At 37.4% G+C, this 60,948-nt stretch overlaps 3 protein-coding genes across 3 annotated transcripts; 1 reads left to right on the top strand and 2 right to left on the bottom strand.

The window, feature by feature from the left end:
* Positions 1-1,450: 1,450 nt before the first annotated feature.
* Positions 1,451-7,609, bottom strand: LOC145913110 (serine/threonine-protein kinase/endoribonuclease IRE1-like). The gene is made up of 12 exons (XM_083000645.1): positions 7,460-7,609; positions 6,671-6,796; positions 5,194-5,274; positions 4,851-4,875; positions 4,704-4,785; positions 4,280-4,421; positions 4,178-4,228; positions 3,964-4,120; positions 3,714-3,898; positions 3,352-3,660; positions 2,710-2,934; positions 1,451-2,097 (listed from the first exon to the last, which is right to left on the bottom strand). Exons 1-12 carry the CDS (start codon positions 7,550-7,552, stop codon positions 1,891-1,893), a joined length of 1,683 nt encoding a protein of 560 aa, XP_082856771.1. The 5' UTR covers positions 7,553-7,609; the 3' UTR covers positions 1,451-1,890.
* An 11,468-nt stretch (positions 7,610-19,077) lies between these two features.
* Positions 19,078-20,315, top strand: LOC145914005 (uncharacterized). Its single transcript, XM_083001781.1, has 3 exons — positions 19,078-19,289; positions 19,350-19,590; positions 19,657-20,315. Exons 1-3 carry the CDS (start codon positions 19,116-19,118, stop codon positions 20,019-20,021), a joined length of 780 nt encoding a protein of 259 aa, XP_082857907.1. The 5' UTR covers positions 19,078-19,115; the 3' UTR covers positions 20,022-20,315.
* A 5,205-nt stretch (positions 20,316-25,520) lies between these two features.
* LOC145913111 (serine/threonine-protein kinase/endoribonuclease IRE1-like) lies at positions 25,521-40,781 on the bottom strand. The gene is made up of 15 exons (XM_083000646.1): positions 40,633-40,781; positions 40,460-40,533; positions 38,065-38,143; positions 33,801-33,881; positions 33,336-33,464; positions 30,085-30,171; positions 29,704-29,728; positions 29,558-29,642; positions 29,097-29,238; positions 28,991-29,041; positions 28,646-28,802; positions 28,382-28,575; positions 28,020-28,328; positions 27,373-27,597; positions 25,521-26,760 (listed from the first exon to the last, which is right to left on the bottom strand). Exons 5-15 carry the CDS (start codon positions 33,456-33,458, stop codon positions 26,620-26,622), a joined length of 1,539 nt encoding a protein of 512 aa, XP_082856772.1. The 5' UTR covers positions 33,459-33,464; positions 33,801-33,881; positions 38,065-38,143; positions 40,460-40,533; positions 40,633-40,781; the 3' UTR covers positions 25,521-26,619.
* Positions 40,782-60,948: the final 20,167 nt, after the last annotated feature.

The following is a 60,948-nucleotide window of genomic DNA, read 5'->3' as shown; positions in this document are numbered from 1 at the left end:
AACGTGTAGAGGCGGAATGCTGAAACACACTTCGTACACCACTGTTATGTTAAGTTTGGAGGTCGAAGAAAACGTGTCCAGTGTAAAAGCTCCATGGTAAATTCTTGCTGTGAAACATTGAAGATGTTACATCGCGGTCTTATTTTTGCAATGTCACCCACAGAGCTATTGGGCCCGATCTGTGACGTATTCAATAAAATGGAATTTTAATGCAATGCAATCAGTACGTGGTCCCCGGAAAACCCCGCTGGGCATTTTATCCTTGAGAAACTCTGGGTTACATACAGTAGCCGAATTTGACCAATCACAAAATATGAGTACATTTAGTGCCAAGTTTGCCAACTGTGACTACACACACTATTAAACAACGACCTAATTCCTATAATGCTCCTCATATTTAGTGCAAACGTTTTTGTAAGTTAAACTATGGTTAAATATCATGCATGTTTTACCTTGGCTGAAAAGCAAGAAAGAAGAAAGTGCCAGCAATAGCATTGGTGCAATATTTTTCACCTTTCTTCTCTCACCTTAGTCACTATCTTTAAAGTTAGTGAAAGCTATTGGGAATATTGGCAACGCTAAACGATATCAGCTTCAATTACCAAGCTTAAATTTCCTAACATCACAGCATAGTTGATAATACATATCGGTGTTACAACAAAAAACTACAAATCTGCAACTGTCCACACACTTGTCTATTTTATCACTTCTTTATAACTTAAGCTGATACATAATTTGGTTGGTATATCATTGGACAAACTGCTGGGCAAACTTCTTTACGCAAACAAAGCAGGTGCCTTATGGCCAACCAAAATCCACGCCACCTTCACAGCTTTATGAGGTAAATGTTCTGTAGTGTTTTTACCCTTATTCTTGCTAGCCGCAATACATGTGTATTTTCATGCCGCGTGTCATAATTTGCCTTAGAGACAGCAGAGCCTCAATCTAACAACTGGGTTCATTTTCACTGCAATCGCGTCACATGTATAAATTCCTAATCAAAACATCATCCGCAGCCATCAACTACACATTTAATTATTGCAACATGGTCTATTTGAAGTAAATTATGAAATAAGCAGCCTACTTTTTGTTATTATTCATTCTTCTATAAGCTGTTGATTGCCAACATAACATATTCCCTGTTGATTGATTGTCGCTTAACACAATATAGTATATAACGCCTACAGATAGTTATAAAACAAACGTGGAAGTTGTTGTGGATTTTCGTCATGTCGCTTACAACAATCAACCCACATCCTCTACCAACTGAAGTTTTTGTTTGTGTTGAATCTCTGCTCCGTTTGGTTTAATCCCAAAGCAAGCAGCACTTACTCGTCAATGGTTCTAAACCTTTTTGCTACTACGGACCATATCAAGTTTCAAAACAACTAACAGCTGGCAACCCTTTAAATCTGAGCTAAAATGTTATAAATAGAAAACATAAAATGCAAACTACTATTTATTAAGGAGAAAGAAGGCACCTCGGGCCAGCGTTTAAAAACACGGGATTTTGAGCGTTGTATAAGATAGCAGGGAATTTGCGTAGCTTATTTACATCTCCTCAAACACAGAAGGACAGAAAACAGTTACGCCGAAAACGAACATGTCCTTATACTTTTTAACAGTTTATGCAATTAGAATATTGGGCCTGCACAAATTTATACGTAACAAATGTGAGTACATAATTGCCAATAATTTAAGCTCTGTTTACAAGTAATTAAACTTCATGCAATCAAAAGTTACAGAACACAAACAAAAAATGGGCGTTAAACGCGAAACATTCTTCATCTTTACAAAAACCAAAAAACAGTAAAATCATTTTCAGCAAAGGGGTAATTGAAGTACTATGTACATTTAGGGTTTAGCTTATAGTCCCCAGGAATGTTCGTTTTAAATAACATTTTGTGTTGTAGAAGAATTTTCGTTCATTTCTTCCCCTCCTGCCCTCTGCTCTTCGTCACTGTTGTGTTTTGGGTAAAATTCCGCCATTCTTTCATTACCACGAAGGAAATCGTAGCAATGAATAAGAATCTGGTGAAAGGGTTTAATGGACCGATTGAAAAACTCTTGCTTGTCTGCAATCTCTTCGTAGGTAAGCTGTACGAGAGTCAAAATAAAAAGTTTACCAAGTGCAAAGTATTAGTAATCGATTATCTGCATGCAATAATCGACAACTTATCCAAACAGCCCCCAAAACTATATTGCGAGGGCAAATATTTCACAAATTAATATCACTGTGAATAAAATACCTACGCATTTACGATATTTTTGTCATATTATTTTTTGTTTCTGTTTTTTTGTGTGTGTGTGCAAAAAACAGTGGCCAGGGATCCTAATTGCTGAGACTACGACCAAATCTTATAAATATCCAAAAGGTCGACACGGATTCGAATATTTGAACATATGAAACCATTTTGTGAAAAGCGTGTTTTTCGTCGGAACAACAGTATTGGCTCACATGATTGTACAAAAAAATGCCGGTGATTTTGCTTTCTAGCACTTACATTACATTTTTGAAGCACTCTCCAAGAACAAATGAAATTAATTTGGGTTCAGAATTTTTCGTAGCGCACAATATAGATTTCTGATTGCATTTACGTATCCATAAGTTCGACATCCGTTTGTTATGAAAACACTTTATCAGGTTAGTAGTTGTTGACATGAGAAACAACCTCATGCAATTCGTGGTTTATTGGCTCTAGTTCACACCTTATTACGCATTATGCGAATGATGTCTTCGATTCCGTCGCATTTTTTATCGTTCCGAGTTTCGGTTGACGTTGTCGGTATTTCGTAATCACTCAAGTCGAACTTTGCTGTCTCAGGTTCGTCCGAATATTGTTTATCCTCCAGGTATTCTTTGTTATATTCATTGAAAGCTTCCTTGTTTATTTTGCCAGATTTGATGCCTTCTAGTACAACCGTGCGAACTTTCTGAAAACGAAGGCAAGTGATTTATATGAGATATCCTACACTTTTAGTCCTTAAATGAGTTAAACGTTAGTTGAAATCATATATTACGCTTGTTAATGATTTTGTTATACAAATTGCACGTCCTTGCAGTATCGTTCAACCTCGGCTTTGCAGCAATTTTAAGTGTGTTTACAAACGATGCCTCTGTTATTGATACTTTATAATATAATAACAATAAAAATACTTTTTTCACGAAATCAACCTATTTCAGCAGCGATTTTGACACAATATTTTGTAATATTTTTACATTTATAACTATTATGTATAATTATCCCGTGTCAATACAAGTTTTAGGAAACTAACTTTATTTTTATTGACCATCAGCCAGCTAACGGTAAATGGATATTTCTGTCTCTGCCTATGCCACACGCAGTTTACCTTAAAAAAATTGATTTTTCTTTGAATATCCCACAGTGCTGGATGTTTCTCAACATCCTGCAAAGTTGGTCGTTTTTCCACATCATAAGATACCATTTTTTTGACCAAGTCGCAGGCTGTAATTTTTTGTTCCGCTGTAATATGTAGATTCTGTGTGTTTTCAATACCAAGTAAATACTTGAAAGTTGGTGGTTGCTTGGTTCGAATATTTGTCTCGTGTTGGAAAGGTTCATCTCCAAACATATATTTGCCAGAAGTAAGAACATAATGAATGTAAACACCCAGTGCAAATATATCGCTCCAAAATTTCTGAAAAAACTTAGAATTTATAAATAACGTTTTCATGAAAAGTTTGAACATACGGGCTCAATGTTGTCGCCGTAACATTCCGGGGCCATGTAAGACTTGGTTCCCGCCACTTTACTAATACTGCTTGATTGAATGTGACTATGTTTTCGACTTAACCCAAAATCTGCGACCTTGATCCAAACTTTTCCTGTCATATCCTTTTTAAGGAGGAAATTTCCTGGTTTGATATCACGATGGACTGTAATGTTTTAATACAGTTACAAACGTAACGCAGGTAAAAACTTCCAACATCAGAAATACAACCTATGCCCTTTCCGTGAAGATGCTTTATACCAGTGATGGATTGTCGAATAATTTCGTGTGCAGTGACATCAAAATACTCCAAGTAATTGACTTCTTTTTTTGAACCATTGTTCACATTTATCGGTTTTATTGTTTTTCCACATTGGTTGGACACCCACTAAATAAATGTTAATTTAGGTAACAATACACACGCATTTTAACAAACAGAAAATACCTTTTCAACATCTCCCTCGCATAGTTCCATAACAAAATACAAACAATTACCCTGAAAAAAAAGTTGCTTTACAGCGAACGCTACTAGCAAACTTTGTTTTACCTTCTTAAAGGAACCAAAATATCTAACAATGTTTTGATGGTCGCACATGTTCAGAATTTTTTGTTCCTCACCCGCTTTTTTATATTTCTTTGGATCAATACATTTTGCGGCACAATATTTTTTGTCCTTTTTTCGAATGCATCTACAAAAATAATGGTTGACGCAAAGTATCCGCTTGGAGGTTAAAGGATTATTTAAATTTTGAAATACTGTAACTTGTTTTCAATGTTTTTAGGGTAAGTTTAACCCCAAATTTATGCAACGTTTTCAGAAACATTAGATTAACTTACAGACGCGCAAACCCTATTAATATGTTCAAGACCGTGACAAGTCCTTTTAAAGCGAGGATATTTGCTGAACTTAAAATTACTACTTCCTGTCAAATCTCATTTAGGTGCAAAAACATCCGAACAAATATTCTTACAAAATTATTGTTGACCCATCTGCTCCTTCGCCAATCTCTTCAGCAAGTAAAGTATATTCCACAGCTGTTTTACCTTCTGGGACTATGTAAATAAATATATATAAATATTCAATTAAAATGTAATGGATAAAATACACACGCACTTACCTTGTGAATTTATGTAGACATTTGACTGAAAGACAAAAAATATTACAAGTGTTTTGAAAGCTGAGCAACAACAATGTTTGCATAACTAGAGTAATGCTTGTAGGCCTTTATACTGATGTATTTAAAAAATTTGGGAGCAAACAAGTATGCTTCAAAAAAAATTATATGTTTTGCGTTCATTTATTTTGACACGAATGGGATACGTGCAACGCAGTTGTGTAGTTATGTTTGTCAATTGACCAACAGGCATCTTGACTGAAAAACCCCCAACAAATCCACAACAAGAAAGCTTTCGTGGCTTATATTTGAGTTCACATAAACTTGTTGAAATGCATAAACTTACATTATAAAATTGTGTATCACTGAGAAATACACCTTTAGGATTATTGATGATGTTCTTCACATACTTTTTCTGGGAGTTGCTCTACAATAAAAATATTTGTGAGGCTTCCTTATAAATGAATAATATCTACAATACGTTTTCTGCATAGAAAATAACTATATTTATAGGGGTGGTAGTGATGTTGGTAACTTGGTTAACCAGTTTTTCGAAATACTTGCATAGTGTTGAAGTTAATCATAATTTTCCGACCACATATATGCATTATCTTTGCACAAACCATTTTGTGGCCCTTTCACACAAGTTGTACGAATTTATTTTTATAGTACCAATGTTTATACGGATTTACCATGTTATTGCTTCGGAAATACCTCATATCACATCAGCTGGTTTTGCCAGTTTTGTTCAGTTTTCGTTCATTATTGTTGGGTTGTATAGGTGGCTACAATTAGTCGACACCGAAAGGTACAATTCATGGTTCCAATTTCGCGTCATCAATGTATCTGACGCGTAGCAGGTAAAGGTTGACTGATATTAAATCCCAGTTGATGCCATACGCGCTAGTTCCCGTTAATTCCAGACCTTTTTCTTCGCATCTACGTAAATTTTTATTTTTGCTGCTTCGTACCCAATTCCTCGACAATTTTTGCTTTGCCTAAACGTAAAGTTTTACCAAAAAGGATTTTCGTCTCCTCTACACGTGTGTTATTGGAGAACACCTATCAATGCATGTTTAGTCAATCTTTGCCTGCAGCATTGTGACGTCAGATCCGTTGATGACGCGAATTTGAAACCATAAGTTGGCTTTATATGTTTTGCAAAACTTTTTCAGAATTGGCGTTTTTAAATCTTTGTTTCGTGTTTCTTGCACAAAAATAATGGTACTGCACTCGAAACTAGACTGAGCAGAGAAAACTGAATTGCAAAACATGTGGCAAGTCTGAATGGAGTTGTGATCAGTATTTGGTCGAAACATGTCACATACTTTGGGAGGGAAATCATTCTCAACACAAAAGTGACTGTCTTATTGTAACTCGCGCATACTTTAGTGCCCTCATCGAAGCTGGCAGCTGATGAAAGGCAAAATTAAAATAAATGCTCTTTTGCACAAGATTGCTGCCTACATTTGACCCCCTCCCCGGTCCACAAGTTGCTGGTTTGTCACGATTTAATGCCCAAACGCGCATTTGAGTCAATAAATTGTAATTATTGTGAATAGCGATATTAATGCCATATCATGTTTTAACCAATTGTATTTGAATACATTCATTTCTTCGTCTTTTTGGCTTTGGTCTAAAAACTGCTCAAAAGAATACTTGCATAGATTCGCAAATACCAAAGTCAATAAATGTATTTCTTTCATGGTCTAAATTTCGTGAAAGTTTTTAAGTAGCTTTAGTGCATACCTTATACCACTTTCACAATAGATTTCTAAAATAACAGTTTACGAATTGTTATAAACAAGTCAAGAAATACTTACCCATGCTACTATTGGTTTCGATGCAGTTGAAGGTTCCAATGACGTATCATTCGAATGTGCAACAGGTAAAACGCCTGCTGCATCGGGTTCAGCTGGTGGAGATCCTGTGCTTTCTTCCTCATTCAACTGTTTTCAAGTAGATTAAATTTGACAAACGTCTTTTATGACTTTATAGTGTTGTTAATTTTGTTACAACAATATTGTGATATGTTAAATTCTCTGCGGAGCATAATAAGGAATCCACGAAGTTTTAGTTGTACAAAGTTACATATATATTATTATCATGTGTATAGGGTCTAGGTTATTGTTTATTGATACATCATTTTGCTCAGTGAATTGGTCACAGATTACACATAGTAAAACAGCCGTGGTAGTAAACAGCATGTAGTAAACAGCCGTAAAATGTTGTAAAAAGTTCTCTTCAACTTTATAAAATCACAAAAACCATGGTTTTTGCATAATAAGTTATTAGGTTTACAGGCAATGCAGCCTAGCTGGATCAGTTACTTTTAGAGCAATGGACCTGAATTTGAATTGCAAAAACATGTGGCAGGTCTGAATGAAGTTGTTATCAGTATTTGGTCGAAAGACGTTACCTTGGAAAGGAAATCATTCTCAACACAAAAGTGAATGTCTTATTGTAACTCGCGCTTACTTTAGTGCCCTCGCCGAAGCTGATAGTTGATGAAAGGCAAAATTAAAATAAATCCCCTTTGCACAACATTGCTCCCAACATTTGACCAAAATAACGGTTTGTGAATTGTCATGAACAAGTCAAGAAACACTTACCATATCTATTGGTTGCGGTGCAGTTGAAGGTAAAACGGGTAAAACGCCATCTGCATCCGGTTCAACCGGTAACAATCCTGTGTTTTCTTCCATATATTTTTCAGTTTAACTGTTTTTCAGTATATTAAATGACAAACGTCTTTTACACCTTTCTCTGCGGAGCATAAAGGTAGGAAATACTCTAGGGGTCTGGCCAATAATCAGTTTTTCAAACAAACCGAACTGTTACTGCACTCCGTGTATGCGTAAATTCAGTGGTAAGAAAACCAAGTTTTAGCTCTGCATATTAAGCATAATCTTGTGTCTAGGTTGTTATTGATACATCATTTTCCCAGTGCATCGGTCACACAAGAAAAAGCGGTTCATTTAAATGTATTAAAATATACGGTTCTTTTTCAGCTAACACTTGCTACACTTCCTAGTTAATTAACAAACGAATGAAAGCAGAAATGAGGCGATAACGTTCTTACACTCGTGTAAAGATAGGATTCTGATCTGAGTACAGCTATTGATCTACTAGGCACGCAATTGACCCAAGAACTGCAGATGTATCAGTAGTTTTCTGACAAGGCCGTAAACTGCATACCACCTCTCTTAGAGTGGCGAAAACAATCTTCGACGTAAACCAGCACCTTCACTCGCATGCACCAGACTTTGGCTTTCAAGGTTAACATAACATCAATTATCCCAAAGCATTGTACAGAACAATTACGTCATCTACAGGATTTTTTAGGCGTAAACACACAACCTTCAACCTGAACTAAAGCGAACTCATGAATTAGTCTTTCTCAATATGTAGCAAGACATGTCACTATTCTGCATCTATTAGTGGTAATTTTAGAGGTACCGTAGCGCCCAGTTCATACAAAGGCGCTACAAGCTCCAGTAGCACATATAATAAACCATTGTGTAAAGCCATGCTACTATTGTCTTTCTTGTAAAAAAATTAACATTTATAAGAAATATGTAATAAGACTGTATTAAATCAAATCAAAAGTTATCGCGCTGTTCCAGGCAAGAGCGGTTAAGTGCACAAAGCAAGATCAAGCTTTGTTTCAATAAAACCAAACTACCCTTACCGTTTTGACTCAGAATTTATGTTTCGAATTTACTTGCGCTGTACAGCAGTTCCGATCATTTTGTTCTATCCGAGAATATCTTCCTCACAACAAACCTCCACAAATATGTTATCAGCCTCGTTACTTTATATATACTATGTTGCCAGCAAATTTTCTCCTCACAGGACATTAACCTTTCTGTCGCGGTACTATAGGCTTTACTAAAAATAGTTCGGGTCTCTCCATAGGCTACGTCATTTCCTGTGTTTTGTTTGCTTGTATGTGATCATGACAACGCTTCACATAGGTTTGCTCCCGCCATCACACCGCAATCCCGGTAAGTAGTGCAGAGACTGCTGAATTAAAAATGACACCCAAGTACCGTTAAACAAACATAGCACCTTGTAAAGCAAATGTTGCAGGGAGTCAAGCGGGTGTTCAGCAACCTATTGCCACTATGAAATGATGTAGACAAAAATACTATGTTTGTTTTTTCTTTCTTGTATGAAATTGTGTTTTCCAACTCTCATATAAAATGTAAACAAAATTATAAAACTTTAAACCCATAATAAAACACTCTTTTTGTGCAGATTTTTTCCTTTCTTGTCACAAAAGTAAAGCTAAGCAAAGTTTGGTGAACTCACTTAAAACAGCCAGCCGACTTATCTACAGCAAGTCAGTTCCTACTGGAGACTCATACGCTAGTGCCTTGAGCCAGCAACCGCAAGCAAAGGAACTAACCCTTTAGGCGGCTACATGCCCAGACTGCAAAACTGACGAATTGGCTGCTGCTGGCTGCTGCTGGCTGCTGCTGCTGGCTGCTGCTGCTGGCTGCTGCTGCTGGCTGCTGCTGCTGGCTGCTGCTGCTGGCTGCTGCTGCTGGCTGCTGCTGCTGCTGGCTGCTGCTGCTGGCTGCTGCTGGCTGCTGGCTGCTGCTGCTGCTGCTGCTGGCTGCTGCTGCTGGCTGCTGCTGCTGGCTGCTGCTGGCTGCTGGCTGCTGCTGCTGCTGCTGCTGGCTGCTGCTGCTGCTGGCTGCTGCTGGCTGCTGCTGGCTGCTGCTGGCTGCTGCTGGCTGCTGCTGGCTGCTGCTGGCTGCTGCTGGCTGCTGCTGGCTGCTGCTGGCTGCTGCTGGCTGCTGCTGGCTGCTGCTGGCTGCTGCTGGCTGCTGCTGGCTGCTGCTGGCTGCTGCTGGCTGCTGCTGGCTGCTGCTGGCTGCTGCTGGCTGCTGCTGGCTGCTGCTGGCTGCTGCTGGCTGCTGCTGGCTGCTGCTGGCTGCTGTGCTCTTAATGGCGTTGTCTCCCTTGTATTCCTGGTAAGCGCATAATAACCTGTTTTTTCAGGCTATTTGTCACAATTACCTTTAGGGCCAAAGGATCATTACTGGCAACTTTTGCGTTGACAAATGTCAAGACAAAAGTTTTCGAGATTAAATCAAACAAAACGTGCATTACTTTTACAAGGCAAGAAAGATAAACACATGATACCCCTGGTATACCCAGTCAGTCAACCATTCGAAGTATGAATAAACCACGCGGCCAATGGGAGCAGAGCAAGAAAGTGTTCATTGATTGGCACACAACAATGTCACTTATGTTTATTATGTATTATTTTAACTTGGTGTACTGAAAGAAAAGTAAAATTGTATTCGATATGGATAAAATCAATAACCAACGCGTACATGTGTCATGCTGGCGTAAATTTGTGGTAAGCTCGTCTATTAAGCAATGTTTTGTTTTTTCGGCAGCAGCTATTTTACTGTTACACCAATCCACTCCATTTTTTACAAGGGAAATTTGATGTCATAATGCTGATTTAGACACGCATTTAGAGAGTTGTTGTCTATGTTTTGAATCAGTGTGTTTACACACCATGGATGTTTCAGTGTGCACATATTTCCAGATGAAAAGAAAGTTTGCAACTTATGTTGTATATACAGATGCACTTTGATTTTGTTGATGTTCGGGTAGTACATGCAGTTTTTTATTTTACATTCGAATGGTGGATGGGTACAAACAAATTCTTACACTACAACAGATTGTAATAGCTGACCAGCTTTCAAGTGAGATGGATCAAGTTAATCATCAAAACAGTCAAGACCATATTTTTGCTTGTAAGCATTTTTTCCAGAACATAAAAAACATGTACATGGTAAGAAATGTTTATTGTTTTATAATTGCTCTGGGGGGTTTGGCTTTTTTCTTCTTTGTTTATATTCAAACATTTGCTACAGATAATTTTATATGCAGTAACTCCTATAAATGCATCTATCATTCTTACGTAAAATCACGGATTTTTGTGTCTACACTTGCCTGTTTGATGTTTTTTCAAGCATATCTCTCTTTATTACATTGCTGGTAAATCAAAGTGTGTTTTTTTACTGACCATGCAGTATTATTGATCATAAGACTGATGCCAGTCATTGTGTTTGTTGATTGCATTACTGAAGAGTTAAACTCTTGTCACGTTATTATCGGTAGTGCTATAGGGTTTAAAAAGTGTCATCACAAATGTGTGCAAAATATACAAAATGTTGCGTCACAAACGGGACGAGTGTGGTAACGCTAGCCTAAACGTAAGTCAGTGATTTTGAATGCTGTTAATGCACGCGCTCCACAGGGTACGTCATTTCCTATGTATTGTTCTCTCCAACGCTTTACTCAGTTTTGTTCCAACCACCACACTTCCGCAATCCCGGCAGTTACCGAAGAGACGGCTGAATTAAAAATGACACCCAAGCACCGTCAGACAAACATAACACATTGTGAAGCAAACGTTGCAGGAAGTTGTATTCGACGTCATATTTCTGACGTGTTATGTTGTGTTTTCGTTTTAAATAATCCCTACAAAGTCGGGGTGTTCAGAAACCTATTGCCACCATTCAATGATGTAGGCAACAATTTATGTTTGTTTATTCTTGCTTGTATGAAATTGTGTTTTCCAAATCTCATGCAAAATCTAAACAAAATAAAAAAAACTTTAAACCCATAATAAAACACTGTTGTAATATATGTGCAAAAAAAGCCATAATATTGCAAAGCTGCAGACAGTTCCGTTTGGCCATAGTGCGCTCCACAGTGGTTCGTCGTCTCTGTTGTTCGGTACCTAGTATAGGGTACCCTGCAGATCGACGTTGACCGAAAGGTACCACAAAGTGGAGACTAGTGTGCCTGCTAGTGTGAAAGCTAGCACAGTGCCACACAACAGCTGCACTGATGAGACCTTACAGGTCGAAACAGTGCGTGAAAACACTGTTGTTGTGCAGATTTTTTCCTCAGTTTTATTATTGTATGGTGTTCTTGTCACAAACGTATGTATGTGTACTTTTTCGTATGCTTAATTGTGTTTTCTTTACCCATTCTCTGCCGGTGGTAACGCTAAACGCAGTTTTGTGTATTTAAATGCTGTTCACGCTTTACTGGCTATGCAAATGCGTAGTCTTTTCTATCGTTCGTTTAGCTGGGTTTATGCCTGGCATTCTGATTTAATCTACATACTTGACACGTTATCTGCTATGTAACAAGGGATAAATTATTATGCATGCCTTGTATCCGGTTTAAAGTCTGAACATAAACAGCCACGTGTGAAACTTTTTTCTATTCTGTTGAATGCGTTCCTTTCTATTTGAGTAAGCTATTCTACGCTAATCGATCTACTTCGGCTGTCATTAACAAAACTGTAATTGAGATGCTACATTTCTCTGGTATTTTCCAAGCTCTGCCAATCGTAACGATTTGTGAATGTAAATTTATTAGTACCCAAGGTACAACAGTTCTTTTTGTCTACGGAGCCAGCAGGTAGACTCACCACCAATAGCCTTCGGGTCAAAAATGATTGGGACTCTGGCATACAACACTGGTTTATCTGCAGCCATCAACTATAATTGTTGGGACATGGTCTATTTGAAGTAAGTTACGAAATAAGTAGCCTTTTCGTTATTGTTCATTCTTCTGAGCTGTTAATTAGCAACGTAACATATTCCCTGTTGATTGATTGTCACTTAACACAATATAGTATATAATGCTTCCAGATGGTTATGAAACAAACGTGGAAGTTGTTGTTTTGGATTTTCGTCATGTCGCTTATAACAATCAACCTTCATCCTCTACCAACTGAAGGTTTGACGTTTTGAGGTTTTTGTTGACGTTTTACGTCACTACGTTTACCGACGGTTTTACAGGCGAGTCCACATTTCTGTTCATTCTTATTAACGACATGATTCAAAAGTATGAAAAAGTTTATTGGCAACAATTGAAGTAACCGACTTCCTGACTGAAAACGCAGTCGGTGATTAAATATGAGGGTGCAAGAAAGCAAATTACAAGGCAATACACTGCAGGTTGCGCTAACGCCAGGGTCCCAATAATTGTTAACCAGAAGGCTATGGTGCTGTGCCTGCCTAACTCCGTAGACAAATCGTACCATTGTCATCTCTTGAGTATTAATGTACTTACATTCACAAATCGGTACGATTGGCAGAACTTGGAAAATACCAGAGAATTGTGGCATCTCAAATATAGATTCGTTATTGACAACCAAAATGGATCGGTGAGTGTAGCATAGCTCATTTAAATGAAACGGAACGTACTTAGTAGAATAGAACAGAATTAACTTTTTTTCACCTGGCTATTTATAGTCAGGCTTTTAACGGGGCAAATCCGGACACAATGGATTAAGCACATTAAAAGATATATACATACATACGTTTGTGGGATGAACAACATACAACAATGTACACAGGAAAAATACAAGCATAACAAATTTAAGCCTATTTTTATGAGTTTAAAGTTTTATAATTTTGTTTAGATTTTATTTTGAGCATTTGAAACACAATTTGATACAAGCGAGCATACACAAGCATAAATTACAGCAACATCTTTTTATTGTAAAACAAAGATGCAATACGTTTCTGAACACCCTCTGACAGCAACGTTTGGTCAGCTTCAGACGTGTTGTTATAATGGTAGGCCACTGGTGCTGCATATCACAAGCCTAACAAAGCGAAAGACAGAAAGCAAGTGACACAGCCAGCGGAGCGTGTGAACAGCATTCAAAAACACTAAGGTGCAGCTAGCCTTAACAAAACACAATTAACCACACGAAAACATATACATACATACGTTTGTGAGAAGAACAACACACAATAATGCACACAAGAAGATACAAGCATGCAGTTTTTTGCAGAAACTACAACAGTTCTTCATAATTTTCTGGGGAATTTATGTTACTCATAATTGTCATGGGATTTAAGCAAAAGCAGAAAAAACAAAGAAATGTGTTCCTTTTTTTAGGTTTTTGTGAGGGCTGGGTTTTTAGGAGCTCCAATACAGATATTGTTTTAGCAGCTGCAATATTGGTATTGTAGGGCGTTATTTAAAACGTCTACACAAAATACTAACACTGCCGTATATCTGACTCCTGATAAAGAGGCTACTATCTAAACCAAAGTTAATCTGTCAGTTTAATGCATAAATAACAGTCGCACGAATATTACAATAAAACGTTACAAACCACGCGTACTAAAATGTATGTCTGTTTGACTTGAAAATTATCGACTTAATGTCTTGACTTAAATGACTCTATGCGACTCTCCGTGACTCTATATTTCTCTATATTTCTCTATATGACTCCATGTGACTCTATATTTCTCTATGTGACTCTATATGACTCCCTGTTTTACCCAAAGATGTGTGGTTTATATAGAAAACGCATACAGGGTCGTTTGGGTTCGGACTGACACGTGACTCATTTAAAAAGACAGCTGTGTTGATGGAAGGGTCGCGTAATTTGAATAGCCGGATATTTAGCTGTCTTCCGTGCATACAATAAACAGCGTGTTATCCGCCGTATGTTGAAATGGGTTCGTGGCGTATTACTCGACGTTAATAAAAATACAGATGCCACGTAAACACAACATAACATACGAGAAATGTGACGTCATATACAGTATTAAATCGAACAAAATCACTGCATAAAAATTCATCAATGTTTTTGCTTGTGATATCCATGTAGAATTCGAAAAAATGTATGTCGTTAGCATGTGTCGCTGTAACCATATTTTTAAGCAACCCGTCAACTATCACATGGACATTTTCTTCAATGCCAGATTGAATTTTTTTGAAAACTTTTACATTTTTCTTTTCTCCGCTGCTTTCACAAAGCCAGAGAAGAAACTTGGTGTCCGACATGTTTTTTTGAAACAAGAGTTCTATCAAAGATAGTAAACAGGCTGATGCTTGAAATGCCATTAGAATTTCTTGTATAATGACAAACACCCATAACGTTGTGAAAGAATGGTAGATGCAATTGTAGGAATGAAGCATCCCAATACGGTTTGATATGTAACATTCAAAATCTTCCTTCTTTACATGGGCGCCTGACTGGATAACCCTTACGACTTTTTTAGGTTTGACTTTCGATGCATAAATGTGTACCGGATACTTCGCATATATTGTGCTTCCACCATGGGAAATGCCTCATGACCATGGCTGATGTTCTACTCTCTGCGAATCTATTGTCACTAGAGGAATAAAAACAATGAATACAATATGCAAATGGTTTTATTTGTACAGACAATCATAAAATGCAATATGTAATGTGTTGGCATGTGGAACTTGTGGATGTGGAACTTACAAAGTTACTGCTTGGCAAATAACACGAGGTAATATGCAAAATATTTTTTACATTTGCCAGGTTTGAAAAAGAAAACCGTAGATTTTGCAAAAATCATAAAATATTTAAAAATAGCCAGCAACACAAAAATGATTGAGAAAAAGTCACATTTTATGAATACACAGGAAATAATGCGACAAGATTCATATATAAATAAATGCGGTTTGTCTCTTTTTCACATGAAACAAGAATTAATTTTGCAGCATAACAAACTCAAACTATCCAAGTACAGTACAATGAAAGAATGGGAACTTGGAAATGAGACACACAAACATTCTAAAAATTTGCTAAACTTGTGAAGTATTTAATGGTTCAGTTTCCTGATTTAAATGATTGGAATTCGTGGATTTTCGTTTACAACATGAACCAAATGGTAGGCATTTTTAACTGGATTTTGTGGAATTTTTTGTGTTGTTGCTGGTGTCAATGATTTAGTACCTAAGCGTTGCAATGAGGAAATTGTTTTATCAATCGCATTGTCAGTGTTATTTTTGACAAACTTGCTATTCAAAAAGTCACGAATGCCTTTATTTGAAACTTCCATGTAAAATTGAAAGAAACCAATATCATTTTCTTTTGCAGCTAAAATCATATGTTTATGCAGCCTTTGAATTATCCCAAAACCGTTTTCCTCAACACCAGCACTAAGTTTTTTGAAGACTTCCACATTTTTTGTTTCTCCACTGTTTTTACATAACCACAGAAGGAAGTTTCTGTCAGATTTGTTTTTTTGACACAAAAGTTTCATCGTAAAAACATTGAGGATGAAAAATAGAAAGCCCATGAAAATGCTTTGTATAACGGCAATGGCTTGTGCCATTCTGAAAGAACGGTAGATACATGTATAGGAATCACTGCATGTGAAATCTGATATTGGTTGGCTAAAAAAAAATAAAAACAAGATGATCCCACCCAAGGCAATTAGACCCGATAATATATTTCTAACTAAGTACAGGTTTTTTATATATACCTTGCTGTCATTGTGTGGTTTAGAAGCTTCACTATTTCCATTTTCATTATTACCAGTATTTGCCAGCTGGTCAGCTATTACAATCTGTAGTAGTGCAAGAAGCTGTTTGTAGCCATCCACAATTCGAATGTTGTCTATCAAATTTAAATCGGCATTTGATGGACCTGTTGTTTCACTGTGTTCAAAAAGCTGATTTAGCTGTTGTTGAGGTGGCAATTCACGAATGGATTCAAGTTGTTTCAAAAGGCTTTCCTTTTTCAAGGAGTCCATAAGTAAATAAAGTTTGTCTTTGTGCTGTTGGTGTTGTCCAATAAAAAAATCATCCAGGATAGGTTCAACTTGAGATGCATGGCCAATCTTTTCTCCTTCAACATCATCGCGGGTTTTGGTGTAACCCCTGACTTCCTTATATTGCTGCCATCCGGGCAATTGATCAGTAGGATCTGTAATGTATATTAAGTGACGCATTTTTTCCAAACTTTGTAACTCCTCTTGGTTGCGCAACAGACATAACTTTGACATGGCATCAGTTTGAATATCCCTAAGAATATCTTTACTTGCTGTTTGCAGGTCTAAAGCTTCCTCTTTTAGTTTTCGTAGATTCTCAATTTGACGAAGTGAAAATAGTTGACACAAAGTGTCACACCTATTTGCATGCATGTGGGTAAATTCAGTTGACCATTCGTCATAAAGTCCACGCATAATGTCAGAAGAAGTGGAGTAAAGTTTTGAAAAATCTCTAATATTATGTTCTTGACGTATTTTTGATATTAGAGTTCCCAGCTTTAGAGACATATCTTCTTCCCAAATTTCCAAATGCTCCATTTCGTGTAATGAGGGTTTAGTAAAAAGATTATCAAGGTTTATGATGTCTTTAAGGTAAACACATCTCCCTTTTTTTATGTATGTTAATGGAAAGTCTATATTTGCCCCACTCTTTGCACTGATATCAAGGAGGGAAAAGGCAGAAAAATCTCGCACAATAATCTTGTGGATATTTTCTATCAGGTTTTTCTGTTCAGGTTTCCAAAAACTACTTTGTTCTGGTTGGTTGAAAAAAGCTTTCACAATCTTTCCACCCTCGGTTCTTCTTTCCTGGTCAATTTCCGACGTGTCTGACGTATTAGGAGTTGTCACTAGCATGACCAAAAAACTATTTTGTTCTGGTTGTTTGAACAAAGCCTTCACAATCTTTCGACCCTCGGTTCTTTTATGCCGCTCCATTTCTGATGTGTCTGACGTATTAGGAGTTGTCACTAGCATGACCAGGTCATCAACTGAATCTCCAAACTCAGATACAATATCAAACAATTTTCTGAATTTGGCGACTTCATTAATTATCACAGGAATGTGCTCCCAAAAGTTCATTGCCCCATACAAGCAAACTGATATCAACATTGAAATCCACCAGAAGTTGAGCAGAAAAAAATTGCCTTCCTCTTTACATTGTTCATTCACAAACAGCATTTTGGCATTTGTAAATGATGGAATATCACTGCTGTTAAGAGGGAGACACCTTAATGGCTCAATGTCAGCTTTGTAGAGCAAAAACAGACTTGATCCAATCATTGCTGCAGTGGTGAAGGTTCGAAGTGTTTCCCACCATGGTTTTATGTTATGAATTGACAAAAGGTCAAATTTGGAGTAAATTTCCCCTAATGACATTATTCTTCAAGAACTCAACCTAACATAAACCATGGATTGTATGTGGTTATTATTTAATTCATTGAATACTATACAATGTTTTTTAATCATTTGCAAAAATAAGATGCCAACATAAAGGTGCATCCACACCACACACAAGAATTCTTGAACATACAAACAGTACTTTTTTCTTTTAATCTTAGTTTACTTGTAACTGCACCAAAAAACATGTTTTGTAATAAAGCTGTCTCTGCACTAAAAACGAACCATCTTTGCAAGCAGAACTTCATATTAGCTGAAGCAGTTATGCCCCAGATTGGGAAGTTTGTTTTATGCGCGGAGGATTTTGTTTCGGCGATCGTTAATTGCGCGGACGATCGCAACGTTTTTTCGTATGTTAATGCATTAGCTAATTAATATTGCGCGGATTATCGGTAAATTTTCGCCAAAGTGCGCAAAAAGGGATATATCCTCCGCGCACGACATTTTTTCCAATCTGGGTTATGCCTACACAATTCTATACAACTTGTGTAAAAATTATCGAAATCCGTTACGAAACGGCAAAGTTATGGACGTTTAAAGTTTTGTCGACTGCAGAAAAAAAAGGTGTGTCGCCCAGCTTCTCTTTGGTGCAATTATCAAACACAATTGCTGTTTCCGTTAATTTGTTTGTCTCATTATCTACTGTCCCAATAAAAGCTTCCGTGTTGACAAACAAATCAAAGCGCACGTGTGTTCAGTCGACCGTAAAAATTATTTTTATATTTCCCTGTTCCCATTAAATCAAAAGTAAGGCTTGTTTAGTTTGCTGGATTCCTACTTTATTTGAGGTAATCAAAAGTAAATGCGCAGCGATAATTCAGAGTCGTGCACTTGGCACATCTACCAAAGCTGAACTTGCGCGTCACGTGTTGACAGTACGGGTCCAGTAACTGTGAGGTTGTTTCCTGGGGCGGCATTATGAACACTTGCTCGCTCGCTAAGTTAACGAGCTCGCTAAAATAATTTTTAGCGAGGACTTAACGAGCGAGGAACTCGGTAACGTATTTGGTATTACGAAGTGTCCTCGCAAACGCCTCGCTAAAGCCTGACGCAAAAACGAGAGAATGCGTCAAAATCGTGAGAAAAAAGACGTCTGTCTCAGCAAAATTAGGAAGTCGCGCTATGCGACATCTTACGGAAGGCTTTTTGTGTTGGTAGTTGAGCTTCACGTGGACATTGGCGGCATTGTTTTGCAAGTTTTATGACGAATCATTTTATTTCTTGTGTTTAGTTATTGTGTAAACTGTAGTTTTTTAAAAAGTAGAAATTGATTATGGATACAAAAAGCAGTAAAACTGTAAAAAAGCGATCTCCAAGATGGACAGCTGTTGAAGTAGAAGCATTAGTTAATGCAGTGGAAAAAAATGCAAAATGCATTCTGGGTTCATTTTCACCAGAAATTACAGTTGCTTCAAAACAACAAGCTTGGAAAGTAGTAACAACTATGGTAAGATTTAAGCAAAATATTTTTTTATTACTGCTCTACATAGATTATGATATTTTACAGGTCAATTCAGTCAATATCAGTGGTGTTAATCGCACAATTGATCAGGTGGAACATAAGTGGTGGGATTTAAAAAGTGTTGCAAAAAAATCAGTGTCGGAATGGAAAAAAGAATCAACTAAAACAGGTGGTGGTGTCAACAAAGCTACACCACCTTCGGATGTGCATTATCAAATCATTAACATAATTGGACAACAAGCAGTGTATGGAATAAAAGGTGCATCATCACTTGAAAGCAGTGACAGTTAAGTAACCTTTGTTATGTTACATTGGTTTGTGCACTTGTAATGCTAATTGTTTTTTTTTGTAGAAAGTGTTTCCCAGTTTGCTACTACTAGCCAAGCACCTCAAGATGTTGAAGAACCGGTTGCATTCACATGTTCAACTATGGATGACAGCCTTTTTGAAATAATTCAAGAACCAGTGAGCCCTGCATCATCACACTCCGAAGCATCATCACAACCCAAAGCAAAGCGCCGCCGTCATGATCCAGAAAAGGACATAGTTGATATACAAAAAGAAATTTATGTCCAAATATCAAACATAGCTATAATTCAACAGCAACAGTTGGAACAAATGATAATAGCAAATGATTTGCAGCGACAAAAGTTGCAGTTGTCTGAAACCAGTAAAGTTGAACTAACCTGCAGTCAACCCTTCACAGTTGATGATTAGAACTAATTTGCATTTTCAACAATATGCTTCTTTCTGCATGTGTTTTTCAATTTTCTTTTATTCACTGCTGGTTTTAAAGGTCCAAATCTGTGCAAGTCTGTCAGGGTTTTATTCATTCTTGTTCACTGTTTTTCATTACCCTACTTCATTAGTTTCAAATTCTTCACTGTTCTTTTCACCTACCTTATGACTTTCATATTCGTTCAGTATTCTGTTACCTACTTTTTCAAGTTCATTTCTGTGTTGCTGTGCAGCCACTTTTTTCAATAAACAAACGCAAAAACATTTCACAAACATGACTTTATTGGAATGTAGAAACAATGGAATCTCTCACAGTACTACCTTGTAAGTCATGAATTTCATTTGTTGTGGTGGTGTCAAGTAGTGAATCTATGTCAGCATTTGCTGGCAGTGGTTGAGGCAGTGGCACATTGTGAAGGCGACAAATATTGTGCAGAATGAAACAACACATTGTAATTTTACAAACTTGTAAAGGTGAATAACATAACCTTCCTCCTGTGTGATCAATAACTCTCCATCTCTGTTTTAAAACACCAAATGCCCTAAACAACAAAGCTTTATTATCATTTATGTTAATGTTATGAGGTGCAAGACAAGTGTAACTTACTTCTCTATAGTTGACCTTGTTTGTTTGTGAGCCTTATTATACTTCTGTTGTGAAGGGGTACTTGGATGGCTAAGAGGTGTCATTAACCAAGGTTTTAATGGATAACCACTGTCACCCAGCAAAATGTCATCGTGATATTTTCCACTCTCAAACTCCTGGTACACATTTGATTGTCGAAGAATGAATGAATCATGACATGAGCCAGGCCACTTGCATACCACGTCCAGAAATACCATATTGGCGTCACATATAGCCTGCAAACAGAATTTGAAGTCAAAACCAATTTATCTCAAGGGAAAAGTATGCAACTTGCCTGCACATTGATGGAATGGTAACCCTTTCTGTTGACAAAGAGATGTTCTTCCTCACTTGGTGCAATTATGGGAATATGTGTTCCATCAATGGCCCCTATGACGCCAGGAAACCGTGCAATTGAGTAAAAGTGTTGCTTTATCATTGTTGAAGACATCCTGTTTGGCATGTGGATGAATTGATGTCGTTTTGAAATCAAACTATCCATAAATCGACTTAGCACTACACTGACAGTTGGTTGTGAAACATTAATATTGTCCTTGGCTGAATTTTGAAAGCTTCCCGATGCCAAAAGTTTTAATGATATCAAAACTTGTTCTTCCACTGTAAGACATCTTTTACTGGCACTCTTTGGCTTCAAATCTTGGTGCAAGTGGTTGCACAATTCCATTATCACAGCTTTGGGCATTCGATATTCTGAAATTAATTCTAAATCCGACATTTCCAGGGGATTTTGTCTTACCTTTTTTCGTTTATATGAGCGTTTAGCGGCAAAATAGACAGCCATTATTAATTGCCGACGCAGCTGTGCGGCTTTGTCCGGAATATTTTGGCGTTAGCGAGTGGTCTCAGCTCCTCGCTACTTAGCGAGGAGTTTAGCGAGGTCCGGTTAGCGAGACGGGGGTTCGTAATACCAAACCTCGACTTAACGAGGTCGTGCGTCAATACCGAGCTCGCTAAACTTAGCGAGATGTGTTCGTAATGCCGCCCCTGGTTGGCTGTACGTCATCGGTTCTATTTGTATCACGCATATTTCTCTGCATTCATGTTTAAAGTTACACTGGGCTTGATAGTTTAACTGGCCTCTCTCTGACAAACCGAAGGCATAGTTTTTGTTTTAAACCACACAAACGTAAAAGCTACCAACAAAAAGCACATTGGAGAACAAGGAAGAAATTAAACCGGATAGAAAACGCCATGTAGTGATGTATTTGGAAACATTCATGCAAAGGGTTGCTCCAATCACAGTATATGGAACATGTTTCTTATTACATATTATTTTCACAGAATTTTGCTATTATTTCAATGCAAAATTTCTTGTCTTGTTCGTATGTACAGTTGCATCATTAAAAGGTGAAAAGTATTTTAAGTTATATAAACACTGGCACAAAAAAATATTCTCTTCTACTTGCTGGTATAATACCGACGGCACAGAATTATAGAAATTGGTACTTTTTACAGTAAGCAATTTATTACCTCAATGTTTATTTCGGATTCTGTTTTCGAAATAATATTAACATTATATATAATGTATTACAATAATTTCCCATGTAACTCCTCTATTGTTAGGTGTGCATTAAACGAAAGCACATGTTATATCCAATGTGACGATGTGGTAGAGTTAAAGTAAACTGCTCTTAAAGTAAATTGTTCCTTGCAGAAGAGTTTACAGAATATCGTATTTTTTTCATATGTTTATAAATTACGTTCCGCTTAAAAACCATCCAATAAAATTTATACAGTATAATGTGGTCTTTCAGGGCTATTATTGAGCCGGTCCGCAACAAAAAACGTGGCCTTTGAGATGGCAGGGATCAAATGTCGTATTGTAGGGAGGGCACGGACCAGTGGTGTTGCTCCAAACTGCCGTTTGATTAAGAGATGTTAAGCTTTTGCAAAGGTTGTTGCCTTTGCCCAACTGCACCCAGTCACCAGTGGCATTACTGTACGAAAACGTTGTATTTTTAGCAGTGTACAGAGAAACTATCTAAGTAACACAATAATGTATTAAATCACAGCCTAAACAAAGAAAGATTCGGAATAGTTTCGGCTTTAGATGGTTTTTACACAACAATAAGTAAATAGTCGTTTTTAGGAACACACAACTCACGGGTTTTCTCATAATTCTGAGTATAAAGAAACTGACCCATATTGTTATTAACACTGTCATGTTAAACATCGTTTTTACATTTCAAAGACCTAATTTCACTTCTTGCATAATCCAACACCATAACAACATTAAAACGTACCTGATGGGCGCCCAATGGGATCCGTACGTGAATAGCATTATTCTGACTCTGTTGTATTTGGTGCAAATTTGCGTTCTCGAGCAGATGTCGCCATTTGGTAAAGTGGTATTGCAAAATTTCCGTGCCGAAGCCCAAGTCAGATTAGCAGAATTCCGGTAGAAATATAGGAAGTTGTTGCTACCTTGTATTACGTTAAATGTGTAAATTATTCTGGATATATAGGCTACTCTACGTTGGCGAAACAGTCTTTCAAGAATCGTTTGAGTTCCTAGCTAAATTCAAACTTTAGAAATTTATTTTATTTATTATTTTTTCATAAACTTGCGTAATTCATAAACTTATTGTTATAACAACATTGTAAAAGTACATTAATTCACACCTGACAGGAAAAAAGCCTTCCATGAAACGGTAACAGTTGTGAAATTCCATCCGGTCGATTGATCAGTTCTTATAAGTTCACCTTCAAACGAGAGAGCCTTGATTTTGTAAACATCCAACTCAAACGTAAATGATGAACTTGCGACTGGTACTGCCTAAAATTTAAAACCCCTGTGTTAATTTCGGCCGGTTGATATCTGTCTCTTAAAATGTATCACAACTGTTTTAGATTAATTATGTCTGGTTTTTAACCACATCGGGATTTGAACCCACGCTATCTTGCTCACAAATCTTGATTTCCTATCAAACGTTAGAAGCTTCTATTAGTTCCATCGTTCTGTCGAATTATGCCAGAGACCTAAATAGCAAAGCCTAAACATTTTCCTACAGTGAGACAAATGTTCCTTACTTAGAAATCTCAAACTTTCAGTTTAGTGCTGAGGCATAAAAAATAACTGCAGTTTAATTTGCATACTGTGTGTTTTATTTTGTAAAGTTTCTAAATTTCCTAGAAAAAAGGATTTGCGTTTCAGTTGACAAAAAAACATAATAAAACCTCGCAAATTGTAAACGGAAATTAACTCAAAATTCATTTTGTCTTCTCAAAATCATGAATTAATAAATATAAGTTTGACCTCAACGTCAACGTGTAGAGGCGGAATGCTGAAACACATTTCGTACACCACTGTTATGTTGAGTTTGGAGGTCGAAGAAAACGTGTCCAGCGTGAAAGCTCCATGGTAAATTCTTGCTGTGAAACATTAAAGATGTTACATCGCGGTCTTATTTTTGCAATGTCACCCACAGAGCTATTGGACCCGATCTGTGACGTATTCAATAAAACGAATTTTAATGCAATGCAATCAGAACTAACAACGTTGGTGGCCCCCGGAAAACCCCGCTGGGCATTTTATCCTTGAGAAACTCTGGGTTACATATAGTAGCCGAATTTGACCAATCACAAAATATGAGTACATTTAGTGCCAAGTTTGCCCACTGTGACTACACACACTATTAAACAACGACTTAATTCCTATAATGCTCCTCATATTTAGTGCAAACGTTTTTGTAAGTTAAACTACGGTTAAATATCATGCATATTTTACCTTGGCTGAAAAGCAAGAAAGAAGAAAGTGCCAGCAATAGCATTGGTGCAATATTTTTCACCTTTCTTCTCTCACCTTAGTCACTATCTTTAAAGTTAGTGAAAGCTATTGGGAATATTGGCAACGTTAAACGATATCAGCTTCAATTACCAAGCTTAAATTTCCTAACATCACAGCATAGTTGATAATACATATCGGTGTTACAACAAAAAGCTACAAATCTGCAACTGTCCACACACTTGTCTATTTTATCACTTCTTTATAACTTAAGCTGATACATAATTTGGTTGGTATATCATTGGACAAACTGCTGGGCAAACTTCTTTACGCAAACAAAGCAGGTGCCTTATGGCCAACCAAAATCCACGCCACCTTCACAGCTTTATGAGGTAAATGTTCTGTAGTGTTTTTACCCTTATTCTTGGTAGCCGCAATACATGTGTATTTTCATGCCGCGTGTCATAATTTGCCTTAGAGACAGCAGAGCCTCAATCTAACACTGGGTTCATTTTCACTGCAATCGCGTCACATGTATAAATTCCTAATCAAAACATCATCCGCAGCCATCAACTACACATTTAATTATTGCAACATGGTCTATTTGAAGTAAGTTACGAAATAATTAGCCTACTTTTCGTTATTATTCATTCTTCTAAGCTGTTAATTGTCAACATAACATATTCCCTGTTGATGATCGTCGCTCAACACAATATAGTATATAAGGCCTACAGTTGGTTATGAAACAAACATGGAAGTTGTTGTTATGGATTTCCTTCATGTCGCTTATAACAATCAACATCCATCCTCTACCAACTGAAGTTTTGACGTTTGTGTTGAATCTCTGTTCTGTTGTTTAGTCCCGAGGCAGGCACCACTTACTAGTCAATGGTTCTAAACCGTTTTGCTACTACGGACCCGATCAAGTTTCGAAACAACTAACAGCTGGCAACCCTTTAAATCTGAGCTAATATGTTATAAATAGAAAACTAACTGTGGCTTCGATGGCGCTAACGCGTTAGTCTCAATAATTGTTGATCCAAAATTTGTCGATCTGTCTCTCTGTCGGTTTCACCAACAAACGGTTAAATCCGAATAAACAGTTTATTATCAGGCTGCGGGAATAAATCCCAAGCGGGCGAATAGCTTGTAGAGTCTCAGCAATATTAGCAGTGTCTTGTCACCGAATAGAAGATCAAAGATAAAACGATGATTTCGAATAGAGTAGAATCGAGCCGAATGCAAAGAGCCCAAAGCAAGGAGCCCAATTAACAGGTGCACATGACTATTTATACTTGGGCTATCGGAAGCTTATTGGTTGGTATAGTCACGTGCCGTTATACATCACTTGGGTTAATATAATACAAGAACAAAGGTTCGGTGTGACATAAGCATAGGAGAAAATTTTATGTGGTAAACAGGATATGGAATGAATCACTTTACTTGAAAACAATCGATGGATAAATCATTTGGGTTACATTATGGGATCATGTTTACACTTGGGTCAGAAGTTGCGAAATATCCAATGCATATGGTAACGGGGCTTGCAAATGCTTGTGCAATGCTGCAAACGAGGCTTTACGTCACTTTGTATGTGATTTGCAATGGGTTGTGCAACATTTATGCAATGCTGCACACAAAACATTACTCAATACAAGTACTGGTTTCTCTGTGTGTTACAGTGCCATCTTTTGAAAACACGGGATTTTGAGCGTTATATAAGATAGCATTAACGGGAATTTGCGTAGCTTATTTGCATCGCCTCAAATAAAGAAGGACATTGCTCATACGGCCAAACACGTTAGACTCTACTTAAAGACAGCACTAATATAGAGGACGTAGAAACAGTTACGCCGAAAACAAACATGTCCTTATACTTTTCATCAATTTATGCAATTAGAATAATGGGCCTGTGCATATTTATACGTAACATGTGAGTACATAATTGCCGATAATTTAAGCTCCGTTTACAGGTCATTAAATTTCATGCAATTAAAAGTTACAGAACACAAACAAAAAATGGGCGTTATACGCGAAACCTTCTACATTTTTACAAAACCACACAGTAATATCATTTAAGGGGTAATTGAAGTACTATGTACATTCAGGGTTTGACTTATTGTCCTGGGGAATGTTCGTTTTAAATGACATTTTGTGTTGAAGAAGAATTTTCGTTCACTTCTGCCCCTCTTGCCTTCTGCTCTTCATCACTGTTGGGTTCCTGCGTAAAATTCCGCCATTCTTTCATTTGTTCGAAGGAAATCGTAGCAATGAATGAGAATCTGGGGAATGGGTTCAATGAACAGGTCGAAAAACTCTTGCTTGTCTGCTATCTCTTCGTATGTAAGCTGTACGAGAGTCAAAATAAAAAGTTTACCAAGTGGAAAGTATTATTAATCGAATATCTGCATGCAATAATCGACAACTTATCCAAACAGCCCCTAAAAACTATATTGCGAGGACAAATATTTCACGAATTAATATTTCTATGAATACCTACGCATTTGCGATATTTTTGTCATATTATTTTTTGTTTCTGTTTTTTTTGTGTGTGTGTGCAATAAACGGTGACCAGGAATCCTAATTGCTAAGACTACGACCAAATCTTATCAATATCCAAAAGGTCGACACGGATTCAAATATTTTAACATATGAAACCATTTTGTGAAAAGCGTGTTTTTCGTCGGAACAACAGTATTGGCTCACATGATTGCACAAAAATACCGGTGATTTTGCTTTCTAGCACTTACATTACATTTTTGAAGCACTCTCCAAGAACAAATGAAATTAATTTGGGTAAGGTTTAAATTTTTTCGTAGCGCACAATATAGATTTTTGATTGCATTTTCGTATCCATATGTTCGACATCCGTTTGTTATGAAAACACATTATCAGGTTAGTAATTGTTGACATGAGAAACAACCTCATGCAATTCGTGGTTTATTGACTCTAGTTCACACCTTATTTCGCATTATGCGAATGATGTCTTCGATTCCGTCGCATTTTTTATCGTTCCGAGTTTCGGTTGACGTTGTCGGTATTTCGTAATCACTCAAGTCGAACTTTGCTGACTCAGGTTCGTCAGAATATTGTTTATCCTCCAGGTATTCTTTGTTATATTCATTGAAAGCTTCCTTGTTTATTTTTCCAGATTTGATGCCTCCTAGTACAACTGTGCGAACTTTCTGAAAATGAAGGCAAGTAATTTATATGAGATATCCTACACTTTTAGTCCATCAATGAGTTAAACGTTAGTTGAAATCATATATTACGCTTGTTAATGAATTTGTTTTATAAATTGCACGTCCTTGCAGTATCGTTCAACCTCGGCTTTGCAGCAATTTTAAGTGTGTTTACAAACGATGCCTCTGTGGACTTTAGCCTATACATATAATAACAATAAAAATACTTTTTTCACGAAATCAACCTATTTCAGCAGCAGTTTTGACACAATATTTTGTAATATTTTTACATTTTAATATAACTATTATGTATAATTATCCCGTGTCAATTCAAGTTTTAGGAAACTAACTTTATTTTTATTGACCATCAGCCAGTTAACGGTAAATGGATATTTCTGTCTCCGCCCATGCCACACGCAGTTTACCTCAAAAAAATTGTTTTTTCTTTGAATATCCCACAGTGCTGGATGTTTCTCAACATCCTCCAAAGTTGGTCGTTTTTCCACATCATAAGATACCATTTTTTTGACCAAGTCGCAGGCTGTAATTCTTTGTTCCGCTGTAATATGTAGAGTATGTGTGCTTTGGGAACCAAGTAAATACTTGAAAGTTGGTGGTTGCTTGGTTCGAATATTTGCCTCGTGCTGGAAAGGTTTATCTCCAAACATATATTTACCAGGAGTGAAAACATAATGAATGTAAACACCCAGTGCAAATATATCGCTGCTAAATTTCTGAAAAAACTTAGAATTTATAAATTACGTTTTCATGAAAAGTTTGAACATACGGGCTCAATGTGTTTGTCGTTGTCGTCGTAACATTCCGGGGCCATGTAAGACGGGGTTCCCGCCACTTTACTAAAATTCCTTGATTGATCGTGACTATGTTTTCGACTTAACCCAAAATCTGTGACCTTGATCCAAACTTTTCCTCCTAAATCCTTTTTAAGGAGGAAATTTCCTGGTTTGATATCACGATGGACTGTAATGTTTTAATTCAGTTACATATGTAACGCAGGTAAAAATGATCATCAGAAAATCAGAAATACAACCTATGCCCATTTTGTGAAGGTACTTTAAACCAGTAATCGACTGTCGAATAATTTCGTGTGCAGTGACATCAAAATACTCCAAGTAATTGACTTCCATTTTTAAACCATTCTCCACATTTATCGGTTTTTCTGTTCCTCCACATTGGTTGGACACCCACTAAATAAAAGTTTTTTTGAGGAACAATGCATACGAAAGTGGAAATTAGTGTGCCCGCTAGTGTAAAAGCTAGCACAGTGCCACTGTCAACAGCTGCACTGATGAGACCGTACAGGTCGAAACATAGCTTGTATAAACTTTGTCTGCAGCTCTCCAACACACACACATTTAAACAAACAAAAAAATACCTTTTCAACATCTCCCTCGCAAAGTTCCATGACGAAATACTCACAATTACCCTGAAAAAAAAAGATGATCATTTACAGCAGACGCTACTAGTAAACTTTTTATTACCTTCTGAAAAGAACCAAAATATCTAACGATGTTTTCATTGTTGCACTTGTCTAGAATGTCCCGTTCCAATTGCGTTTTTTTATATTTTTGTAAATCAATGCATTTGGCAGCACAACATCTGCCGTCCCTGTTTCGAATACATCTGGAAAAACAGTGGTTGACGCAAAGTACACGTTTCAAAAATCCGCTTAAAGGTAAAAGAATTATTTAAATTCTGAATACTGAGAACGACCAAAACACTATTTTCCATTCTGTTTGCGTTGAAATACTGAAAATTATTTTCAATGTCTTTAGGGTAAGTTTAACCCAAAATTTCTGCAACGTTTTCTGAAATATTAGATTAAATTAAAGTTTTATGGCAAGGATATCTGCAGAAATCAAAATGTCTCCCTTCTTTTAAATCACATTTGGGTGCATATTATATTTCACGAAAACATCCGAACAAATATAGGCCTACTTACGAAATTATTGTTGACCCATCTGCTCCTTCACCAATCGTTATTTCACTAACCAAAGTATATTCCACAGCTGTTTTACCTTCTGAGTCTGCATTGTAAACAAATTTTGTTAAAATAAAATGTAATGGATAAAACACACACATACACACCTGCAGCATTAATGTGGATATGTGACTGAAAGACGTAAAATATTATTAGTATTTTAAAAGCTGTACATGAACACTAATTAGAGTAATGTCTGTAGGCCCGTATACTGTACTATTTTTTTGGGGGGGGCGCAAACAAGCATACTGAAAAAATGGTATGTTTTGCGTTCATTTATTTTAACATATTTTGTGAGAAAAAGCCTAACATTTTAAATCAAGGCAAAGTTTTTTGGGGTAAGTGAAAGGAAGTTGTGTAGTTATATTTGTCAATTGACCTTTCAAGCATCTTCACTGAATAACCCCTAACAAAACCATAACAAGAATGCGTTCGTGGCTTATATTTGATTTAAGCTTACACAAACTTGTTGAAATGCATAAACTTACATTAGAAAAAACCGAGTCATTGAAAAATAGACTTTGACCAAAATTCATGGTTCTGTTTTCCGTCACAGAATTGTTTAGGACGTTGCTCTACAAAAAAAATATTTGTGAGGCTTCCTTAAGAATGAATAATATCTACAATTCGTTTTACTGCATAGGAAATAACGATGTTTATAAATGTGGAAGTGATTTTGGTAACTTTAATCAATTTTTTGCAATACTTGTATGGTGTTAATCGTAATTTTCAACCACGTATATGCTTTATTTATCTTTACATAAATTACTATCAAATTCACCATGTTATTGCATTGGAAATATCTCATATCACATCAGCTGGTTTGGCCACTTTAGTTCAGATTTCGTTTATTATTATTGAGTTGTAGGAGGCTAATTAGTCGACAAGTTTCAGTCAGTCGTTCGCCGTATTCGTACTCGAGAAAAAGGCAGTCACGGTGCTGGTTCATTCATTGGGTAACTTATGTACTCAAAAATCGAAACATTTCAAAGTATACCCGATGGAGGTACGAGATGTTGTAGCGACTGCTGCGTTTATTGGTGACCCCGAGTGTAAAGCACGACTGCTTTGATAAAAGCTCTCATGTTACCACAATTTTGAGTTACACCAAGCAAGCAATTTTGAGTTACACCAAGCAAGCACAGTTCGCATTGCGACGAATTTCAGATGTCAAACCAAATACTTCTAAAAGTGGTGGCGGCTTTTGATCAAAATATTGCTCAACGTTTCATTGATTTTCGCTAAAAAGGCAGATTTATTATGATACGCCAGGAAAGACAGCTGCTACTTTGCAGTTTCCAAATTACGGCCAAGGCCACGTCAAGCAAATGACAATTTCTGCTACTTTCCACCAACGATCCACCCCACACATACTGGACTTCTCAGCCTAGCTATCAGATACATGCGTATTTTCCAAAATTGATTTAGTTTGAGGGTACTATCAAATTTCTGTAACTGACGCCGACATTGCTTAAACGGCAAATAACGCCGTTTGGTTTGTTGAAGTTACTAATTAAAATTCCTGAGTAATATGCCTGGCAGCAATAGCAACAAACAGTTTGTTGGAGTTTCTGCGCATGCCGTTTGGTTTACAAAAACTCTGCGCAAACTTTCAACGACTAATGGATTCTGTGTGTCAAGATTTGCCATTTGCAAATGTATACTTGGATGACATTTTATTCGCCAGTTCATGCAGTCATACATGTAACGCATCCTTGGCAAATATTTCAGAGGCTTAACGACCATAGGCTTGATATTAACATTTCGAAGTGTTCTTTTGGTCTAACGGAAATAGACTTTCTCCGACAACGAGCCGATAAAACTGGAGCCAAGCCTTTACGATGAAAAGTTCAGGCCATTCAAGCATTTTTACAAACCACAACCTTAGCGGGCCTACAACAGTTCAATGGGATGATAAACAGATGTGCGGCAAGCAGACTTATGTCACTGACGCGCTTTCCCGATCTTTAGTAGCGGATCTTCAGTACCAAAGGTCCAACCTTTTGCAATGCTGATTGATCCAAAGTCTGCGGCACAACGAGTAAATAAGCAAGAAATGGCAGAGGAGGACTAAAATCTCATTACACAATGCCAGGCGTGCCATAGAATGTAAAAAAACTTAGGAAATTTCTGCCGCCGCTCTATAGTACAACGCCATGTATGAGCTCCGATTGAAGACTACCCTTTTCTTCAAGCACGATCTGCTCGCTTAAACGTTGGCATAGTTAGCGTCTTGCCACAGTACCAAAGATTTACATACATTTTCACTGTTGTGGACCGTGTCACACGGTGGCCAGAAGCCATACCCATGCCAGATACAACAGCTTTGATCAACGCTTGGTTTCCTCGCATTTCTTTCGATTTGACGTCTGATCGATGACGTCAGTTTACTTTCAGCTGTTAACAAACTCCTCGGTATCAAACTGCACCAAACACGACTTTTTATCCCCTGGCGAATGGCCTAGTGGAATGATTCCATTGGCACTTGAAAAGCGCTCGCGCAATGTCAATGGCTAACTTTGACAATTTACCGTTGGTGTTTCTGGGCATAGAAAAAACTCCTAATGAAGATTTACAAAATTTGTCGGCCGAACTGGTTTACGGTGAACCTCTGGCAGTGCCGGGAGACATCACACCCAACATTGCTACAACACCAAATGTTGCAAACTCAAAATTAACATTTGCTTTCGACCGTCAGTGAGAAACCAGATTCCGATATTAGTGTCTCGCCACGGTGCTAAAAGAAGAGCACTTCTGAGAAAGCTGTTGACTGCGAAGTACGTATTCGTACGGAAGGATACTCATCGACCACCATTAACAGAATGTTTGTTTCGGTTTTTGGCAGCCGAGCTACAACAATTTCTGTTGATCAATTTCTGCCCGCAGAAGTCGACCAGACGGAACCTTTGCAGTCACGTGACCAGCGCGCAGGGCAGAAGACGTCCTGCGCTCACTAGATATTAAAGCGTAATTGTCTGCTTATTTTCCGCTACGTTTCTGAAAAGATGGTGGTGTAACGACTACTGCATATTTAGCAAACCGTGGCATGATTCGATTGCCACTTTTACATGTGGCTCGAACAATGCTGCTTGTTTAGGTGCCCTGCCAGCCTGAATTGTTGGCACCTGAATAAACATCGCCACAATGTCACGTTTTTTCTTGTTTGTGAGGCCAAATGGCTTCATATGACGCAAGCATCTATAAACATCCAGAATATGATTTTACCGAGAATTAGATGATTTTTATGGTATTTCGATTTTACCTTTTACTAATTATTTACCATTTTCAATCGCATTCATTGTTCCTCGTACACTTGTTTGTGCTTCAGGTGTTTACGGTTACGTGTGAGCGTGCGGTTTTTCCTTGTTTCCGCTATCACCTACTATGCTCGCTACCACACTGTTGTTCACAGTTTGAGCTTTGAGGAGATAGCGTAAAGAAAAGACTTCCAGTTGCAGGGGTGTTTTGTGTGTAATTTATGGCTTGTATTATTACTACTAAGTAATTTTTGCAGAAACTGACGATTCTTATAGTAACCTACATAAGCGAAATCGATTTCACAACAAAATCTGCTGACGTTAATCCGAGGCTTGCTGCTTCATTACATACACCAACTAAAGTAATTTTCTGTCGCAAATAAATAAACAATGGTAACCGAGGGCTAGTTCCCTCTACAGCTATTAAAGCAAGACCAAATAACCGTTTACATATTGTTACAAAGAAGTCAAGAAATACTTACCCAATCTACTATTGGTTGCGAAGGAGTTGGAGTTTCCAATAATGTATCATTAGAATGTGTTGCAACAGGTAAAAGGGCATCTGCATCTGATTCAGCTGATGGTGATCCTGTATTTTCTTCCATATCTAACTGTTTTTAGGTAGATTAAATTTTGACTCTCTAGGGTCTAGGTTTTTGTTTTTTAATACACCTTTGCATTTGTCACACACATAACTCATAGCATGGTTTTACCTAAATCAGAACACGAACCTTTTTGCCGATATCAAGGATGTTACTTTTGCTTCACACTCATATCATAACAAAAGCTTCCACGGCATTATATTAATATACGTAATGACACTATTTACTTTTGCATAAAATGTCTAGGGTAATTAAAATAGGGCGTAAAATGTGCTGTCACAAGAGTATGGGATGTTTGATTCAAGTTTTGTTGTGTATTTTTTAAACATATTATACGGTACTTACTGGTTCACTTGGATGTCTTGGAGGACTAGCAGTCGCCGATGGATCGTTGTCTGATTCTTCGTTTTCCAGTGGTTGGGCGACCTATTTTCAACAAAAAATTTGTAAAAAGTTCTCTTCGACTTCATGAAATCACAAAAACCATGGTTTTTGCATAATAGGTTATTAGGTTTACAGACTTCGTAGTCCAGGCATTGCAGCCTAGCTGGATCAGTTACTTTTCCTGACAAGTCGGAGCGAGATTTGAAAAATCAAATTCCTGTAGCTCAGTTGGTAGAGCGATGGACCAGATTAGCCCAGGGTCGTGAGTTCAAACTTCACCAGTAGCTTGATTTTGTAAACCCGTTTTGACTTGTCAGAAAAAAAGTGGCTAATTCAGCTAGGCTGCAATGCCCACGACCCTTGCATGTTTAGCATTATTCTGTGTCTGGGGACTAGGTTGCTATTTATTACTACACTAAGTTTACCAGTGCATCGGTGACACATCATACATTTTGTGAGAATCCGGTTCACTAAATGAACACGTATCACTTGCAGCAAATTGTTTGCATTGCATTACCTTAATAATGGGCTTGCATAAACGCAAAATTTGTTCAGTTAAGCTTTACCATGCACACGGAAATACGTAATTCCAATAAAACACAGTGGCAGCTCCGGGATATGGTGGCCTATACATTTTTCCATAAGAAAAAAAAATTCGTTTCGAATTTCGTTTTCCCGAAACAAATTTTGTTTTGAAATAATCAATTTTGTTTCCAAAAGCAAAATTCGAAACAGAGTTCAAAACGAATTTGAAAAAAGGTGGTTATGGTTAAAAACGAAATTCGAAACAAATTTTTTGGAAAAACTTTTTTAAAAAAGTAAATATCGCTTGATGGAAACAAAGAGCTGATATTCAATATAATGACGTCAGTACTCAAAAACGTAGTTTTGTAAACAAATTTTGTTAACAAATCAAAGTCCGTTTTGAAATCCCCAAATTTTGAAGTATCAAAAATGAAACTGTGAAAACAAAATTTGTTTTCGAAACAAAATTCGTTTACAAATGCCTTTAGTACGTTACTCACTATGTTGTAAACAGTGGGAAACAAAATTCGTTTTCGAAACAAAATTCGTTTACAAATGCCTTTGGATCGTTACTATCTATGTTGCCCATAGCGGGAAACAAAATTTGTTTTCGAAACAAAATTCGTTTACAAATGCCTTTGGATCGTTACTATCTATGTTGCCCATAGCGGGAAACAAAATATGTTTTCGAAACAAAATTCGTTTACAAATGCCTTTGGATCGTTACTATCTATGTTGCCCATAGCGGGAAACAAAATATGTTTTCGAAACAAAATTCGTTTACAAATGCCTTTGGATCGTTACTATCTATGATGCCCATAGGGGGAAACAAAATTTGTTTTCGAAACAAAATTCGTTTACAAATGCCTTTGGATCGTTACTATCTATGTTGCCCATAGGGGGAAACAAAATTTGTTTTCGAAACAAAATTCGTTTACAAATGCCTTTGGATCGTTACTATCTATGTTGCCCATAGCGGGAAACAAAATAAGTTTCGAAACAAAATTCGTTTACAAATGCCTTTGGATCGTTACTATCTATGTTGCCCATAGCGGGAAACAAAATGTGTTTTCGAAACAAAATTCGTTTACAAATGCCTTTGGATCGTTACTATCTATGTTGCCCATAGCGGGAAACAAAATTTGTTTTCGAAACAAAATTCGTTTACAAATGCCTTTGGATCGTTACTATCTATGTTGCCCATAGCGGGAAACAAAATGTGTTTTCGAAACAAAATTCGTTTACAAATGCCTTTGGATCGTTACTATCTATATTGCCCATAGGGGGAAACAAAATTTGTTTTCGAAACAAAATTCGTTTACAAATGCCTTTGGATCGTTACTATCTATATTGCCCATAGGGGGAAACAAAATTTGTTTTCGAAACAAAATTCGTTTACAAATGCCTTTGGATCGTTACTATCTATGTTGCCCATAGCGGGAAACAAAATGTGTTTTCGAAACAAAATTCGTTTACAAATGCCTTTGGATCGTTACTATCTATGTTGCCCATAGCGGGAAACAAAATGTGTTTTCGAAACAAAATTCGTTTACAAATGCCGTTGGATCGTTACTATCTATGATGCCCATAGCGGGAAACAAAATTTGTTTTCGAAACAAAATTCGTTTACAAATGCCTTTGGATCGTTACTATCTATGTTGCCCATAGCGGGAAACAAAATGTGTTTTCGAAACAAAATTCGTTTACAAATGCCTTTGGATCGTTACTATCTATGATGCCCATAGCGGGAAACAAAATTTGTTTTCGAAACAAAATTCGTTTACAAATGCCTTTGGATCGTTACTATCTATGTTGCCCATAGCGGGAAACAAAATGTGTTTTCGAAACAAAATTCGTTTACAAATGCCTTTGGATCGTTACTATCTATATTGCCCATAGGGGGAAACAAAATTTGTTTTCGAAACAAAATTCGTTTACAAATGCCTTTGGATCGTTACTATCTATATTGCCCATAGGGGGAAACAAAATTTGTTTTCGAAACAAAATTCGTTTACAAATGCCTTTGGATCGTTACTATCTATGTTGCCCATAGGGGGAAACAAAATTTGTTTTCGAAACAAAATTCGTTTACAAATGCCTTTGGATCGTTACTATCTATGTTGCTCATAGCGGGAAACAAAATTTGTTTTCGAAACAAAATTCGTTTACAAATGCCTTTGGATCGTTACTATCTATGTTGCCCATAGCAGGAAACAAAATCTGTTTTCGAAACAAAATTCGTTCACAAATGACTTTGATCTGTTACTCACTATAGTGACCATAGTGGGAAACCAAATTTGTATTTGTGTTTAAAACTTCACGTCAAATGACTTCAAAATAAAGCAAATGTAGGCGGCCAACCATCAGAATTTGACAGTAGCCATCATGCCTTAGCAGTTTTCACTGATGGTTTTGTACTGGCACCTAGTATTTGTGTGCAAAATTTCAAGTCGCTTGATGCAAAAAATGTTCAAATCACAGGCGGGCAACTCTCAAAATTAGTTAATTCCGCCGAAACTTAGCCACCATAGAATCAAACATGCGTTTTCTTTCACGAATAAAAAACTAAAAGACATAGGCCAATTTGGATTTTATTGTTCGTTTTGTACTGGCATCTAGTATTTGTGTGCAAAATTTCAAGTCGCTTGATACAAAAATGTTCAAATTGCAGGCGGGCAACTGTCAATTTGAGTTAATTTCGCCGAACCTTAGCCACCATAGTGTCAAACATGCGTTTTCAGTCGCGAATAAAAAACTAAAAGATATAGGCCAATTTGGTTTTCACTGCTCGTTTTGTACTGGCATCTAGTATTTGTGTGCAAAATTTTAAGTCGCTTGATACAAAAATGTTCAAATTGCAGGCGGGCAACTGTCAATTTGAGTTAATTTCGCCGAACCTTAGCCACCATATAGTGTCAAACATGCGTTTTCAGTCGCGAATAAAAAACTAAAAGACATAGGCCAATTTGGTTTTCACTGCTCGTTTTGTACTGGCATCTAGTATTTGTGTGCAAAATTTCAAGTCGTTTGATATAAAAATGTTTAAATTGCAAGCGGACAACTGTCAATTTGAGTTAATTTCGCCGAACCTTAGCCACCATAGTTTCAAACATGCGTTTTCGGTCGCGAATAAAATTCTCAAGGACATAGGCCAATTTGGTTTTTATTGTTCGTTTTGTACTGGCATCTAGTATTTGAGTTCAAAATTTGAAGTCGCTTGATGCAAAAAATGTTCAAATCACAGGCGGGCAACTCTCAAAATTAGTTAATTCCGCCGAAATTAGTCATCATAGTGTCAAACATGCGTTTTCGTTCGCGAATAAAAAACTAAAGGACATAGGCCAATTTGGATTTGATTGTCGTTTCGTACTGGCTTCTAGTATTTGTGTGCAAAATTTCAAGTCGCTTGATATAAAAATGTTCAAATTGCAGGCGGGCAACTGTCAATTTGAGTTAATTTCGCCGATACTTGGCCACCATAGTCTCAAACATGCGTTTTCGTTCGCAAATAAAAAACTAAAGGACATGGGCCAATTTGGATTTGATTGTTCGTTTTGTACTGGCTTCTAGTATTTGTGTGCAAAATTTCAAGTAGCTTGACATAAAAATGTTCAAATTGCAGGCGGGCAACTGTCTCTTGTATTTGTTTGTGTTTGTATTTGTGTGTGTTTGCTTCATATTCTGTCACCCAATCCCTCACCGTTTATTGTTGCAGCGTATTCATGTCAAGTAGACATACAATTCTGTAACCAAACATGGAATCCATAAGTATACAAAACCTAATAAAAAATAAATGCAATTACTATGAAATGAATGAATTAATTAGTTTGTCAACAAATGTGCCAACTAATGACATACTTATAATTCATTTTAACATAAGAAGCATACAAAAGAATTTCGATGCATTGTGTGAAATGCTAAGCAATTTACATAGAACCCCTGAGGTGATTGCTCTAACAGAAACACATATACATGACACTAAAGTTTTGGACAACATTACACTCAATGGATATGACTTCTTTTCAAGCGATGCCATTAACAAATGTGGAGGTGTTGGCATATACGTCAAGGAGTCCCTTCAGTACTGCATAAATGATAATCACCACTTCACATCTGCTGACTGTGATAACTTGTGGTTAGACATAATTATGAACAACCAAATATACAACATTGGTGTAATTTACCGTCATCCCTCACCTGACTTTCTTGAATTTCAAGAAACTTTTTCGCAAACTTTAGATGTACTTCAAAAATCATCAAAAACCTACTATATTGTGGGTGACTTTAACATTGATCTGAACCAAAATAAAAAACCAATACAAAATTACCGTAACATGTTACACACCTTTTCAACTGCATTTCTAATTAACAAACCAACCAGACATACCTCACACAGTGCAACACTAATTGATCACATTTACACCACCAACATCATCAATCACCATACATCTGGCATCATAAAACATGACATTAGTGATCACTTTCCTGTACTTCTGGTTGCACACAGCTTAGGACGAACCAAAACCATACATTTTGATCAAGCAACTAGAGATCTACAAAAGTTTAACATAGATAATTTTCTAGAAGAATTAGAAGATGCTCTCACCCCATACTATGAAAGGTGGAACAGTCAATCCACACCCAACAGTGATTTTGAAACCTTTAGCATGGTATTTGAAAGGATCATTAACAGACATGCCCCGATTCGAAAAAAAACAAGAAGGGAAAAAAGAATACAAAACAAACCTTGGATGACAAAAGGTATTTTAACATCACTTAAAAACAAAAAGAAAATATTTTTAAAAATGCTAAAAGCTCCATGCCACACCTTGGAAAATGAATACAAATTATGTCGAAACACACTAAATCACACAATTGCCACAGCAAAGCATAATTATTTTCACCACAAACTCACAGTCAGTGCCAACAATTCCAAATCCACTTGGCAAGTAATTCGTGACCTTGTAAACATAAAACATAAAAAGTGTAACACCACAGGTAAACTGAATATTGAGGGAAATTCAATTACAGACACCAGGCTGATTGCTGAGCACTTCAATAAATTTTTTTCAACTATTGGATCAAAACTGGCATCAAACATTCCATCTGCAACAACATGCCACTCACAGAAAACGATTGGACCAAAAAATTCCTTCTACCTAACCCCATTTACTGATCATGAAATATCACAGTGTATACACTCACTAAAAACAGAAAAAGAATCTCATCACATCCACATACCACCCAAATTCATTAAAATGGCAAATGAAATCATATCGCCTCACATTTGTGCCATCTTCAACAAATGTCTACTGCAGGGAATTTATCCTGATTTATTAAAAATTTCCAGAATTATTCCAATACACAAGTCTGGCTCAACTGACCAATGTACAAATTACAGGCCCATATCTCATCTTCCAACTTTCAGTAAAGTATTTGAAAGACTTTTGCATCGAAGGATTTATGACTACCTAGAAAAAAACGAACTATTGTATGAACACCAATTTGCATTCCGAAAAGGACATTCAACTGATTTGGCACTGCACAAAATTTACAGTGAACTAATGTTAAACAATGAAAACAATCTTGTATCATGCTGCATATCGTTAGACTTATCAAAGGCATTTGACACAGTTGATCACAAAATACTACTCTCCAAACTGGATAAATTATTTGGCATAAGGGGAATCACTTCACAATTATTTCAATCCTACTTGTCAAACAGACACCAATACACAGTTGTTAATGGCATCAATTCATCACTTGCACCCATCACATGTGGAATTCCACAAGGCTCTGCACTAGGACCACTCCTCTTCCTGATGTACATTAATGATCTGCCTCTAGCTAGCACATTTTCCACCACCTTATTTGCTGATGACACATGCCTCATCATGGCAGCTGACAACACAGTATCTTTAAAAACAAAAACAAATAATGCTTTAAAACATGTATCCAATTGGCTTAGCGGTAACAAACTAACACTAAACACTAGCAAGACCTCATACATCCTGATCGGTAAAAACACCACAAACACCCATTTCTCTGTTCAGTTAGATCAGATTCCAATATTACGTAAATCAGAATTCAAATACCTAGGTGTTATTCTCCAAGACAACCTTCACTGGACCAGTCACATTCAACATTTGGAGACTTCCCTGGCACAATTCTGTGGTGTAATGTATAAATTAAGAAAATGGGAAAAAGTACAAACGCTTATGGTTGCCTATTATAGCTGTGTCTACTCGAAGTTACAATATGCAATCACCTGCTGGGGTTTTGGAAATGCAAAGGCCTTTCACCACTTAAATGTTGTACACAATAATATTCTTCGCACTGCAACCTTTAACAAGGCAACATGTCATGTTACACCCATATACAAAACCCTTGAAATTCTAAAACTCCCTGAAATTGTTAAACTAAAAACAGCTCAAATTATGCACAAGCATCACTTTAATCAATAACCTTTGTTTTGCAATAATTTTTTTACTCAGCCATGGCACAAACACTGCCATTTCACTAGACATGCAGATGGCGGTACCTTCTAATACTACAGGTGCGCTAGGTGCGCTAGGTCCGCTAGGTCCGCTAGGTCCGCTAGGTGCGCTAGGTCCGCTAGGTCCGCTAGGTCCGCTAGGTCCGCTAGGTCCCATCTAATACTACAGGTGCGCTAGATACATTCTAATGTTACAGGTCCGCATTATCCAACCTTTAATTACACGAGGGTTTGTTACATTTTCTGGCTGTTTTTTTGGTCCCCTAATTAGTTACTAACGAAGCCAGATTTCTTGTTCGTTTTATCGTACTGCGTCGAACTTTTTTTCGTCAGAAGTAAGCATCGTTATTTTGTTTGTCGTTTTTTAAAGTAACAGATTTTGGTGGCAGTTCAAAAATAAAAGTTTGTTTTGAGAAAAATCTATGATAATCGGCCAAATTTTGTATGCAACCACTGTTGGCTCGATTGGTAGTCATCTGGTTTTGTATGGTATTCGTTTCACAACGAATATTTGTTTCGGTGAATTGAAAACGTCTTATCGTTTCAGTTCATATAATTTTTTTGATGCAAATTCAGGTCAATGCATTTTCCCGAACCCTTCGAATATTTTTAAGAAATGTAGTTGCATCGCCTATGACTTGAAACTCAGATAAGCATACATGTTTAGAATGATACCTCAAACGTGTGATGATAAAGGACACTCGAGGTTAATTAAGGTAGGCTATTAATATTTTCAAAAACAATTATTTTGAGTACCTCGTAGAATTCAAGAAAGTCCCAGCCAGACACCATGTTGCCTGCAAGTCCAGTCAAAACAAAACCGAGATCTGTGCTGGTCAAACGCCCTGATCTCTTAAACCAAACGACTATGAGACCGAAAAGTATGATCTATTTGAGAAAAGAATCGCAAATGTGTGGGGAGATACCAAAGTGGAGGCAGAAACAAAGAGGCAATTGCTGCGATAACGCGACAAAGGAGACTTAGAAGAAGTAGCACAGGTAAAAAGACAAAACGCATGCGAGATAAATAGCGAAAGCGTCAAGAAGACGGGGAGTAATTGCAAAAGAGAAGAAAGGAGTTTTAAAAGATCAAGGTTAAATGTTTCGAATTATGACATGTCGAATTTTCTACAAGAGCAACAATTCCTTTTTCAGTGCTGCAAAATCTGGAAAGCGATTGGAAAACTCTCTCGAAAGAGAAGATACAGTAACTTGTACGCAAGTTGTTGTGCGGAAAACCTTAAGGTGAGTACAAAGGTGACTCACAGTTTCATCTCGTTCTTGAAGTTTGACATTCAGTGTAATTAAATGTTTCGTTACGTCCACAAAAAAGCTAAATCCGGGAGCCAAGCAGGTTCTGATAGTTCTTTCATTGGTTCCTCCTTTACACAAAACAAATGTGCAACCTCCTTTCAAAGAGAGAAAAGTGCCGACCATCGACTTAGCCACCTCACATCTCTGTGATAAATGATATCTGCCAAGCAACAACTGTTGAAACTGGCGGTGTCGCAAAGCTCTTAACGAATGACATTAATTGCTTTTTGTCACTGGTTTTATGAAGTGATCAGATTTAAAATCTTTTGCACAGAGAGCCTGTTGGTGGAAATGCAGTGCAATAATACAGCTGCCCCTTCCTCGCTGACTTTGCTAAAGATCCACTTCGTAGCAGTCATGACAGGTGTACCATCAGTGACAAGTTGGGCGCATACAAGTGCTTCGACTTTCAGTAATAAAGTATTATAGCTGGGACTAATTTTCCAGAAAAAGGCGAAATGAGCGTCATCTTATACAAGCACAGGTAAATTTTGCAACGAATGTCCGCGGGCCAAGTTTTGGACACCCCTGTATTAGAAGGTTGAATACAGCGGACCCATCGGACCCATCGGACCCATTGGACCCATCGGACCCATCGGACCCATCGGACCCATCGGACCCATCGGACCCATCGGACCCATCGGACCCATCGGACCCATCGGACCCATCGGACCCATCGGACCCATCGGACCCATCGGACCCAGCGGACCCATCGGACCCAGCGGACCCAGCGGACCCAAGGACCTGTAGTATTAGAAGTTACCTAGCGGACCTGTAGTATTTGAAGGTACCTAGCGGACCTGTAGTATTAGGTCAAATATAGCGCACCTGCAGTAGAAGGTAGGACCTAGCGGACCTAGCGGACCTAGCGGACCTAGCGGACCTAGCGGACCTAGCGGACCTAGCGGACCTAGCGCACCTAGCGGACCTGTAGTATTAGATGGTACCTAGCGAACCTGTAGTATTAGATGGTACCTAGCGGACCTAGCGGACCTAGCGGACCTAGCGGACCTAGCGGACCTAGCGGACCTAGCGGACCTAGCGGACCTAGCGGACCTAGCGGACCTAGCGCACCTAGCGCACCTAGCGCACCTAGCGGACCTAGCGCACCTAGCGCACCTAGCGCACCTAGCGCACCTGTAGTATTAGAAGGTTGCCTGCAGATGGCTCAAATTATGTTATTCCAACAATGAAGTCTCTATTTGCCCAGAATACGCTGCTGTACCAAGGTCCCAAAATTTGGAATGAATTGCCGCAAAAAATGAAAAACTCTGGAAAGTTTGCTTTAAAAAAACACTACAAACAACATCTTTTGCAACTATACAACTGAAAGTATGTTTAATGTTGACAAACACGTGCAAATGTGCGACCCACGTGCTTTTCTTTCTGCCGCTAGAGCATGCACGCATCTGTCCGTACTCATGCGTAACTGAAGTATTTGTTTGATTGTTTTTTTCTCGTTATTTACCATTTATGTTTTCTACAACGTCTTTACATTTCCTTATTGTAAAATTTCCTTACTTTCATTGTTCACTTTTGCACAATTTTTGTGTTCGACTTTATGTTTATGTTTTCGTTTTCATTATTCATCTTGTGTTGTTGAGTAATTAGACCAAGGGTGACGCTTGGCACCGAAAACCTGAAGGTTCATCCAGCGTCCCCCTGCCCATACTCTCGCATTCCCCATCCTTTTATACTGAAATACTTTGGGCAAAAAATAAACCAATGAAATTTGAGTTAATTTCGCCGAACCTTAGCCACCATAGTGTCAAACATGCGTTTTCGGTCGCGAATAAAAAACTAAAAGACATAGGCCAATTTGGTTTTCAATGTTCGTTTTGTACTGCCATCTAGTATTTGTGTGCAAAATTTGAAGTCGCTTGATGCAAAAAATGTTCAAATCACAGGCGGGCAACTCTCAAAATTAGTTAATTCCGCCGAAACTTAGCCACCATAGTGTCAAACATGCGTTTTCGTTCACGAATAAAAAACTAAAGGACATAGGCCAATTTGGTTTTCACTGCTCGTTTTGTACTGTCATCTAGTATTTGTGTGCAAAATTTCAAGTCGTTTGAGAAAAATGTTTAAATTGCAAGCGGGCAACTGTCAATTTGAGTTAATTTCGCCGAACCTTAGCCACCATAGTTTCAAACATGCGTTTACGGTCGCGAATAAAATTCTCAAGGACATAGGCCAATTTGGTTTTTATTGTTCGTTTTGTACTGGCATCTAGTATTTGAGTTCAAAATTTGAAGTCGCTTGATATAAAAATGTTCAAATCACAGGCAGGCAACTCTCAAAATTACGTAATTCCGCCGAAATTAGCCATCATAGTGTCAAACATGCGTTTTCGTTCGCGAATATAAAACTAAAGAACATAGGCCAATTTGGATTTTATTGTTCGTTTCGTACTGGCTTCTAGTATTTGTGTGCAAAATTTCAAGTCGCTTGAAATAAAAATGGTCAAATTGCAGGCGGGCAACTGTCAATTTGAGTTAATTTCGACGAACCTTAGCCACCATAAGTGTCAAACATGCGTTTTCGGTCGCGAATAAAAAACTAAAAGACATAGGCCAATTTGGATTTGATTGCTCGTTTTGTACTGCCATCTAGTATTTGTGTGCAAAATTTCAAGTCGCTTGATGCAAAAAATGTTCAAATCACAGGCGGGCAACTCTCAAAATTAGTTAATTCCGCCGAAACTTAGCCACCATAGTGTCAAACATGCGTTTTCGTTCACGAATAAAAAACTAAAGGACATAGGCCAATTTGGTTTTCACTGCTCGTTTTGTACTGGCATGTAGTATTTGTGTGCAAAATTTCAAGTCGCTTGATATAAAAAAATGTTCAACTCACAGGCGGGCAACTCTCAAAATTAGTTAATTCCGCCGAAACTTAGCCACCATAGTTTCAAACATGCGTTTTCGTTCACGAATAAAAAACTAAAGGACATAGGCCAATTTGGTTTTCACTGCTCGTTTTGTACTGGCATCTAGTATTTGTGTGCAAAATTTCAAGTCGCTTGATACAAAAAATGTTCAAATCACAGGCGGAAAACACTCAAAATTACGTAATTCCGCCCAACCTTAGCCACCATAGTTTCAAACATGCGTTTTTGTTCGCAAATAAAAAACTAAAAGACATGCGCCAATTTGGTTTTAACTGCTCGTTTTGCACGGGCATCTAGTATTTGTGTGCAAAATTTCAAGTCGCTTGATATAAAAATGTTCAAATTGCAGGCGGGCAACTGTCAATTTGAGTTAATTTCGCCGAACCTTAGCCACCATAGAGTCAAACATGCGTTTACGGTCGCGAATAAAAAACTAAAAAACGAAGGCCAATTTAGTTTTCACTGCACGTTTTGTACTGGCATCTAGTATTTGTATGCAAAATTTCAAGTCGCTTGATATAAAAATGTTCAAATCACAGGCAGGCAACTCTCAAAACTACGTAATTCCGCCGAAATTAGCCATCATTGTGTCAAACATGCGTTTTTGTTCGCGAATAAAAAACTAAAGGACATAGGCCAATTTGGATTTTATTGTTCGTTTTGTACTGGCATCTAGTATTTGTGTGCAAAATTTCAAGTCGCTTGATACAAAAATGTTCAAATTGCAGGCGGGCAACTGTCAATTTGAGTTAATTTCGCCGATCCTTAGCCACCATAGTGTCAAACATGCGTTTTCGGTCGCGAATAAAAAATTAAAAGACATAGGCCAATTTAGTTTTCACTGCTCGTTTTGTACTGGCATCTAGTATTTGTATGCAAAATTTCAAGTCGCTTGTCACAAAAATGTTCAAATCACAGGCAGGCAACTCTCAAAATTACGTAATTCCGCCGAAATTAGCCATCATAGTGTCAAACATGCGTTTTCGTTCGCGAATAAAAAACTAAAGGACATAGGCCAATTTGGATTTTATTGTTCGTTTTGTACTGGCATCTAGTATTTGTGTGCAAAATTTCAAGTCGCTTGATACAAAAATGTTCAAATTGCAGGCGGGCAACTGTCAATTTGAGTTAATTTCGCCGAACCTTAGCCACCATAGTGTCAAACATGCGTTTTCAGTCGCGAATAAAAAACTAAAAGACATAGGCCAATTTGGTTTTCATTGCTCGTTTTGTACTGCCATCTAGTATTTGTGTGCAAAATTTCAAGTCGCTTGATACAAAAATGTTCAAATTGCAGGCGGGCAACTGTCAATTTGAGTTAATTTCGCCGAACCTTAGCCACCATAGTGTCAAACATGCGTTTTCAGTAGCGAATAAAAAACTAAAAGACATAGGCCAATTTGGTTTTCACTGCTCGTTTTGTACTGGCATGTAGTATTTGTGTGCAAAATTTCAAGTCGCTTGATACAAAAAATGTTCAAATCACAGGCGGAAAACACTCAAAATTACGTAATTCTGCCCAACCTTAGCCACCATAGTGTCAAACATGCGTTTTCGGTCGCGAATAAAATTCTAAAGGACATAGGCCAATTTGGTTTACACTGCTCGTTTTGTACTGGCATCTAGTATTTGTGTGCAAAATTTCAAGTCGCTTGATACAAAAATGTTCAAATTGCAGGCGGGCAACTGTTAATTTGAGTTAATTTCGCCGAACCTTAGCCACCATAGTGTCAAACATGCGTTTTCGGTCGCGAATAAAAAACTAAAAGACATAGGCCAATTTGGTTTTCAATGCTCGTTTTGTACTGCCATCTAGTGTTTGTGTACAAAATTTCAAGTCGCTTGATACAAAAAATGTTCAAATCACAGGCGGGCAATTCTCAAAATTAGTTAATTCCGCCGAAACTTAGCCACCATAGTGTCAAACATGCGTTTTCGTTCACGAATAAAAAACTAAAGGACATAGGCCAATTTGGTTTTCACTGCTCGTTTTGTACTGGCATGTAGTATTTGTGTGCAAAATTTCAAGTCGCTTGATGTAAAAAAATGTTCAACTCACAGGCGGGCAACTCTCAAAATTAGTTAATTTCGCCGAAACTTAGCCACCATAGATTCAAACATGCGTTTTCTTTCACGAATAAAAAACTAAAGGACATAGGCCAATTTGGATTTGATTGTTCGTTTTGTACTGGCTTCTAGTATTTGTGTACAAAATTTCAAGTCGCTTGACATAAAAATGTTCAAATTGCAGGCGGGCAACTCTCAATTTGAGTTAATTTCGCCGATCCTCAGCCACCATAATTTCAAACATGCGTTTTCGGTCGCGAATAAAATTCTAAAAGACATAGGCCAATTTGGTTTACACTGCTCGTTTTGTACTGGCATCTAGTATTTGTGTGCAAAATTTGAAGTCGCTTGATACAAAAATGTTCAAATTGCAAGCGGGCAACTGTTAATTTGAGTTAATTTCGCCGAACCTTAGCCACCATAGTGTCAAACATGCGTTTTCGGTCGCGAACAAAAAAATAAAAAACATAGGCCAATTTGGTTTTCAATGCTCGTTTTGTACTGGCATCTAGTATTTGTGTGCAAAATTTCAAGTCGCTTGATGCAAAAAATGTTCAAATCACAGGCGGGCAACTCTCAAAATTAGTTAATTCCGCCGAAATTAGCCATCACAGTGTCAAACATGCGTTTTCGTTCGCCAATAAAAAACTAAAGGACATAGGCCAATTTGGATTTTATTGATCGTTTTGTACTGGCATCTAGTATTTGTGTGCAAAATTTCAAGTCGCTTGATACAAAAATGTTCAAATTGCAGGCGGGCAACTGTCAATTTGAGTTAATTTCGCCGAACCTTAGCCACCATAGTGTCAAACATGCGTTTTCGTTCGCCAATAAAAAACTAAAGGACATAGGCCAATTTGGATTTTATTGATCGTTTTGTACTGGCATCTAGTATTTGTGTGCAAAATTTCAAGTCGCTTGATGTAAAAAAATGTTCAAATTGCAGGCGGGCAACTGTCAATTTGAGTTAATTTCGCCGAACCTTAGCCACCATAGTGTCAAACATGCGTTTTCGTTCGCAAATAAAAAACTAAAAGACATAGGCCAATTTAGTTTTCACTGCTCGTTTTGTACTGGCATGTAGTATTTGTGTGCAAAATTTCAAGTCGCTTGATATAAAAATGTTCAAATCACAGGCAGGCAACTCTTAAAATTACGTAATTCCGCCGAAATTAGCCATCGTAGTGTCAAACATGCGTTTTCGGTCGCGAATAAAAAACTAAAGGACATAGGCCAATTTGGATTTGATTGTTCGTTTTGTACTGGCTTCTAGTATTTGTGTGCAAAATTTGAAGTCGCTTGACATAAAAATGTTCAAATTGCAGGTGAGCAACTGTCAATTTGAGTTAATTTCGACGAACCTTAGCCACCATAGTGTCAAACATGCGTTTTCGGTCGCGAATAAAAAACTAAAAGATATAGGCCAATTTGGTTTTCACTGCTCGTTTTGTACTGGCATCTAGTATTTGTAGGCAAAATTTCAAGTCGCTTGATATAAAAATGTTCAAATCACAGGCAGGCAACTCTCAAAATTACGTAATTCCGCCGAAATTAGTCATCATAGTGTCAAACATGCGTTTTCGTTCGCGAATAAAAAACTAAAGGACATAGGCCAATTTGGATTTTATTGTTCGTTTTGTACTGGCATCTAGTATTTGTGTGCAAAATTTCAAGTCGCTTGATACAAAAATGTTCAAATTGCAGGCGGGCAACTGTCAATTTGAGTTAATTTCGCCGAACCTTAGCCACCATAAGTGACAAACATGCGTTTTCGCTCGCGAATAAAAAACTAAAAGACATAGGCCAATTTAGTTTTCACTGCTCGTTTTGTACTGGCATTTAGTATTTGTATGCAAAATTTCAAGTCGCTTGATATAGAAATGTTCAAATCACAGGCAGGCAACTCTCAAAATTACGTAATTCCGCCGAAACTTAGCCATCATAGTGTCAAACATGCGTTTTCGTTCGCCAATAAAAAACTAAAGGACATAGGCCAATTTGGATTTTATTGATCGTTTTGTACTGGCATCTAGTATTTGTGTGCAAAATTTCAAGTCGCTTGATGTAAAAAAATGTTCAAATTGCAGGCGGGCAACTGTCAATTTGAGTTAATTTCTCCGAACCTTAGCCACCATAGTGTCAAACATGCGTTTTCAGTCGCGAATAAAAAACTAAAAGACATAGGCCAATTTGGTTTTCACTGCTCGTTTTGTACTGCCATCTAGTATTTGTGTGCAAAATTTCAAGTCGCTTGATACAAAAATGTTCAAATTGCAGGCGGGCAACTGTCAATTTGAGTTAATTTCGCCCAACCTTAGCCACCATAGTGTCAAACATGCGTTTTCAGTCGCGAATAAAAAACTAAAAGACATAGGCCAATTTGGTTTTCACTGCTCGTTTTGTACTGACATCTAGTATTTGTGTGCAAAATTTCAATTCGATTGACATAAAAATGTTCAAATCACAGGCAGGCAACTCTCAAAACTACGTAATTCCGCCGAAATTAGCCATCATTGTGTCAAACATGCGTTTTTGTTCGCGAATAAAAAACTAAAGGACATAGGCCAATTTGGATTTTATTGTTCGTTTTGTACTGGCATCTAGTATTTGTGTGCAAAATTTCAAGTCGCTTGATACAAAAATGTTCAAATTGCAGGCGGGCAACTGTCAATTTGAGTTAATTTCGCCGATCCTTAGCCACCATAGTGTCAAACATGCGTTTTCGGTCGCGAATAAAAAATTAAAAGACATAGGCCAATTTAGTTTTCACTGCTCGTTTTGTACTGGCATCTAGTATTTGTATGCGAAATTTCAAGTCGCTTGTCATAAAAATGTTCAAATCACAGGCAGGCAACTCTCAAAATTACGTAATTCCGCCGAAATTAGCCATCATAGTGTCAAACATGCGTTTTCGTTCGCGAATAAAAAACTAAAGGACATAGGCCAATTTGGATTTTATTGTTCGTTTTGTACTGGCATCTAGTATTTGTGTGCAAAATTTCAAGTCGCTTGATACAAAAATGTTCAAATTGCAGGCGGGCAACTGTCAATTTGAGTTAATTTCGCCGAACCTTAGCCACCATAGTGTCAAACATGCGTTTTCAGTCGCGAATAAAAAACTAAAAGACATAGGCCAATTTGGTTTTCATTGCTCGTTTTGTACTGCCATCTAGTATTTGTGTGCAAAATTTCAAGTCGCTTGATACAAAAATGTTCAAATTGCAGGCGGGCAACTGTCAATTTGAGTTAATTTCGCCGAACCTTAGCCACCATAGTGTCAAACATGCGTTTTCAGTAGCGAATAAAAAACTAAAAGACATAGGCCAATTTGGTTTTCACTGCTCGTTTTGTACTGCCATCTAGTGTTTGTGTGCAAAATTTCAAGTCGCTTGATACAAAAAATGTTCAAATCACAGGCGGAAAACACTCAAAATTACGTAATTCTGCCCAACCTTAGCCACCATAGTGTCAAACATGCGTTTTCGGTCGCGAATAAAATTCTAAAGGACATAGGCCAATTTGGTTTACACTGCTCGTTTTGTACTGGCATCTAGTATTTGTGTGCAAAATTTCAAGTCGCTTGATACAAAAATGTTCAAATTGCAAGCGGGCAACTGTTAATTTGAGTTAATTTCGCCGAACCTTAGCCACCATAGTGTCAAACATGCGTTTTCGGTCGCGAATAAAAAACTAAAAGACATAGGCCAATTTGGTTTTCAATGCTCGTTTTGTACTGCCATCTAGTGTTTGTGTGCAAAATTTCAAGTCGCTTGATACAAAAAATGTTCAAATCACAGGCGGGCAATTCTCAAAATTAGTTAATTCCGCCGAAACTTAGCCACCATAGTGTCAAACATGCGTTTTCGTTCACGAATAAAAAACTAAAGGACATAGGCCAATTTGGTTTTCACTGCTCGTTTTGTACTGGCATGTAGTATTTGTGTGCAAAATTTCAAGTCGCTTGATGTAAAAAAATGTTCAACTCACAGGCGGGCAACTCTCAAAATTAGTTAATTTCGCCGAAACTTAGCCACCATAGATTCAAACATGCGTTTTCTTTCACGAATAAAAAACTAAAGGGCATAGGCCAATTTGGATTTGATTGTTCGTTTTGTACTGGCTTCTAGTATTTGTGTACAAAATTTCAAGTCGCTTGACATAAAGATGTTCAAATTGCAGGCGGGCAACTCTCAATTTGAGTTAATTTCGCCGATCCTCAGCCACCATAATTTCAAACATGCGTTTTCGGTCGCGAATAAAATTCTAAAAGACATAGGCCAATTTGGTTTACACTGCTCGTTTTGTACTGGCATCTAGTATTTGTGTGCAAAATTTGAAGTCGCTTGATACAAAAATGTTCAAATTGCAAGCGGGCAACTGTTAATTTGAGTTAATTTCGCCGAACCTTAGCCACCATAGTGTCAAACATGCGTTTTCGGTCGCGAACAAAAAAATAAAAAACATAGGCCAATTTGGTTTTCAATGCTCGTTTTGTACTGCCATCTAGTATTTGTGTGCAAAATTTCAAGTCGCTTGATGCAAAAAATGTTCAAATCACAGGCGGGCAACTCTCAAAATTAGTTAATTCCGCCGAAATTAGCCATCACAGTGTCAAACATGCGTTTTCGTTCGCCAATAAAAAACTAAAGGACATAGGCCAATTTGGATTTTATTGATCGTTTTGTACTGGCATCTAGTATTTGTGTGCAAAATTTCAAGTCGCTTGATACAAAAATGTTCAAATTGCAGGCGGGCAACTGTCAATTTGAGTTAATTTCGCCGAACCTTAGCCACCATAGTGTCAAACATGCGTTTTCGTTCGCCAATAAAAAACTAAAGGACATAGGCCAATTTGGATTTTATTGATCGTTTTGTACTGGCATCTAGTATTTGTGTGCAAAATTTCAAGTCGCTTGATGTAAAAAAATGTTCAAATTGCAGGCGGGCAACTGTCAATTTGAGTTAATTTCGCCGAACCTTAGCCACCATAGTGACAAACATGCGTTTTCGTTCGCAAATAAAAAACTAAAAGACATAGGCCAATTTAGTTTTCACTGCTCGTTTTGTACTGGCATGTAGTATTTGTGTGCAAAATTTCAAGTCGCTTGATATAAAAATGTTCAAATCACAGGCGGGCAACTCTTAAAATTACGTAATTCCGCCGAAATTAGCCATCGTAGTGTCAAACATGCGTTTTCGGTCGCGAATAAAAAACTAAAGGACATAGGCCAATTTGGATTTTATTGTTCGTTTTGTACTGGCTTCTAGTATTTGTGTGCAAAATTTGAAGTCGCTTGACATAAAAATGTTCAAATTGCAGGTGAGCAACTGTCAATTTGAGTTAATTTCGACGAACCTTAGCCACCATAGTGTCAAACATGCGTTTTCGGTCGCGAATAAAAAACTAAAAGATATAGGCCAATTTGGTTTTCACTGCTCGTTTTGTACTGGCATCTAGTATTTGTAGGCAAAATTTCAAGTCGCTTGATATAAAAATGTTCAAATCACAGGCAGGCAACTCTCAAAATTACGTAATTCCGCCGAAATTAGTCATCATAGTGTCAAACATGCGTTTTCGTTCGCGAATAAAAAACTAAAGGACATAGGCCAATTTGGATTTTATTGTTCGTTTTGTACTGGCATCTAGTATTTGTGTGCAAAATTTCAAGTCGCTTGATACAAAAATGTTCAAATTGCAGGCGGGCAACTGTCAATTTGAGTTAATTTCGCCGAACCTTAGCCACCATAAGTGACAAACATGCGTTTTCGCTCGCGAATAAAAAACTAAAAGACATAGGCCAATTTAGTTTTCACTGCTCGTTTTGTACTGGCATTTAGTATTTGTATGCAAAATTTCAAGTCGCTTGATATAAAAATGTTCAAATCACAGGCAGGCAACTCTCAAAATTACGTAATTCCGCCGAAATTAGCCATCATAGTGTCAAACATGCGTTTTCGTTCGCCAATAAAAAACTAAAGGACATAGGCCAATTTGGATTTTATTGATCGTTTTGTACTGGCATCTAGTATTTGTGTGCAAAATTTCAAGTCGCTTGATGTAAAAAAATGTTCAAATTGCAGGCGGGCAACTGTCAATTTGAGTTAATTTCTCCGAACCTTAGCCACCATAGTGTCAAACATGCGTTTTCAGTCGCGAATAAAAAACTAAAAGACATAGGCCAATTTGGTTTTCACTGCTCGTTTTGTACTGCCATCTAGTATTTGTGTGCAAAATTTCAAGTCGCTTGATACAAAAATGTTCAAATTGCAGGCGGGCAACTGTCAATTTGAGTTAATTTCGCCCAACCTTAGCCACCATAGTGTCAAACATGCGTTTTCAGTCGCGAATAAAAAACTAAAAGACATAGGCCAATTTGGTTTTCACTGCTCGTTTTGTACTGACATCTAGTATTTGTGTGCAAAATTTCAATTCGATTGACATAAAAATGTTTAAATTGCATGCGGGCAACTGTCAATTTGAGTTAATTTCGCCGAAACTTAGCCACCATAGTTTCAAACATGCGTTTTCGGTCGCGAATAAAATTCTCAAGGACATAGGCCAATTTGGTTTTATTGTTCGTTTTGTACAGGCATTTAGTATTTAAGTGCAATATTTGAAGTCGCTTGATATAAAAATGTTCAAATCACAGGCAGGCAACTCTCAAAATTACGTAATTCCGCCGAAATTAGCCATCATAGTGTCAAACATGCGTTTTCGTTCGCGAATAAAAAACTAAAGGACATAGGCCAATTTGGATTTTATTGTTCGTTTCGTACTGGCTTCTAGTATTTGTGTGCAAAATTTCAAGTCGCTTGACATAAAAATGTTCAAATTGCAGGCGGGCAACTGTCAATTTGAGTTAATTTCGACGAACCTTAGCCACCATAAGTGTCAAAAATGCGTTTTCGGTCGCGAATAAAAAACTAAAAGATATAGGCCAATTTGGTTTTCACTGCTCGTTTTGTACTGGCATCTAGTATTTGTGTGCAAAATTTCAAGTTGTTTGAGAAAAATGTTTAAATTGCAAGCGGGCAACTGTCAATTTGAGTTAATTTCGCCGAACCTTAGCCACCATAGTTTCAAACATGCGTTTTCGGTCGCGAATAAAATTCTCAAGGACATAGGCCAATTTGGTTTTGTTGTTCGTTTTGTACTGGCATCTAGTATTTGAGTGCAAAATTTGAAGTCTCTTGATATAATAATGTTCAAATTGCAGGCTGGCAACTGTCAATTTGAGTTAATTTCGCCGCACCTTAGCCACCATAGTGTCAAACATGCGTTTTCAGTCGCGAATAAAAAACTAAAAGACATAGGCCAATTTGGTTTTCACTGCTCGTTTTGTACTGGCATCTAGTATTTGTGTGCAAAATTTCAATTCGATTGACATAAAAATGTTTAAATTGCAGGCGGGCAACTATCAATTTGAGTTAATTTCGCCGAACCTTAGCCACCATACTTTCAAACATGCGTTTTCGGTCGCAAATAAAATTCTCAAGGACATAGGCCAATTTGGTTTTATTGTTCGTTTTGTACAGGCATTTAGTATTTTAGTGCAATATTTGAAGTCGCTTGATATAAAAATGTTCAAATCACAGGCAGGCAACTCTCAAAATTACGTAATTCCGCCGAAATTAGCCATCATAGTGTCAAACATGCGTTTTCGTTCGCGAATAAAAAACTAAAGGACATAGGCCAATTTGGATTTTATTGTTCGTTTCGTACTGGCTTCTAGTATTTGTGTGCAAAATTTCAAGTCGCTTGACATAAAAATGTTCAAATTGCAGGCGGGCAACTGTCAATTTGAGTTAATTTCGACGAACCTTAGCCACCATAAGTGTCAAAAATGCGTTTTCGGTCGCGAATAAAAAACTAAAAGATATAGGCCAATTTGGTTTTCACTGCTCGTTTTGTACTGGCATCTAGTATTTGTGTGCAAAATTTCAAGTTGTTTGAGAAAAATGTTTAAATTGCAAGCGGGCAACTGTCAATTTGAGTTAATTTCGCCGAACCTTAGCCACCATAGTTTCAAACATGCGTTTTCGGTCGCGAATAAAATTCTCAAGGACATAGGCCAATTTGGTTTTGTTGTTCGTTTTGTACTGGCATCTAGTATTTGAGTGCAAAATTTGAAGTCTCTTGATATAAAAATGTTCAAATTGCAGGCTGGCAACTGTCAATTTGAGTTAATTTCGCCGAACCTTAGCCACCATAGTGTCAAACATGCCTTTTCAGTCGCGAATAAAAAACTAAAAGACATAGGCCAATTTGGTTTTCACTGCTCGTTTTGTACTGGCATCTAGTATTTGTGTGCAAAATTTGAAGTCGCTTGATATAAAAATGTTTAAATTGCCGGCGGGCAACTGTCAATTTGAGTTAATTTCGCCGATACTTGGCCACCATACTCTCAAACATGCGTTTTCGTTCGCAAATAAAAAACTAAAGGACATAGGCCAATTTGGATTTGATTGTTCGTTTTGTACTGGCTTCTAGTATTTGTGTGCAAAATTTCAAGTCGCTTGACATAAAAATGTTCAAATTGCAGGCGGGCAACTGTCAATTTGAGTTAATTTCGCCGAAACTTAGCCACCATAGTTTCAAACATGCGTTTTCGGTCGCGAATAAAAAACTGAAGGACATAGGCCAATTTGGATTTGATTGTTCGTTTTGTACTGGCATGTAGTATTTGTGTGCAAAATTCCAAGTCGCTTGATATAAAAATGTTCAAATTGCAGGCGGGCAACTGTCAATTTGAGTTAATTTCGCCGAACCTTAGCCACCATAGTGTCAAACATGCGTTTTGGGTCGCGAATAAAATTCTAAAGGACATAGGCCAATTTGGTTTGCACTGCTCGTTTTGTACTGGCATCTAGTATTTGTTTGCAAAATTTCAAGTCGCTTGATATAAAAATGTTCAAATTGCAGGCGGGCAACTGTCAATTTGAGTTAATTTCGCCGAACCTTAGCCACCATAGTGTCAAACATGCGTTTTCGGTCGCGAATAAAAAACTAAAAGACATAGGCCAATTTGGTTTTCACTGCTCGTTTTGTACTGCCATCTAGTATTTGTGTGCAAAATTTCAAGTCGCTTGATATAAAAATTAACTCAAATTGACAGTTGCCCGCTTGCAATTTAAACATTTTTATATCAAGCGACTTGAAATTTTGCACACAAATACTAGATGCCAGTACAAAACCAGCAGTGAAAACCAAATTCGCCTATGTCTGTTAGTTTTTTATTCGCGACCGAAAACGCATGTTTGACACTATGGTGGCTAAGGTTCGGCGAAATTAACTCAAATTGACAGTTGCCCGCCTGCAATTTGAACATTTTTATATCAAGCGACTTGAAATTTTGCAAACAAATACTAGATGCCAGTACAAAACGAGCAGTGCAAACCAAATTGGCCTATGTCCTTTAGAATTTTATTCGCGACCCAAAACGCATGTTTGAAACTATGGTGGCTAAGGATCGGCGAAATTAACTCAAATTGAGAGTTGCCCGCCTGCAATTTGGACATTTTTCTGTCAAGCGACTTGAAATTTTGCACACAATTACTAGATGCCAGTACAAAACGAACAATAAAAACCAAATTGGCCTATGTCCTTGAGAATTTTATTCGCGACCGAAAACGCATGTTTGAAACTATGGTGGCTAAGTTTCGGCGAAATTAACTCAAATTGACAGTTGCCCGCCTGCAATTTGAACATTTTTGTGTCAAGCGACTTGAAATTTTGCACACAAATACTAGATGCCAGTACAAAACGAGCAGTGAAAACCAAATTGGCCTCTATCTTTTAGTTTTTTATTCGCGACCGAAAACGCATGTTTGACACTATGGTGGCTAAGGTTCGTCGAAATTAACTCAAATTGACAGTTGCCCGCCTGCAATTTGAACATTTTTATGTCAAGCGACTTGAAATTTTGCACACTAATACTAGAAGCCAGTACAAAACGAACAATAATATCCAAATTGGCCTGTGTCCTTTAGTTTTTTGTTCGCGACCGAAAACGCATGTTTGACACTATGGTGGCTAAGGTTCGGCGAAATTAACTCAAATTGACAGTTGCCCGCCTGCAATTTGAACATTTTCATATCAAGCGACTTGAAATTTTCTACACAAATACTAGATGGCAGTACAAAACGAACAGTGAAAACCAAATTGGCCTATGTCTTTTAGTTTTTTATTCGCGACCGAAAACGTATGTTTGACACGATGGTGGCTAAGGTTCGGCGAAATTAACTCAAATTGACAGTTGCCCGCTTGCAATTTGAACATTTTTATATCAAGCGACTTGAAATTTTGCACACAAATACTAGATGGCAGTACAAAACGAGCAGTGAAAACCAAATTGGCCTATGTCCTTCAGAATTTTATTCGGGACCGAAAACGCATGTTTGAAACTATGGTGGCTAAGGATCGGCAAATTAACTCAAATTGACAGTTGCCCGCCAGCAATTTGAACATTTTGATATCAAGCGACTTGAAATTTTGCACACAAATACTAGATGCCAGTACAAAACGAGCAGTGAAAACCAAATTGGCCTATGTCCTTTAGAATTTTATTGCTGAACGAAAACGCATGATTGAGACTATGGTGGCTAAGGTTCGGCGGAAATAATTGATTTTGAGGGTTGACCGCCTGCGATGGTGCTGTTTCAACTATGAACAACATATTTGTGTCGGACTAATGGTATTACAACACAGTGATTGACGGATCAACGGCATTTGTAATCGAATTTTGTTTCAAAAACAAATTTTGCTTCCCACTATGTACAACACAGTGATTAACGGATTAAATGCATTTATAAACGAATTTTGTTTCGAAAACAAATTTTGTTTCCCACTATGTACAACACAGTGATTAACGGATCAAAGGCATTTGTAATCGAATTTTGTTTCGAAAACAAATTTCAATTCATGCTATGTTCATGATGTTTTTGTGCAACTTTTTGCATTTTTGAATAGATAAAATCAGTTATCACAGTATATATAGACGTAAGTTATACTTACTGAGGCGTTTCAACTTTAAATTAAGAAACGTTTTGCTTCAACATATGCCCCACTCACACATATTTCGCACAGCGTTTGTTTCGTGTGATAGTGGATGAAAATCTAGTTTGTTTTGGATTAATTCGTATGACATGTTCCAACAGATTAGTTTGATAAATTATTTGTTAAAGATTTCTGATTTAGGAACAATCCTTAACCACGACTCCATTATCTCACGTTTGGACCAACATTGTCCAATTTATCCGATAGTGTTGATTTAAATAGCTCATTTGACAACTGTGTAACCTAGCATTTTTATTCCATAATATGTTACAGCACGTTTGCGTAACGCTTTTAATTTCAAGTATGGCCCTCTACCCCTATCATGTGGCCAGTCGCCGTCAAGAATTTTGTTCACAAAATTCGTTTACAAAATTCGTTTACAAAATTTCAATTTTGTTTCCCACCATTACAAGGGCCCATTTGGATGCACATCCGCGGCTTTGTTGCATGCTGGTAAACCAACTATATTGCTGTGTTGTTAGACCGCCAAAAATGGCAAAAAACGTTTTACTGATTTCCATTGCTGGTCGCCTCTGCTGCAACCATAAACTTCAATATCGTGTAACTTATGCTAAGTTTTTTGTGCATGAGCTAATCATTACTCAACAACGGAAATTCTTTCATAATTGTGAACACAACATTTCAAGATAAACTTGTCTATTGCATTGAAAGTACAGAAAATAAAACATGTTATAAACTTGTCCTGTATCCTATAAAGAAAAACTGCACAGGAATGATTGGCAAACTAAAGACACAAAATGAACTAAAAGAACAGAATAATCAGTGCTGTTTTTGATGGCAAAATTGAAAAATAAGGAATGTGTTTCAGGAGTTTTGCAGATAGAGGTAAACTCGCCATTGATTCACCTGAAAATGTGCGACAAAACTAACAGGATATACTGTCAATAAATAGACTCGCACAGCAGGAAAAATTTAAGTTGTTCTCGGGTTTCTGCAAATAAGTAGTATATGTTGTTGAAAACGTTCTGCCAAGCTTGTATAGATATGCACCATAGCAGCACCATTCGTTTCCCGAAGCTGTCACTGTTTGATTTCGAAATTTCCGTGTGTTGAAATATTTTGATTGTTGCCAAGAATAACATAGAACGATGCAGAAAAGTGTGACGAATTTTCTTTCCTTCACCTCACCTTTCACTTTTGTTAGTCATTGTATCTATTTCATTGTTTTCACCTTTCTTGCTGGCACCTTGTAATTTCACTGTTTTCTTTCGTTGTAACCACTTATTTATTATATTGTTTTACGCACGTATATCGCTTTTAAGTCTCTCACTTCACTTTCACCACACTAGTTTATTACATTCTTCTCCCCTTTCCTATTATTTTACGCTCCGTTTATTTTTGTATGCCCCGGATGTGCCGCGTGTCGGAAAGGCGCATCCTGATTGGTTGGCGATTGCATGTAACGAACGATTTCCCTAAAACGGGCGAGTCTTCTTCTGGGCGTCGTGTAGTGAGCATCTCTTTTATGGTGTTGTGGATTATTGAGATCTTGGCCAGTGGCATTTTGTACTGTTTTTATTCGTTTTACAGTTGAACACGACGTCCAATAAGTTAAATCAGCCTGGGTTACTTTGGCTTTGTGGTGAGCCGTTATTGCAGGGTTCTGGGCAGTATCAGAATTAGGGAGGCAGTTTTGTGCGAAGTACCGAATTAGGTAGAAGGGTTAATTGGGGGATAACATCGCCACCCAAAAACATCTAACCGCTTAATTGCAAAGCTGCCGAAATAATTCCGTAACAAAAGCAACAACTTGATTTTGCAAATGCAAGCAGCATTATTTTAAGTAGTAAAATTTTTCCAGCATTAGGAAAATAATTTACCAATGTGACTGTCATGTTTATCGAATGCTTTTACTCGAACATCATACAAGCACTCAGAATACGCCTGTTGGAATATTATGTGACGGTATTATTGTTCCTGGAAGAGGTTTCTCACATTCTTGCGTTTTTTTTGATAAACCATGTATATTTTCGTTGGATTCGGGTGCTATTGACTTTTCTTTCAAATACGTGATATTGCAAATAGCTTTCAAGTGGTTGTCAATATCCTAATCAGTAACCACGCGATCTTCCCCCTTCTTCGGTTTGAAAATCCTGCAGCATTTCTTTATGTATATTTGTTTTGTGTTTCTCCAGCTTGTTTACACTTGATGGAAGAATTTGGTACGATACACGAAGTAAGACGCACTTACCGACTTTTTCCAGCAAGAGTTAGAATCAGTAAGGTAATGTCTTCTTCACAAATATGTTGTAACATGGATAAACACCAACGTTTTTGATAACTAATCGCAAGAGACTTTTTTGATCATGTCACAAGGTTTAGATGCGTTTATAGGTTTCATACTTCGGATTTTGCTTTTGCAATTTAAGTACAGTAAACATAATTGTCAAAGGGGATTTATGGTTTATTTTACCTCTCATCTCACAATGCAATACACAATACAGTAAAGAGAAAGGAATGATCATCAATAGTAGGTCACGCAGGTTACAACAAAACATTCGTAATTTTACCTCAAGACTATCGTTAAAAACTGGTTTGAATGCGCCAATGGCATAGGTTCATGGAGTTGCCGGCAGCTTCTGCACTGGTTATTCTGGGTTCAAATCTCGCATATTTTGTGGCATATTTTGTAAAGTAGATACGGTTCGAATTGATTTTTCAACATATTTTGCTGTGAAATCGAGCCATTTCTGTGGGCACCTAACCTGTACCTGTCGGTTGACACTTTCTAACTAAAGCT

Source organism: Ascidia mentula, chromosome 9 (genome assembly GCF_947561715.1).
Source record: "Ascidia mentula chromosome 9, kaAscMent1.1, whole genome shotgun sequence".
Classification (NCBI taxonomy): domain Eukaryota; kingdom Metazoa; phylum Chordata; class Ascidiacea; order Phlebobranchia; family Ascidiidae; genus Ascidia; species Ascidia mentula.
This window is presented reverse-complemented; position numbering and strand designations above follow the sequence as displayed.

What these genes read in the sequence shown, in the direction of transcription:
- LOC145913110 (XM_083000645.1), bottom strand. Translation starts at nt 7,552, where the DNA reads ATGGAAGAAAACACAGGATTGTTACCGGTTGAACCGGATGCAGATGGC. An exon ending in CGAAACCAATAGTAGCATGG is followed by an intron (nt 5,275 to 6,670) that starts GTAAGTATTTCT and finishes TTTTTATTGTAG; the next exon opens with AGCAACTCCCAGAAAAAGTA. An exon ending in ACGGCGACAACATTGAGCCC is followed by an intron (nt 3,661 to 3,713) that starts GTATGTTCAAAC and finishes AAGTTTTTTCAG; the next exon opens with AAATTTTGGAGCGATATATT.
- LOC145914005 (XM_083001781.1), top strand. Translation starts at nt 19,116, where the DNA reads ATGGATACAAAAAGCAGTAAAACTGTAAAAAAGCGATCTCCAAGATGG. An exon ending in GGAAAGTAGTAACAACTATG is followed by an intron (nt 19,290 to 19,349) that starts GTAAGATTTAAG and finishes GATATTTTACAG; the next exon opens with GTCAATTCAGTCAATATCAG. An exon ending in ATCACTTGAAAGCAGTGACA is followed by an intron (nt 19,591 to 19,656) that starts GTTAAGTAACCT and finishes TTTTTTTTGTAG; the next exon opens with AAAGTGTTTCCCAGTTTGCT.
- LOC145913111 (XM_083000646.1), bottom strand. Translation starts at nt 33,458, where the DNA reads ATGGAAGAAAATACAGGATCACCATCAGCTGAATCAGATGCAGATGCC. An exon ending in CGCAACCAATAGTAGATTGG is followed by an intron (nt 30,172 to 33,335) that starts GTAAGTATTTCT and finishes TTTTTTTTGTAG; the next exon opens with AGCAACGTCCTAAACAATTC. An exon ending in TATCCACATTAATGCTGCAG is followed by an intron (nt 29,643 to 29,703) that starts GTGTGTATGTGT and finishes TTTACAATGCAG; the next exon opens with ACTCAGAAGGTAAAACAGCT.